This window comes from Pinus tabuliformis, chromosome 1_2 (assembly GCF_031772625.1).
Source record: "Pinus tabuliformis cultivar Carrire ecotype Pingquan chromosome 1_2, CPIR1, whole genome shotgun sequence".
Classification (NCBI taxonomy): Eukaryota; Viridiplantae; Streptophyta; class Pinopsida; order Pinales; family Pinaceae; genus Pinus; species Pinus tabuliformis.
Window position 1 is genome coordinate 1,043,428,475 of NC_142298.1, and position 72,089 is coordinate 1,043,500,563.

Consider the following 72,089-nt stretch of genomic DNA (forward strand, 5'->3'; position numbering starts at 1 on the left):
CCCAGTACACAACCTCTCCCGTTGTGCCCTAGTTATCATGAGAGGTCACAATGCAGCTCTCAGGAGGGGCTTCCCGGCCACTGGCTACATCAATACTCAGATGCCTTATAACCAAGATGCAGAACCAGACAACAACCATACAATCCCTGTGACGCTTTCCCCAGCAAGTCCCCCAATTCCCCTCCCAGGTTTCTCTTGATCCCTCCAGCAAGAAACAAACCATGTTTCCATTGCAAGAGGGTTGCAGGACCAAGATACATACCCGTGCTCACTCCGCAGATGCCATCGACAATGCCTGTGCCTCCTTGCTCTAGTTATCCAGCTCCAAACTCCACAAAAAACAATACAATTAGCACTTCCATATCTTACCTTAACTCCACAAACAATAATACAATTGTCAATCCCTTGTCTTACCTTACCTGCTACGCTTCCCGCCTTTTCCTTGCCATGCCTGCCACCTTTCCCACCACCCTTGCATGTATTCATGTGAAGGGCCACCACACCAATCACCATGATCGTGTTGGGGGCGGTGGGTGGTACACTTCCTTTACTCCTCATAATTGTTCATTATCCCTACCATCCTTTGCCACACATCCTGATCGGGGTTTTGGTTGTTCAGATTCCCATTTTCCTAGATTTTCCTGCTATATTGGGCCAATATTTCCTCCAGAGCTTTGAACCTATCATCCCTGGGCTGTATTGGCCATAATTTTTCCAGTGAGCCATTTTGTTGATTATAACCCCAGTTGGCCAAGAAGTCAACCACTTTATTCCCTTCCCTTCTTACATGTCAGACCATTATATAGTCGAACTTGTGAATGAGATCCCCTATCTCTTGTATAAGGCGTGTTGTCCTCCAACTTTGGCTCAGTTTGTCCCATGATGTGCTATTTTTTAGTTTCACCAGGGTGGTTGTGACCAGACTAGAGTCTCCTTCAACCATGATGTTTCAATATCCCATTCTTACAGCTATTCGAAGTCCTTGACCCGCTGCAACGAATTCTGCCTTGTTGTTTCTTGCTATCCCACACGAGTCGGCATAAATGAGCCACGTGTTAGCTTGAGTTTCTCGGAAGATGCCACCAAGGCCTGCTACTCCTGAGTTCCATTTTGAAGCCCTGTCGAAATCAAGTTTTATGAAACCTTCTCCAAGGGTAGTGAATTCAACCGGGGAACCTATATCCATCCTATCTTTTTTCCAAGCACTTGGAGCCAACATTTCCATTATTATGTTAAGTTTTCAAAGGATTCTTGCTTCCTGGGGGGAACTTGCCAATTTTCAGGGCTCCATTTTTCTGCTAATATAGTCTCCCTAATGTTTCTAGTTATTCCTTCCCACACCTGATCTTGGTTTGATATTTTATTTTTGAAAACTCTGCGAATTCTTTCTTTCCATATGGCCCATAAGTTTAAACCTAAGGTCAGTCCCCATGCTCAGTTTAATACTGGACTTGAGAGAATATTGTTGCGCCATAGAAGGATTGTTTCCTTTATGTTGTGGCAGTCCCGATCCATCCTTTTGAAGACTCCTTGCAGCTGACTCCATTTATGTTCTGCAAACGGACAAGAATTTAGCATATGCTCCATATCCTCTCTGTTTTTTTGGCACATCCAGCATAGGGACGGGCCCTGAATTCCCTTTTTTTGAAGTTGGCCCCAGATTATGATCCTCCCTTTGCATACCAACCATAGGAAATGGGCTACCTTTGGCCACTACCCCCCCTTCCAATTTTTTTTCCAAATAAGTCCTTGTCCATCTTGACCTTGTTCTGCTTTCAAGTCATGCACTTCTTTGCTGGTGAAGGTACCTTTCATGGTGTGGCTCCATCTTAGAATGTCCGGGTCATTCCTAATCATGATTTGTCTAGATCTTATTTCTTTTTCGAAATATTCCCATTGCTCTGTCTCTATACCCTGGCCCCAATCTTCCTTCTTCTTCCATCTCCTCCAATTCCCTGTTCCTTACTCCTCTTTCCAGAATTTCTCTACATATTGGATGTTGTTATCATTGGTAAATCTATATATGTATCTAAGGTCTTGCCTATCTATTATTCTTTCTCTTTGTTGCCATGAGTCCTGCCAAAATCTTGTTTTTTTGCCATTGTGAATTTTCCAAAAAGCATGTTGGTTTGTAAGATCCCTATTTTGGCTTACCAAGTTACATATTGCCAATCCTTTGCGTGGGTCTCTATAACGTAGTATGTCCTCAGTTCTCTCTGATATGTTATATTTTCTTGTCCATATTTGTTTCCATAAGTCCCTTCCTCCCCTTAGCCATCTCCACCATAATTTATCTCCCATTACTTGGTTTAAAGTGTACGGGTCTCTGCGGCCAAGCCCTCCTTCCATATTTTTTTTACCAATCTCTGCCAAGATATAAGGACCCATTTCCTTGTTTGTTGAGCCCCTCCTCATAGGAATTTTTTAAAGATATCAACCATTTTGGTGCATGCCCCCTTAGGGGCCACCATGCCTGACAATTGGTATATGGCAATCGACTGAAGCACTACTTTGACGAGGACAGTTATGCCTGCTAGGTTGAGGAATCTAAACGTCCAACTTCCCAGCCTTCCTTGTAGCTTCTAAAGGATCTGCTACCATCCTGAGAGTTTTAGAGAGTTTTCTGATAAAGGCATGCCCAAGTATTTAGTGGGGAGTTTTTCTGTACTGAACCCTAGGATCCTAGAAATATAGGTTTTAACATTCCCTTGGGTGTTGAAGAAGAAGGTACACAATTTTTCATTGTTTATTTGGGTCCCCGATGCCATCATGAAGGTGTTCAAGATTTCTTTGATTCTACAAGCTTCTTTAAGCGATACTTGGCAAAAAAGCATGATATCGTCAATGAATTGTTGGTAGGTTATGGAAAGGTCATTCCCCCACATCCTAAGGCCTTTAATCCTAGACTCATGGGCTTCGTTTTTGATGTATCTGCCCAGACCTTCTACAACAATAATGAATAGGAAGGGTGACAATGGATCACCTTGTCTCAGCCCCCAGGTAGGGTTAAAGGTTTGGGTAGGGGTCCTGTTCAACAGAATAGAGATGACAGGGGTGGATATCATGGAACTTATCCAGTTTATCCATTTGTGGTTAAATCCATAGGTTGTAAGGATGCTCTTCAGATACTCCCAACTTAACCGTTCTTAGGCCTTTGATAGATCAAGCTTAATCATAATTCCAGCTAGCTTTTTTTCCTTGAGGGAATTAACTACCTCTTGAGAGGTTACCATCCTGTCCAATATTTTCCTTCCCTCGAAAAATCTCGTTTGCTTCGGGGATATGATATTCGGCAGAAGAGGTTTTAGTCGCTTTACAATCAGAGTGGCCATAATTTTATAAACGGAAATACATAGGGCTATGGGGTAGAATGCCTGAGGGTATTCCAATTTTGATGTCTTGGGAATGAGAGTTATAAAAGTGGAGTTTATACTGGGACATACCTTTTGATATTTTATTTTTGAAAACTTGGCGATTTCTTTCTTTCCATATGGCCCATAGGTTTAAACCTAAGGCCAGTCCCCATGCTCGGTTCAATACTGGACTTGAGAAAATATTGTTGCACCATAGAAGGATTGTTTCCTTTATGTTTTGGCAGTCCCGATCCATCCTTTCGAAGACTCATTGCAGCTGACTCCATTTCTATTCAGCAAACGGACAAGAATTTAGCATATGCTCCATATCCTCTCTATTTTTTGGCACTTCCAGCGTAGGGACGGGCCCTGAATTCCCTTTTTCTGAAGTTGGTCCCAGATTAGGATCCTCCCTTTGCATACCAACCATAGGATATGGGTTACCTTTGGCCATTATCCCCCCTTCCAGATTTTTTTCCAAAGAAGTCCTTGTCCATCTTGAGCTTGTTCTGCTTTCAAGTCATACACTTCTTTGTTGGTGAAGGTACCTTTCATGGTGTGGCTCCATCTTAGAATGTCCGGGTCATTCCTAATCATGATTTGTCTAGATCTTATTTCTTTTTCGAAATCTTCCCATTGCTCTGTCTCTATACCCTAGCCCTAATCTTCCTTCTTCTTCCATCTCCTCCAATTCCCTGTTCCTTACTCCTCTTTCCAGAATTTCTCTACATATTGGATGTTGTTATCATTCGTAAATCTATATATGTCTCTCAGGTCTTGCCTATCTACTATTCTTTCTCTTTGTTGCCATGAGTCCTGCTAAAATCTTGTTGTTCTGCCATTGCGAATTTTCCAAAAAGCATGTTGGTTTATAAGATCCCTATTTTGGCTTACCAAGTTACATGTTGCCGATCCTTTGGGTGGGTCTCTATAACGTAGTATGTCCTCAGTTCTCTCCGACATGTTATACTTTCTTGTCCATATTTGTTTCCATAATTCCCTTCCTCCCCCCAGCCATCTCCACCATAATTTAGCTCCCATTACTTGGTTTAAAGTGTATGGGTCTCTGAGGCCAAGCCCTCCTTCCATAATTTTTTTACCAATCTCTGCCAAGATATAAGGGCCCATTTCCTTGTTTGTTGAGCCCCTCCCCATAGCAATTTTTTAAATATATCAACCAGTTTGGTGCATGCCCCCTTAGGGGCCGCCATGCCTGACAATTGGTATATGGCAATCGACTGAAGCACTATTTTAAGGAGGACAGTTATGCCTGCTAGTTTGAGGAATCTAAAGGTCCAACTTCCCAACCTTCCTTGTAGCTTCTAAAGGATCTACTGCCATCCTGAGAGTTTTAGAGATTTTTCTGATAGAGGCATGCCCAGATATTTAGTGGGGAGTTTTCTTGTATTGAACCCCAAGATCCTAGCAAGATAGGTCTTAACATTCCCTTGGGTGTTGAAGAAGAAGGTACACGATTTTTCATTGTTTATTTGGGTCCTCGATGCCATCATGAAGGTGTTTAATATTTCTTTGATTCTACCAGCTTCTCTAAGCGATACTTGGCAAAAAAGCATGATATCGTCAATGAATTGTTGGTAGGTTATGGAAAGGTCATTCCCCCATATCCTAAGGCCTTTAATCCTAGACTCATGGGCTTCGTTTTTGATATATCTGCCCAGACCTTCTGCAGTAATAATGAATAGGAAGGGTGACAATGGATCACCTTGTCTCAGCCCTCAGGTAGGGTTAAAGGTTTGGGTAGGGGTCCCATTCAACATAATAGAGATGACAAGGGTGGATATCATGGCACTTATCTAGTTTATCCATTTGTGGTTAAATCCATAGGCTATAAGGATGCTCTTCAGATACTCCCAACTTAACCGTTCATAGGCCTTTGATATATCAAGCTTAATCATCATTCCAGCTAGCTTTTTTCCTTGAGGGAATGAACTACCTCTTGAGAGATTACCATCCTGTCCAATATTTTCCTTCCCTCGACAAATCCCATCTGCTTCGGGGATATGATATTCGGCAGAAGAGGTTTTAGTCGCTTTACAATCAGAGTGGCCATAATTTTATAAATGAAAATACATAGGGCTATGGGGCAGAATCCCTGAGGGTATTCCAATTTTGATGTCTTGGGAATGAGAGTTATAAAAGTGGAGTTTAGACTGGGACATACCTTTTGATTTCGCCTTGATTCCTCCTTGACTTTTAGAATGTCTCTTCCCATGAAGTGCCAAGTGGCTTGGTAGAATTATGCAGTAAACCCATCTGGACTGGGAGCCTTACTTTTCTTCATACCCTTGACGATTTCTTCCACCTCTTCAAGCGTAGCTTCTCTCATCAAGGCAAGGTTTTGTTCCTGTGTGACCCTTTGAGGTATATGTTGAGAAATTATTTGAATTGCTTCCGTTCTGTCTTCTTGTGGTTCTGATAGGAGATCTCTGAAGTGGTTTACTAGGAGCCCCTCCATCTCCTCATGTTATACTCTACAATTCCCCTCTTCATCTTTTAGGGAGAAGATTCTGTTGTTCTGGCAGTGTTGGACCATCGACTTGTGGAAAAACCGAGTATTGGGCTCCCCTTCTCTTAACCAGTTCACCCTCGATTTTTGTTTCCATAGAATCTCTTCCTGTTTTCTCCTTTCCTCCAGTTGACTTATTAATTGGCCCTCCTTTGTTGTTAGCTCTTCTGATCTTCCTTCCTGGATGATTCTTTGTTGCACCTCTGTCATTCTCTGATTGAGCTATTGCTGGTCCTTCATGATATGCCAGAATTATTCTTTATTCCATTTCTTTATTTTCTTATTGATTTCCTTGAGTTTTAATTGGAACGTACACATACAGTTCCTCCCTTGTTGATTGCTTTACGTCGACCAAGCCTCAATTTTTTAAATGAGGGTTGGGTCCCTTAGCCAAAAGGCTTCAAACCTAAAAGGTCGATTTTTCGGGCTCACTTTCAGATCCACTTCCAATCATATAAACCAATGGTCTGATCCCATCCCAGGAAGAATTGATGTTTCTATGAATATATCTCAGTTGATAACCTACTAAGATATTAGGAATCTATCCAATCTGGAAGTAATTTGGTGATTCCCTCCTCTTTTGTTGTTCCATATGTGCACCCCATTGATTGTTGGGATGTCTACTAGGCGTTGCTTTGCTATAGTGTCCCCGAATAACTCCATGTCTATGTCCATTCTTCTCATGCCTCCCCTTTTGTCTGCTAGTGAAGTGATCATGTTGAAGTCTCCCCCCACCATCCATAGGTCATCTGGGTATATACTTCTCATTTTTGCTAAGTTCTGGAGGAAAACCCTTCTCTCTCCCAAGATATGGGGTCCATATACTCCTGTGAGGAGCACCCAATCTTTCGATCTGATGACTCTAAATCTTCCTGAGAGGATTCTCGGGATGCTGACCTAGTCTTCAAACCATATTTCTCCTGGGTTCTAGATGATCGTCAATCCTCTTGCACTTCGATTGCTCCATGAAGACTCGTCTCCCCTGCAGTAACATTTCGGTAGGAGGGGATCTCTCCCCCCCTGCCATACCACTCATTTCAATTGTCATCATGATCCTTTGTTGCTTTGCCCTTGTCGTTTCTCAAACTGCGGTGTTTGCAGGTTTGTCAGACAAAGTCCGTGACGCCCAAACTCTAGTTGTTCCTACTCTTCCTCCGATCTTCCTCTCTCAATATTATTTGCAATTATTGTGCATATTTTCAATTCTAATATATTTCCGTGTTAGATCTATTTCATGAAATATGTGAAAACTAAAATATCTAAAGTTCGAATCTCCTGTTTGTGACTTGGTTTAAGGAGAGGAGCCTAGGCCAAGCCAAGCCATAAACCTTTAGAAAATACAACAACAAAAAAATAAACACAAAATTTTAAAATAAATCACTTGATAATGATCACTTTCAAACCATATAATTCTAAAACAACTCTATTTCACATTACCAAAATTAACGAAATACAATTTACAAAAGTTATGCGAAATCTTTGGTAGCGTGATCTTTCTTAATAAATAATAAATCGTTATCATGTAACCATACGGAATCAAAAGGTTTCAAAATAAATAACAATTTATCAAATCATTATTATATTAGTTTATTAATAAATTAAAGTAACTCATTATTATATTAGTTTATTAATAAATTAAAGGAACTTCTATTATTAAGCAGAGTAATGTCTGATTGGAGATTACATAATAGTTTTTGGTTTACACTGATTTCCTTATTTTTAATATCAAAAAATTATAATTAGTCGATAAAAAAGAGGTGGGAATTCAGGTTGAATGGTAAACCATTCACACGAAACTTTATAGGTATATGTTCCAACGAAAACATCGGAAACTAATTTTCTCGGCAGAGTGGAAGACTTTTTTACCGATGAACACCGGCACCCAATTTTCCACGCGGAGCTGTAACAGTTTTTAACTAATGACCGATGTTATTAAATAATTTCAAGACAACGGACGGATGATTGATTCCTTTGTCCCCGCTCCACCTTTCTAACCACCGCAACCCGTTTTCAAATTACCCGAAGTTTTTAGGTTCTTTTTAACGAGAACATCGGAGACCACTTTTCTCAGCGGGGGAAGAAAGACTTTTGAAAGACTTCTTTTGGAGTGAGATTAAATTATATCAAAAAATTATAATTGGTCGATAAAAAGGAGGTGGGAAATCATGTTGAATGGTAAACCATTCACACGAAACTTTATAGCTATATGTTCCAACGAAAACATCGGAAACTAATTTTCTCGGCAGGGTGGAAGACTTTTTTACCGATGAACACCGGCATTCATATGTTTCAACGACAACATCGGCATCCAATTTTCTTTGACTGTTATTAAATAATGTTTTGTTATTAGAACGGACGGATGATTACACCTTCACAACTTGACGTGTTCACGACTCTACGTCTTCTTCACTACGCCGAGTTGAGTTGCTCCACAGTACTCACTCACCGATGATTGATTCCTTGATTGATTCCTTTGTCCCCACTCCACCTTTACAACCACCGCAACGCAAAGTTTTTAGGTTTTTTTAACGAGAACATCGGAGACTGCTTTTCTCAGCAGGGTATACTTTTGAAAGACTTCTTTTGGAGTGAGATTAAATAATATTCTTTGTTTCGCCCCACAGGAGGAACGGCCTCATCATTCATGCCTTCTCCTTCACGTTTTTCCCCTCTCTACGTTCACACTCTGCAACTTGTACTACGTCTTCTTCACGACGCCGAAACACGCGGTTTCTCTCCTTTTTGCCCTTTATAAATACACACTCACTTCTCCACCCATACTCACTGCATTTCTCCCCTCCCCTCCCCTCTCCCAGAGGCTGCGATTTCAACCACCATGCCCTCTCTTTCTTTTGCTTTTCATCTGCTCTTTCTCCTCCTCATCCTTTCCTTCACCCCTGGGAAAGGATCCCACTCTTTCCACAATGACCACCAATCCCTGGTGGCATTCAGGAACCTCATTGCCAGCGATCCACATCATTCCCTCGCAGATTGGACTCCCGCCAACCCCTTCTGCAACTGGACCGGCGTCACCTGCAACCGCCGCCATCCATACAGAGTGGCCTCCCTCAACCTCACTCTGATGGATCTGAGCGGTTCCATTTCTCCATCGCTCGGCAATTTGTCGTTTCTCCGCACGCTCATTCTCTCAGAAAATGAGCTCACTGGTCACATCCCGCCTCAGTTGGGACGCCTGTTTCGTTTGAGGGAGCTCTGGTTGGACAACAATGGCTTGGAGGGAAATATCCCGCCTCAATTGGGACGCCTCTTTCGTTTGAGGGAGCTCCATTTGCACCGAAATGGCTTGGACGGAAATATCCCAACTCAACTCTGCAGTTGCAGAAATTTGACTCTTCTGGCGCTCTCCTTCAACAACCTGACCGGAAATATCCCGAGCGAGTTGATTTCCCTCCAGAAATTGCAAGTGCTTGCCTTGGGAGAGAACGAGCTGACAGGTACTATTCCCTCTTCCTTGGGAAACCTTTCATCGCTGATTGTATTAGGTTTGGAATACAACAGTCTCACCGGTTACATTCCGAGTCAACTCATCAGCTGCAAAAATTTGACTATTCTGTATCTCGCCGGCAACCATCTGACCGGAAATATCCCGAGGGAGTTGGGTTCCCTCCCGCAATTGCAGATTCTTCACTTGCACGAGAACGAGCTGACAGGTACCATTCCCTCTTCCTTGGGAAACCTTTCATCGCTGATTGAGTTGACTTTGGAAGGCAACAGTCTCACCGGTTCCATTCCGAGTCAACTCATCGGCTGCAAAAATTTGACTATTCTGGTTCTCGCCGGCAACCATCTGACCGGAAATATCCCGAGGGAGTTGGGTTCCCTCCCGCAATTGCAAGTCCTTGACTTGGAAGAGAACGAGCTGACAGGTACCATTCCCTCTTCCTTGGGTCGCCTCACCCGTTTGCAAAAACTTCTTCTTTCCCTAAATGATTTGTCAGGTCGCATTCCCACATCTTTGTCAAATATGTTAAACTTGCAATATCTCGATTTATCGGGAAATCAACTTAGTGGAGAGATCCCAAAGTTTATTGGAAATTTTTCTAACTTAGTAACACTGGGTTTAAGTGGTAACAAGCTGAGTGGGACCGTGCCTATAGAGTTGGCTAAGTTATCTTTTCTAGAAAATTTACTTTTGAATAACAATCAACTAGATAGTGGCAATGCTATAAACATGCCTTTTCTTACTGCTCTTACTAATTGTTCTCACTTACACTACCTATGGTTGCACAACAATAAATTAAGTGGTGTTTTACCATTTGCCATAGGTAGATTATCTACTAATTTATCTATGTTAGCATTATCAAATAATAAAATACAAGGAAACATCCCTCCACATATAGGTAATCTTAGCAGCCTAATCTTATTAAATTTAAGTGAAAATTTTCTAAATGGTAATGTTCCACCATTAGGAAAATTTGTAAAAATAGAAAGATTGTATTTAAGTAACAATAATTTAGAAGGAAACATACCTGATGATTTTGAAGGCTTACAACACCTTGGTCTCTTGGACCTTAGTGTAAATAGTCTCTCTGGAAAGATTCCAAATTCCCTTTCACTCCTTAAACAACTAAGAAGACTCCATCTTCATCACAATAACTTATCAGGGACCATACCTTCCAGCTTAGGAGATTGTATAAATTTGGAATTGCTTGACCTATCTCACAATAGCCTCTCTGGAAGTATACCACATGAAATTGGGAAATTTTCTAATCTACAATTCTATTTGAATTTGTCATGGAATTTATTAGAAGGTTCCTTGCCCGCGGAGATTGGTAAAATTGCAATGGCTCAAGCAATAGACATCTCTGTCAATCAATTGATTGGGGCAATACCCCCTGCACTTGGAAGTTGTAGTGAGCTACAATTATTGAACTTATCTCGCAATTCCTTCCAAGGGTCTATTCCAGAGTCACTTGGAAATTTACAAAGCCTTGCAAGTCTAGACCTCTCTTTGAACAACTTATCAGGTATAATACCAGTGGTCGCACTCAAGAATTTGAAAATGCTTCAAAGCTTGAATTTGTCTTTCAACAATTTCACCGGGGAAATTCCAGAAGGAGGGTTTTTTGCAAATAGAACAATTTTCATGTTCTTAATTGGAAATCCTGGCCTTTGTGGACCGCAAGTATTTCAACTGCCTACATGTCAAACACCAAGACATCATTTTGCACTTGTGAAAAGATTGATACTGCCAGTGAGTGGAGTTGCTGCTTTTATATTCTGTTGTTTACTTTTGGGATTCCTTTGGAAAAGAAAGGGATTCCTTTGGAACAGATTTATGCCCGTGCAAAACTTTGATTCCTCACAAGCCATTTTGCAAAGGTTGGAGCACAAAAGGATCTCATATCAAGAGCTTCATGTAGCAACTAATGGATTTGCCGAGGCCAACTTGTTGGGAATAGGGAATTTTGGTTCAGTTTATAAAGGAATTTTGATTGATGGCACACTTGTTGCTGTAAAAGTTTTCCATTTGCTAAAGGACAAGGCTGAAAAGAGTTTTAAAGCGGAATGTAGCGTCTTGCAAAAGGTTCGACATCGAAATCTGGTGAAAATCATAACCTCATGTTGCAACATTGATTTCAAAGGATTAGTGTTCAAATTTATGTCTAATGGAAGCCTGGAGAAGCATTTGTATCCTAATACAAATGACAACAATGGTGAAGATGCATGTGAAATGGGACTAAAAACAAGATTGGACATTGCAATAGATGTGGCCCATGCCATTGAATATCTTCATCATGATTCATTTGTGCAGGTAGTGCATTGTGATTTAAAACCAAATAATGTGCTTATTGATGAAGACATGTCAGGGCATGTAACAGATTTTGGTATTGCAAGATTAATTGATGAAACCTCTACTGAGTCACTTACTTCAACACTTTCTTTGAAAGGATCTATGGGCTATATTGCACCAGGTATGACATTTAGAATGTTAAATGTTTGCTTTTCATTTCTAAATGTCTCACCAACATTTTTGTATGGAACAATAGAGTAAAATTTGATGAATGTTATCTTAAATGCAGAGTATGGATTCGGTCAGCCAGTGTCTACCAAAGGAGATATTTACAGCTATGGCATTTTGTTATTGGAAATGCTTACGAGGAAACGACCAACTAATGATATGTTTTCTGGAGACCTGAACTTGCACAAGTGGGTAAATCTAGCCTTTCCAAGCAACGTTAAGGAGGTAATTGACAACAACCTTCTTAGGGAGGTGGAAGGAGATGAATTTGAAGAAAACAATGTATCCAATTGCATATCTTCTCTTATACAGGTTGGTTTGGTTTGTTCAAAAGATTCACCCAATGAACGACCAACTATGAGAGATGTGGTAATGGTATTGGAGAACCTTAGAAATGATTTGGGGGCAAATACAATTGCTTCTAGGAGATTAAGGCAAAGCATATCTGATTTGCTTAACAATACAAATGCAACAAGGAGTGATACACATGCATCAAATGCCCATAGTTCTTCCTCATTTTAGTTTGTGAAAATTGCAATACCAGAAGATTTCAATATTTCCATTGTGCATACAATGGCACTTGTTTTTTTTTAAAGTTATAATCGTTGAAGCAAACTTCTATTAGTATTTATATTTATATGTTAGTATTATCAAAATAAAAAGTACACACTTTTGTGACATAATATTATGTGGATTGCAAGTGTACATTGGTTTATTTTATTGACCATTCATAATGACAATGTTTTTAATTGTCTCAAATTAATTCCATTATTTATTTGTCTATAAATGAAAGGATATAAATAAAAAATAACAATCATCTATAACTTATAAATATTTTTTTTTAGCTCAGTGAATTGATTTTATGAATTATATTGGATTTTAATTACACTTTTGATATTATTTTTAATTATTTGACCAAACTTTTGTTCATATTTACTATCTATTTATGATTATCATTAATGTGAAAATTACATTCTTTAATAACACTTTATTAACCAAATGAAAAAATTATATCTTAATGTGATTTATTACTATTATCCATGATGTCAACATTCATATCTACAAAATAAAAACCTCTCTCACAAAAGGTGATATGAAACTAATTGTATTATCTTTAGAGCGCAAATTACTAGATTAATATATTAAATTTAACCATAACTAATTTGTTTATGTCATTAACAATAATTTAAATGTTGAATTCCCATTTAGATGTGATTTTTTTAATTTTCATGTAAATCAAATTGATGAAACATCAAAAACAATTCTATTCTTTTAAATATATCATTTGATCCATTTAAATTTCAGTTATATATAATTTGTTTATATTATCAATAAAAATTCAAAAGTTAAGTTCTAATCTTAAATATGATTTTTTAATTTTCTTATTAATGAGATTAGTGAGCCATTAATGGAACTTGATGGTGAACTGTATACAATGCACGAATATTTAAGTATACAATTTTGATCTAAAAATCATGTTGAAAGACATGAAAATTTATGTTACAAAACCATGACTTATTATAATTTTTAACAATTTAGAACTTCTTTTAGTTATATTATAATTATATCATATATAAATTTTATATCCCCATACATTGTTGGAGACATGTCTGAGAGATTTCCTTACCCTTTCAACCCTTCTTTTCTTCAAAGGACTCTTGTTGACCATGTAGATATTTGGCTTCTTGTATTAGGGCTTCTTATATTCTAGCAAATACTTCAATTTGATAGTTAATGTTATTGACAAAACAATGGGATATGGAAGACATTTTATTCTATGCTCCTATTAATAAAGTAGCGAGTGATAAAAGTTAAGGTTTTATGCTAAGTTGGCCTCTCTAGCTTCCAATGGATAGAGGTTTCTTGAATATGGTATAAATATGTTATTATTTCAAAACCATAAATCACATAGATTTCAATTCACAATTTTCTAAGTGGTATGTTCATTGAATTTATCTCAAACTACCTTATTAGGATCTACTCCAAATTCAATTGGAAATTTACAGAGTCTTATGAACTTAGATCTTTCTTCCAACTCCCTATTAAGGACAATTCAAATTACTCTTGCATTTGAAAATGTTTTAGTATTTGAAATTATCTTTCAACAATCTCATTGGGGAAATTCCAAAAGGAGGGTTTTTTTTTTATTATATAAAAAAACAATTTTCATGTCCTTTATTGGAAACCCTATCTTTTTCAAACCACAAGCATTCCAATCACCTATCTCTCAAACAACAAGAGATCATTTTGCATTTGTGAAAGAGTATTATTGCTAATGAATGTAGTTATTGTTGTTGTACTATGTTGTCTACTTTTGGGATTCATTTCGAAAGGAAATAAGTGTATGCAAAATGTTAATTCCTTGCAACATATTGTCTAAAGGTTAGATTAGAAAAGGATCTCATATGATGAGCTTCACATAGAAATTAATAGATTTACCAAAGCCTTGTTAGTAATGAGGAGTTTTTGTTAATTTATAAAGGAATTTTAGCGATGACATAGTTGTGGCTACATAAGTTTTCTAGTTGCAAAAGACAAGGTTTTCAAGAGTTCTAGATTAGAATGTAGTGTTCTACAAAAGGTTCAAAATTGAAATCTGGTGAGAATCATAACTTCATGTTCCAACCTCCATTTTAAAGGATTAATGTTCCAATATATGTCTAACAAAAGCTCGGAGAAGCATTTTGTAGGGATGACAATAATGGTGAAGATGTATGTGAATTGGCTTTGAAAACACAATTGGATATTGCCATAGATGTGGCCCATGCGATGGAGTACTTTCATCATGATTCTTTTGTTCAAGTGGTACTTTTTATTTGAAATCCGATAATGTGTTTTTGGATGAAAACATGATGGTCCATATAGTGGACTTTGGTATCGAAAAATTAATGAATGCAACCTGTACTAACTCACTTCAACATTTGGTTTGAAAGAATCCATGGGATAAATTGTCCCAAGTATGACATTTTAGAACATTAATTTTACTTGTTTTTCCTCATCAACAGTTTTTGTACACAGTGGTAAAGTAAAATACAATGAAGGTTGACTTCAATATGGAGTATGGATTAATTGAGATAGTGTTTACCAAGGTAGATATATATAGTTATGATATTTTTTTAGTGGAAATGCTTACTAGGAAGCAACCAATTTTTTTTGAGATGACATGTTTTTCTGGAAATGTAAACTTGCACAAGTGAGTGAAGCTAGTGTTTCCAAACAAAGTGAAGGAAGTATTTCTCTTAAGTATTTTTAGTGAGGTGGATGGAGATGGATTTGTAGAAAATAATGTATACAATTACTTTATGTGCTATGAGTTAGTTTGATTTTCTCAAAACATTAAACCAATGAATGAACAACTATGAAAGATGTGGTAACGATATTGGAGAACCTTAGAAATGATTTGGGGGGGATATGTAGTTGCTTCTAGGAGATTGAGACAAAGCATATCTAATTTCCTTAGAAATACAAATGGAATAAGGAGTAATACACATGAATCAAATGCCCATATTTCTTCTACATTTTAGTTTATGAAGATTACGTTACCATAGTTATTCATGCTATTATTCATACAATGGAATTTTCCATTTAGCTTATACTTGTTGACATAAAATTTTATTAGTATTTATATCTATGTAATTTATTTATTTTCCTGCAAACCTAGAAATCAACACTTAATTCCTAACAAAGTTAATATATCTATTGATTAAATATGAAATTGGGTTCATAAACATAATAAAATTTAGTGCAACATACGTGGTACCTTAAACATTTTCTTCTTCACAAGCTTAAAAATTATCTCTGGTACCACTTTGTAACACACCCAACCCTTAATCCCACATGAGGGCTATGGGGTATCACATTTTATCTAAGAATTTTATCAAACAATTCCCACACATTATCTAGTCACCATCGATAAAAACCACATTTTGAAGGGGCGTTTCATTAATTAGTTTATGTGCACTATTTATTTTTCTAAAACCAAAATATTCGATATAGTATATCTTGTAAATTATAGAGGACCAAATTCAAAAATTTCTACCACATATACCTTGACATATTTTCTTTAAATCCTCCGAGTTTCATAGTCTGGAACATCCAAGAAAGAAAATTATGGCAATAATAACACATTGGCTATTTTTGAGGTTTGATTTTAGGAGAATTCAAGAGACCCAACTTCCTCAAGGAATATCTTTGAAAATATAGAGAAAAAAGATCTGAATTATGTCAGAAATTAATTAACGAAGAAATGAAATACACAAAATACAGAAACACGTAAAACAAGAGAGACATAGATATAGGTAGTTCACCCAATTTGGGCTATGTCAAAGGAGAAACAACCAGTCCTTACTTTTATATTATCCAACAAAATGAAGAGATACAATCTACAAAAGATCCACTGTAATTTCCTCTTCTCTCTCACATAATGTCCTCTCTCTATCTCGTTCAACATAATAATACACATTTTCAATACAATTCCTTCATATAAACCGATGGGTTTCCTTCTAGGACAAAAAACCCTAAATTAAACATAAATTCTACCATTAGATCATCTGATTAATGAACGAATTAGATTGACTATGAAATTACAATATTATACAAGGAAAATTTTCATCTATTTTTAGCTTCGGGGGCGCTGCCCTTGAACCCTCGCCAGGGGGGGATCAAAATATGTAGGAGCCCCCCCATGGACCCTCCAGGCAGCAATAGTGGGTGGAGGGGGGGGGGGGCAAATTGCCCCCACACCCCACCATCAAGGATTGGGATCCAAACGTCGCTGAAACATGACCTCTGAATTAGGAAGATAATTAGGCTCCACATCCAACAATCTCCTACTTGGGGAATGATTATAACAACTCCATCGATGCTTCAATTGTTGGACAATTCTTCCACTTTCAACCTGGTTGTTTCTCATCTTCACCATCATACTTGAAGACCAATTGAAACTGAGTAGAATCTCAGTTTCTCCCTAGTTACAACTTTTTTTAACATATCTGAAGGATTCTGGCTAGTGTGTATCATTTCCAACTTCAACTGTCCATCTTCCAACACTGACCATATGAAATGGTACTTGAATTGCATATGTTTAGTCTTGGAATGAAATCCTGAGTTCTTTGCAAGATGAAGACACTTTGGTTGTCACTGTATAACCTTCCCATCTCCATCTTCTTTACCAATTCATCCATAAACCTTTGTAACCAAATAATTTATTTACTAGCCTCTATAGCAGCAACGTACTCTGCTTCCGTTGTTGAAAGTGCAACAATGTTTTACAATTTTGAAACCCAACTGATAGTTATTCCACCTACAGTAACACATACCTTATGGTGCTCCTTTTGTTATCTCTATCACCTGCCATATTTTCGTCAACATATCCTTGTAGAGCAATGTTTAAACCACCAAATCATAATGCTTGATTTGTGGTACCTCTCAAATACCTAAGAATCCACTTTACTACCAGCTAATGCTCTTTTCACAGATTGTTCATATACCTGCTTACAACTCCCATTGCATGTGCAATATCAGGCCTTATGCAGACCATTTCATACATTAATCTTCCAACTTTTGATGCATATGAAACTTTACACATATAATCCATCTCTTCTCGAGTCTTGGAACACATCTCCTTACTTAGTTTGAAATGGCTAGCCACAGGTGTACTAACTGTTTTTGTATTCTGCATATTAAATATTCCCAGTACATTTTCTATGTACTCACTCCGATACAATGTTAGTTTGCGATTTTTCCTATCTCTAGTTATTCTCATACCAAGGATTTGTTTTGCAGCACTCAAATCCTTCATTGCAAATGAATTTGCCAATTTTCCTTTGAGAAAAATTATTTCCTACATGTTAGACCCTGCACCAAGCATGTCATCTACATATAATACAAATATAATATAGTATAACCTTGTTCAAATATAAACCTTTCAAATTTTAGATACCACTACCTTGGAGCCTGTTTTAAGCCATACAAGCTCTTCTTCAATTTTCATAGTAACTTCTCCTTCCATTTGACCTCATACCCTTGTGGCTGATGCATTTATATTTCTTCCTCCAAATCCCCATAGATAAAGGTTGTCTTTTCATCTAACTACTCAAGATGTAAATCTTCTGCTGCCAATAGACTTAAAATAGTTCTGATTGAAGTCATTTTAACAACAAGAGAAAAAATCTCATCAAATTCTATACATTTATTTTACGCAAACCCCTTCACTACAAGTCTATCCTTATACCTCTATTTACCTCCATCTTCATCCTTCAACTTGTAAACCCATTTATTTTGCAATGTTGTTTTACCTGCAAGAAACTTGACTAAGTCCATGGATTGCTCCCACTTCTTCCTGGTTTCTACCTGCATTTCTTCTTCATATCTTTCTGGTTCACCAGAATCAATCAACAATACACAATATGATGAAGGATAGTATTGTTCATTGGGTCTACTTATTGTGGTATATCTTCTAACAACTCAACTCAACTCTACAATACCGAAATTAACGTAATAAAATTTATGAAAGTCTAAAAATTGCGAAATCTTTGTTAGCCTCATCTTTCTTAAATAATAAATTTAAAAATGTTTTATCAAATCAGTAGTAAATTAAAGCAACTTATATTTATTGATGGGATATTAGATCGTTTACATATCGCTTAGACACGGAGTTCGTGCTTCTATTGGTAATCGATTTTAGTTTTGGACTAACATTAACCCGTTTTCAAATTACCCAAAGTTTCCATTTTATATGATCAAGTTGAATGGGAAACCATTCACACCAAACTTTATAATTATATATGTTTTAACGACAACATCAGAAACCACTTTTCTCAGCAGTGGAAGACTTTTGGAAGACTTCTTTGACTTCTTTTGACATAGGAGGAACGACCTCATGATTCATTCCTTCTCCTTCTAAGTTCACACTATACATGGTACTACATATTCTTCACGACGCCGAAACACTCGGTTTCTCTCCTTTTTGCCCTTTATAAATACTCACTCACATCTCCACCTATACTCACTGCATTTCTCCCCTCCCCTCTCCCAGAGGCTGCGATTTCAACCACCATGCCCTCTCTTTCTTTTGCTTTTCATCTGCTCTTTCTCCTCCTCATCTTTTCCTTCACCCCTGGGAAAGGATCCCACTCTTTCCACAATGACCACCAATCCCTGGTGGCATTCAGGAACCTCATTTCCAGCGATCCACATCATTCCCTCGCAGATTGGACTCCCGCCAACCCCTTCTACAACTGGACCGACGTCACCTGCAACTGCTGCCATCCAAACAGAGTGGCCTCCCTCGACCTCACTGGCATGGATTTGTGCGGTCCCATTCTCCATCGCTCGGCAATTTGTCGTTTCTCTGCACGCTCATTCTCACAGGAAATGAGCTCATTGGTCATATCCCCAATCAATTGGGACGCCTGTTTCGTTTGAGGGAGCTCAGTTTGGACAACACTGGCTTGGACAGAAATATCCCAACTCAACTTTGTAGTTGCAGAAATTTGACTCTTCTGGCGCTCTCCTTCAACAACCTGACCGGAAATATCCCGAGCGAGTTGGGTTCCCTTCCGCTTTTTCAAGTGCTTGCCTTGGGAGATAACGAGCTGACAGGTACCATTCCCTCTTCCTTGGGAAACCTTTCATCGCTGATTGAATTAGGTTTGGAATACAATAGTCTGACCAGTCCTATTCCGAGTCAACTCATCAGCTGCAAAAATTTGACTCTCCTGCTACTCTTAGACAACCATCTGACCGGAAATATCCCGAATGAGTTGGGTTCCCTCTGGAAAATGCAACGCCTTAACTTGGGACACAACGAGCTAACAGGTACCATTCCCTCTTCCTTGGGTCGCCTCACTTGTTTGCGAGAACTTTCTCTTTCCTCAAATGATTTGTCAGGTCGCATTCCCTCTTCCTCGGGAAACCTTTCATCGTTGACTCTTTTGATTTGCAACTAAACAGTCTCACCGGTTCTATACCACAAGAATTGGGTAGCCTCACCCGTATGCAAGGACTTTCTCTAGCCTCAAATTATTTTTCAGGTCGCATTCCCACATCATTGTCAAATATGTTAAACTTGCAATATCTCGATTTAGCTTTAAATCAACTTAGTGGAGAGATTCCAAAGTTTATTGGAAATTTTACTAACTTAGTACAACTCGATTTAAGTCATAACAAGCTGAGTGGGACAGTGCCTATAGAGTTGGGTAAGTTATCTTTTCTCAAATTTTTATTTTTGAATAGAAATCAACTAGATAGTGGAAATGCTATAAACATGCCTTTTCTTACCACTCTTACTCATTGTTCTCACTTAAAGTATTTATGCTTGAACAACAATAAAATAAGTGGTGTTTTGTCATTTACTATAGGTAGACTTTATACTAATTTATCTATGCTATTATTATCAAATAATAAAATACAAGGAAACATTCCTCCACATATAAGTAATCTTAGCAGCCTAATCTTATTAAATTTAAGTGAAATTTTTCTAAATGGTAATGTTCCACCATTAGGAAAACTTGTAAAAATAGAAAGATTGTATTCAAGTAACAATAATTTAGAAGGAAACATTCTTGATGATTTTGAAAGCTTACAACACCTTGGTCTCTTGGACCTTAGTGGAAATAGTCTCTCCGGAAAGATTCCAAATTCCCTTTCACTCCTTAAACAACTAAGAAGACTCCATATTCATCACAATAAGTTATCAGGGACCATACCTTCCAGCTTAGGAGATTGTATAAATTTGGAATTACTTGACCTATCTCACAATAGGCTCTCCGGAAGTATACCACATGAAATTGGGAAATTTTCTAATCTACAGTTCTATTTGAATGTGTCATGGAATTTATTAGAAGGTTCCTTGCCCACTGAGATTGGTAAAATTGCAATGGCTCAAGCTATAGACACTTCTTTCAATCAATTGACTGGGGAAATCCCCCCTGCACTTGGAAGTTGCAATGAGCTACAATTATTGAACTTATCTCACAATTCCTTCCAAGGGTCTATTCCTGAGTCACTTGGAAATTTACAAAGCCTTGCAAGCCTAAACCTCTCTTCCAACAGCTTATCAGGTGTAATACCAGTGGTCACACTCAAGAATTTGAAAATGCTTCAAAGCTTGAATTTTTTTTTCAATAATTTCACAGGGGAAATTCCAGAAGGAGGGTTTTTTGCAAATAGAACAATTGTCATGTCCCTAATTGGAAATCCTGGCCTTTGTGGACCGCAACTATTTCAACTGCCTACATGTCAAACACCAAAACATCATTTTGCACTTGTGAAAAGACTGATACTGCCAGTGAGTGGAGTTGTTGCTTTTATATTATGTTGTTTACTTTTGGGATTCCTTTGGAAAAGAAATATGCCTGTGAAAAAATTTGATTCCTCACAAGCCATTTTGCAAAGGTTGGAGCACAAAAGGATCTCATATCAAGAGCTTCATATAGCAACTAATGGATTTGCTGAGACCAACTTATTAGGAACAGGGAATTTTGGTTCTGTTTATAAAGGAATTTTGAGTGATGGCACACTTGTTGCTGTAAAAGTTTTCCAGTTGTTAAAGGACAAGGCTGAAAAGAGTTTTAAAGCAGAATGTAGCATCTTGCAAAAGGTTCGACATCTAAATCTGTTGAAAATCATAACCTTGTGTTGCAACATTGATTTCAAAGGTTTAGTATTCAAATTTATGTCTAATGGAAGCCTGGAGAAGCATTTGTATCCTAGTACAAATGACAACAATGGTGAAGATGCTTTTGAAATGGGACTAAAGACACGATTGGACATTGCAATAGATGTGGCCCATGCCATTGAATATCTTCATCATGATTCTTTTGTGCAGGTAGTTCATTGTGATTTAAAACCCAATAATGTGCTTATTGATGAAGACATGTTGGGGCATGTAATTGATTTTGGTATTGCAAGATTAGTTGATGAAACCTCGACCAAGTCACTTACTTCATCACTTTCTTTAAGAGGATCTATGGGCTATATTGCACCATGTATGACATTTAGAATGTTAAATGTTTCCTTTTCGTTTCTAAATGTCTCATCAACATTTTTATATGGGCCAATAGAGTAAAATTTGATGAATGTTATTGTTTGGTCAATTTAGTGATATCTAAATTGCAACTTTTAAATGTCAACCCGGGGCTCGTAAGCTGATGAAGTGAGGTGTACTATATGTACTTAGATAACCTTTTCTTAATCTTTTGTCGTTTTTATCTTTTTAGTTTGTTTTTGATTTATCTTTCCTAATGTGATGTGATGGAGATGTAATCAAGCGAGTGAATGTGTGTGTTTGTGGCGACTTCTAAATGATTTCTTGAAACTTAAAGAGTATTCTAAAGAAAGCTTGAACAATAACTGAAATGAAATCAAAACTTTAAAGGAAAGTAAAGGCATCAAATAAAAGACCAATGGCATCGGCCCAGTACCTCTACTGCTGATGAAAATGAAAATGAAAATGACATCTACATTAACTCAATTAAAAACAAGAACAACTACTTTAACTCTTCAATTAAATCTTAAGCAATGTAAAATCTAGGTGACAAATCACACCACTTAATTTTCCCTTAACCTTTTTTGCCTTCAGCTGGATTGATCATGTAAGAAAGAGTTATGAGCAAGTTAGCAATGTGAGTGTTAAAACAAAATAAACCAAGCTGCACTAAGTGATATTTTGGCTCTACTAAAGTTAGTTGATTATGATAAAAAGAGCCATCAAAAGATGAACAACTTGATAAGCTATGAGCAGAAAGTAAAGTGCAAACTAAAGCAATGATACTAATGAAAATCAAAAATAAAGATCAGCAGTCTAGATAAGACGATCACAAATGCCACTAGTTGTAAAAAGAGAAGAAAGAAAACTGTCCCGGGCTCCTAAGAAATCTGCAAAAACACACTGATCAGTCATGAACAAAAGTGCAGAAATGTAAATCAGCATAATTCAAAGTTTATGTACAATAATATACATGTTAAAAGAAAATAAAATGCAGCAATTCAAACTGTACATTAATATACATGAAAATCAGAAAGAAGAAATGCAAGAAAATAAAGTAAAGACTACTGTACAGTGGCTGTAGCAGACAGGGGCCCTCCGCCTACTTCAACCAATCCAAAAGATCAGTTACACGCTTAGAAACAGAACGGTCTTCTCATGTATTAACAGCACATATGAAAAATACAGTGGAGAGCTTACAAAATACTTATAACAATATGTCTCAACAGAGTTTACAACTGATTACAAAGACTAAAAGACTAACTATCCAGCGTTTAGAGACGCTTTATTTATAGCAGAGAAAGCAAACTAACTTAACGCAAACTGGGCTATTCTATCAGCTGTGTAAAAACACGTAATCTGGCACTGTCCTCGGATTTAGGCAACGGTCGTTATGGGCTATCAATCTTCTGTTGGATTCTTGTTTCCCACGGTCCTCGTGGCGGAGGAAGAGGCCAGCTGTTCTTTACGTGCTCCAAACCGAACACGCAGAGCCGTGCCACCGCCAATGACCCCCGTTTGACCGTTTTTGCTTCTGCGTTGACCACGGGTTTATATGACCAGTTTGGGTGAGCTGGAAGGACACACACCATGTCCTTGGTTCCACGAACTTGCCCATGTGGCTCTTCTACCCGGAGGACACCTGGAACATAGCATTTAAGAAAACAGCTACGGAATCTGGGGTTGGCTGCGGAAACCAGGATCAGCTGCGGAAACCCTGTGTGAGCTGCGGAAACGCAACACTTTGTACCAAAATTCTAAACCAACAACAGTCGTTAGCATAATTAGCAAATCATGTAAAAAGTCCTATAATACAATGATTTGAGCAATTTGATGAAGGAAATGAGTGGCAAAAGAAGGAAATGAGTAGGAAAAGGAGGCTGAGAGGATGTGTAAAGAAGTGCAGGTTTGAGGCTCAACATACCCCCACTGTGAATATGTTGCATGTCCTCATGCAACCAAAACTTTGTCATTTTTTTAATCCATATGCTCAAATGCTTCTGCCAAAACATCCAGCCTTCTTCTCTTTCTTCTTGCTGCCAAAATTGTCCTTGGTTTTCTGACTAAACACTTGAATTTCAAATTGATCAAGGCCCTGCTCAGCTTCTTACATTTTCTCTTCAATTTTCTGTTCTTCTTCTACCAGAGTCCTAAGTGAAGCATGGTATTGTCATGGACAATTTTGTCCACCTTGCTTTGTTCTTTCAATGCTTCGTTTTCTTGTTTAATATGCCGGTTCAAGACTTCTAGCTCAAACACCTCTTGTTTTAAAGACTGGACCTGTTCATCAAGAGGCAATATAGTGCTCGGACCTGCAACTGATTGCTCTAAGGTCTCCAAATAATTGTATACCTCCTGCTGGTCAGGGTCAATGTCAGGTGTTCTTCTTGGGCTCTGTTCAAATTCAAATTCTGTTTGAGGCTCTGGCTGAAAGGGACTTTCTTCACGTGGAGGAGTGGACTCAACACGTGGGGAACTTGATTCTATAACTTGCTGAGCTGGACCTTTTTCAGGTGTTCCTAAGTCAATGAAATGTGATTGTTTAGTCACACTCATTTTTCCTTTAAGTCTACTGCTTCTTCTCACTTGTGCACTAGTGCTCTTTTGCTGGGCACTTTGTTTTACTTTTTGTTTCTTCTTTGAGAGGGCAGTAGCTTGAAGTTGTGCTAGTCTATCAGCCAAGGTTTGAGAGTCTTCTTCTACTGAAGGTTCAGGTGATGGATGTGATTCTTGAACAATTGTTTTCCCTTTATCCTTTTTCTGCTTCTTAGTTCTGGTTCCCTCCTCTTTTTCTTGAGAAATTTCTTGGGTTTCTACTATAGGAGGATCTTGGGCTGCAACATCTTTTCCTCTTCTCCTACTTCTTTTTGGGATTCTAGGGGAGCTGCTAGAGGCTTCAGTTACCTCTTGGAAATGGTTTCTGATTAGAAACTTTTCCCATGTATCCTTGTTATTTTTCAACTGCTCTTCAATCAAAATTCTAATGAGCCCGTGATGATACAAGTGGGGTTCAATATGTCCTACATGATTTTGGACAGTGGAACTCATTTTCTTTAGGCTTCTTAACAGAAAGTAGGGTAAGTTGAGGGCATGGCCTTTCATGAAATTCATCATAATTCTTGCATGGTACATATACATAGTGCCAAAGCGGCCCTCACATGTGATAAACTTTTGAACAAGCAATAACAATGCAGTCCATTCTTCCTTAATTACATGCACAGGAATCCCTTTAGTGAATATTGAAGTGTCCATACCTGGGTTCTTAAGCATGTTTTTCCATTCCTGATCTTCCACTACTCTGTTCTTGAACCATCGTTCTCCTTGCTGAGGTAAACCGGTTGCTGTGGCTATGGTGGTCTCTGTTATTGTGAACTTCAGGTCCCCTACTTCCACGGTATTTCCATTGAAGGACCGGGCAAATGCCTTCGTTACCTCTTTATGATACCCTTTGAATTCTTGGATAAACTTTAACCATTTTTCTTTCTGTAGTGCCTCCTTCGTCTGTGGGTACCCTTCTAAATACTTCGGACCCTCAGGTTCTGCTCTAAGCAGCTTCCCCATCTTCGGCTCTCAACTTCGGCTGAAGCTTTGACTGTGTATGGATGCTCAAGGAGGATGTTCACGGGAAAAATGGGTGGATTACGGCTGTAAGTGGAGTAGTCGATGCTTACGAGAAAAAACACAGGTGGATTACGGCTGTAAGTGGAGTAGCCGTAACGAAATGTAAGCGTATTGCAAACTGTAATCGGGGTTTGAACAGAGATGTGGAGTTTGCAGTGGAAACGAGAGTGGAAATGGTGTGAGTATGAGAGAGTAGAAGATAAACACGGGAAATGAGTTCATGCATGTGGTAAATGGAGTGATAAGTAGATGGAATAACGGCCGAATCCTTAAGAGTCGGGTGGCTTGCACACGTCTTCAATCGTTGGCTGCGGAAATGACGGTAAGGAGAGCCGTGGTACATTGGGTTACGTCACAGAGGTACGGCCAGTAATGGAGGAGCAACCTCGTCTCAAGTTTTGAATAAATGATGATTAGGGGACCGTTAGAGAGGTATGAGGTGGATTAAGCATTACCGTGGAAGAGGAGTGGGGTGATCTTGCCAAATCATTGTATTTAGTGGCTCTTACCACGATTCAATAATTATGCATAAAACGACATTAAATTGTTGTTTGGAAAAGAATTTTGATCATACCTTCATGAGTTTGCCATGTGTTGATTAAGGTTGCTGATCCATTATTGCTTTCTGACCTTGCAGGTGCCTCATATCCTTGCTGCCCTTTGGTGATGATGATACCTCTGACTGTGATTTTTTTCTTTTTTTGAAAACAGAGTGGTCCTGGTTGTGGAGACAGAGTGTGCTGGCTGCGGAAATCGTTTCGAGCTGCGGAAACTGGTGTTAGCTGCGGAAACGGTTCCCAGCTGCGGAAACTGAGACAACACTCTGTTCACTTCACAAAATAGTTAGAAAAAGAACTAACTGAATGAAATAGTCCTGAGAGGGACTTTTATTGATGGAATGGAGTGAGATGAATGAAATGGAATGAAAATGAAGTGGAATGGAGATGATGGGATGGATGAACTGAAATGGCGAATGAGATGGAAAGAGAGAGAGAGAGATTTTTTTTTTTTTTTTGGAAAATACAAAGTGTCAGGTGCCCCTGATTTTCACCTTATATTTTCTACATAAGACTGCCAATTCAAGATTGGTTTTCAGGCTTATATAAGAAACTTTTTTTTTTTTAACTGAAAGAAACAAAGACTAGGCTGATGGAGGAGAAGAATTCTTCTCCACCAGCCTCATTGCAGAATCTTCTTGGAATATTTTAACAAATTCCTCCTTTGAGAGTGGCTTGTGGTAAACTTTCAATCGGTGGCCATTCATAATGAGAGGAGTCTGAGACTCATCAATAGTCTTTACTCGAACTGCTCCATTACTAAAGACTTCATCAATCTCATATGGTCCAAGCCAATGAGTTTGAAATTTTCCTTTGAAGTCCTTAAAATTGGAATCAAACAATAGTACCCAATCTCCCTTCTGAAACTTTTTCTCTTTGATGTATCGATCATGCCACTTAGTTCTTTGGTGCTGAACTAGATCAGTCCTTAAAATTGCATCTTGTCTTATCTCATCTAGCTCATTTAGCTTCTCCATTCTGTGCTTTTGGGCTTCTGATAGATTCATCCCCAACTGAAATGCCATCTTGAAGGTCTTGATTTGAAAATCAATGGGGAGCAAGACTTCTTTCCCATAAACAAGTTCATAGGGAGAATGTCCTGTTGTGTTCCTCCATGTAGTTCTATAGGCCCATAAGGCTTCAGGAAGCCTTTCTGCCCAATCTCTTCTATGGAGATGAACAATTTTGGTGATGATGCTCTCAAGAACTTTATTTGTGGATTCCACTTGACCATTTGCTTGCGAATGGTATGGAGTAGATTTTCTATGCTTAATTTTGTATTCTTCCATCAGCTTCTCCATCAAGTTAGATGTAAATTGGCTTCCCTGATCTGTTACAATTTCTCTTGGGACACCAAAACGAGTAAAAATATCCTCAAAAAGAAATTGAACAACTGAATTTTCAGTGGCAGAAGGCAATGCCTTGGCTTCTACCCATTTAGTAACATAATCAGTGCAAACCAATATATACTTGTTTTGTTTAGATGGTGGATTGATAGGTCCAATGAAATCTAAAGCCCATTTTTCAAAGGGTTCAATGAGTACCTGTGGTTGTAATGGAATTTCATTTGAAAGAGTTGGCCTCCCACCTCTTTGGCAGCTGTCACACCTTCTAACATATTGTTTTGCATCTTTGAAGAGAGAAGGCCAATAATATCCCAAAGAAAGGATTTTATAGGCAATCCTCTTGTCAGCAAAGTGTCCACCGCATGGTTCATCATGGCATGCCTTAAGGATGTCAGGCATTTCATCTTCCCAAAAACATCTTTTGATTACACAATCTAGCCCTGTTTTGAACAATTCATTAGAAATCCATGAATACTTTGAACTTTCCTGAATGATTTTCCTTTTCTCATTAGGAAATAAGTGTGCAGGTAGCTTCCCTGTAACCAAATAATTAGAAATGTCTTCATACCAAGGGGTTTTAGTAGTTATTGCAAACAAATATTCATCTGGAAACTTATCCTCTACAGGAGAATCTTCATTAGTATTTTGGATTCTAGACAAGAAATCAGCTACTGTATTTTGTTTCCCTGATCTATCTAACACAGTAATATTGAATTCTTGTAAAAGTAAAAGCCATCTTGTAACTCTGCCATTAGTAACAGGTTTATTCATGAGATATCTAATTGCAGAATGATCAATATGGACAAAAGTTTCATAGCCGGTTATATAATGTCTAAACTTGTTGATTGCATGAACAACGGCTAAGAATTCTTTTTCAGTCACAGTATAATTTAACTCAGTGGGAGTCAGATTTTTACTGGTGTAGTAAATGGCATAAGGGACCAAATCCTTTTGTCCCAAGACAGCTCCTAGAGCTGTATCTTAAGCATCTGTAGAAATATGGAAAGGAAGTTTCCAATTTGGCCCTCTCAGAATGGGTGCTTCAGATATCCTTGTTTCTAAAGCTTCAAATGCAGATTGGCATTCAGGATCCCATTTGAATTCACAGTCTTTTGTAAGTAATTTGAAGAGCGGAGATGCTATCTTGGTGAAGTTTTCAATAAATCTTCTATAATATCCAGTAAACCCAAGAAAACTTCTAACATCTTTCTGAAAATTTGGAATAGGTAATTTGGAGATGACTTCAACTTTTGATCTATCAACTTTAATTCCATTTCCTGAAATATGATGTCCTAAAACAATCCCTTCAGTAAACATCATGAAACATTTTTCATGACTTAATGAAAGATTTGTTTCTTTACATCTTATAAGGACTTTTTCCAAATTTTCTAATGCTTCTTCAAATGAGTTACCATAAGCTGTAAAATCATCCATATAGACCTCTACACAATCATGAATTAGATCAGAAAAGATTTCTAATACTGCCCTTTGAAATGTTGCGGGTGCATTACATAATCCAAAAGGAAGTGCTCGGTAAGCAAAATTCCCCCATGGACAGGTAAATGTGGTTTTGTCCTGATCTTCAGGTGCTACTTGAATCTAATTGTAACCACTAAAACCATCCAGAAATGAGAAATACTTTTTACCTGCTAAAGTATCTAATACTTGATCAATAAAGGGTAAAGGAAAGTGATCCTTCAAAGTTGCTTTGCTCCATTCCCTATAATCAATGCAAACTCTCCATTTACCATTCTTTTTAGGTACTATAACCAAAGGAGAAACCCACCGGCTATCTGAAATGGGGTAAATGAAGTTTACATTAAGTAACTTTTGGAGCTCTTCTTTCACTATTTCCCTAAGGTTTGGATTCATTCTTCTTTGAGGTTGTCTGATTGGTCTACTATTTTCCTCAATATAGATGTGATGAATGCAAGTATTCGGGTCAATACCTTTCATATCTGTATATTCCCATGCAAATGCAGTAGAATGCTTTTGCAAGACTTTGGTTAGCTCTTCCTGTTGAGATTTTTCCAAGTTTTTGTTGATATTCAGTGTTTTTCCTGGAAAAATCTCAATGGCAGAACTACCAAACTCTTCCATAGAGAAAAGAGACATCTGTCTAGATGATAGACACTCAATGTCAGAATCCAACTGAAATTGTGTGTGGTCATATTCTGAAGATGGTTCAAAATTTTCTAATGTGTTCAGAATTTGACTATCTTCACTAATCTCAGAAATGGTAAAGACAGGTTGTATAGTATCTTCATCATCAACCCACTCATTATCCCCTATTTCTGTAATTGCTTTTGCTGGAGGATACAGATTGAACTTCTTTGTCGAATTACCATCAAAAATATACATATCCCCAGACCTACAGCTTATGAAAGCATCAGCTGTGGCTAGCCAAGGTCTTCATAAAATAAGAGGATGTCCTCCTAGATTACTCTTGGGGGTTAAAATAATGAAATCCACTGGCTATTCCCAAGAGTCTAGGGAGACTGGAATGTCTTCTAATACACCATCTGGTTTAATAATTGATCGATCTGCAAGTTGCAATAAAGTAGGTGTAAAAAGAAGATTAGGAAGTTTTAGCTGGTCCATAGTCTGTCTACTCATGATGTTGATAGCAGCCCCTAAATCAATCAAAGTATTTGGTATTTCTACCCTATTGATATGTGTTTTGACAATTGGACTACCGGGATCTACATATTTCTGCATAGTAATTTTTCCCATCATGATATCTGCAATTTTTCCTACCAGGTGGATCCTTCTGGTATCTCTTGGTTTCCTTCCTGGTCTTTTAAGACTCAACTCCTTTATTGTTTTTGATAGAATAGGAATCTCTTTAATGGCTTGTAACAAGGGGATCTTGATACAAACATTTTTCAATTCATCTAGAAAATTATAGTCAGGCAACCAAATTTGTTTTTCCACTCCTTTATCAATTTGTAATCTTTCAGGGAAAGGAGGTGTGGATAAGGATGCAGGTTGCTCAACTATGGGAGTTGTGGGGGTTAATTCTTGTTCTTTTTCTTTTTGAGTGTTTGGGTTTTGAAGAGATGCTTCAGAACCCTTATTGGCTTCAAGAGATTCTTCCTCAAAAATGCTTTGCTTTTGATAATTTATAGAAGGTTTATCTAAGACTCTACCTGATTTGAGTTGTACTTCATCGAGAGGAACAATCATATAGGTAGGAAATTTCTGACCTTCCATCATGTAGGCATTTTGAGGGTTTTTATTATTGGGGTTTGGCAATGGCTGAGAAGGAAGTTGATTTGACTTGTGTTGGAATGGAAGCAAGAGTTGAGAATTTGGATTATGTTGGGAAGGTTGTTGTTGTGGAAATGGCAATGATAGTTGTGGATTTTGATTTGGAAGTTGTGGAGCTTGTTGGTTTTGAAAAGATGGAGGATATTGGTAAAACTGAGCAAATCTCCCATAAGGATTTTGCATACCTTGTACCCATGATTGAAAAGAATTTTGAGGTTGGGACCAAGGTTGTTGCCAAGGATTCCAATTTGGTTGGGGTTGAAAATTCATAGAGTTGTTAAACCCTTGATTTTGTTGCCCCTGCCAAGGTCTCCTTGCAACAAAACAGAGAGATTCAATTGTAGTTGGATCTTCTTGAAAGACAGCTTTGAGCCCAGGAATTGAAGGACAATCCTTGGTCTCATGGTTCTCTGAACAGATTACACATGTTTCTACAACTTTTGCATCCAAGGGACATTCCCTTAGAGCATGTTTCTTTCTACACTTTGGGAAAAATATGGCCAAAGCCTCAGCTTCTGCTTTCTTCTTATTGTGAATCTTAAGGGTGTCTAGTTGCTCACTAAGACTCCCTAAGATATCAGTTTTGAATTCATCAAGCATGTTGCCAATCTCAACCCCACTTACCGATCCAGTTGCAGATTTATTTTCTCTGATGAGAGAAGGATCTCTAGGCCCTTTTTGAGTTTTGGATTTCCCCCTTGAGAGATGGACACATAATTCTGCTATATCAGAAAGTGGAAGTTGAGATACATCTCCTTTTCCCATCATATTCAAAAGATATATCCATTCATCTCTAATGGATTTTAGTAAAAGGGCTTTCAATGTCTCCTCATCCAAGTTACTCATTTTTTCTCTTTTCAGATTATATTGAAATCTTTCAATTAATTCCTCCAAGTTTTCATCTTCTTTTTGCATCATTTTGAATACCTCATCCTTGTGATTGGTGGGCATACAATAGTCTAGGTACCTATCCAAAAATGTCTGTTTCATATCATTCCAAGACCTAATGGATTGAGTGAGTAATCCCATGAACCATTTCAAGGCTGATCCTTTCAATGTTGAAGGAAACAATTTGAGTTTTTGAGAGTCATCCAGATAATCATAAGTTCGACACACTACCTCAAACTCAAATAGAAATGTTTCAGGGTCCTCATTCCTAAACCCATGGAAGTTTGGGAGGACAGATGGTGAGATGTTTTTCATTGTGGCTCGGGAGTCCTCATCAACTATAGGAAACCCGAATGAGTTATCCCCATCCCTATTTCCTCCATTGTTACCTCTACCTCCTCCATTGTTTCTTCCTCCTCCTCTACCTCTACCTCTACCAAATCCAGTTGGTCCTTCCTCTGTCATGGTAGTTTCCCTAGAGACTTCAGAGTCTTCTGGTTCTTCTACTAATGGTGTGTGAGAAGGAATTTCTCCCTATTTTTCAGGTGATTCTACTTCTTCAATTACAATTTGTCTCTCTGGAGAAAGAAGGAAAGGATCTCTCTCTAATTCAGATTCGATGGAAGGTATGGGAGAGTCGACTCCTGCTTCTTGAATTCCAGGAATCCTAGGGCTAGGAGTGTAAGTTGGAGATGATGGAGGTGTCTCTTGTCTATTCCTTGAAGTAGATGGAGTTGTAAAAATCGGACTTTTGGCTCTAGCTAAAAACCTTCCCCTAGAATCTCTTGCCCTATGCATGTCATTTTCTTTATTTATTCTTCAAGTCGGGCTAATAATTCTCTTTCTGATCTTCCAGGTCACTCTAGGTGCAAGAAGAGAGCATACTCAAGAAACTATTAAACCAATAACTCTCTCTTTTCTGATCCTCCAGATCACATTAAGTGCAAGAGGAGAGCATACTTTGAGATGTTATCAATTTCCTTCCTTGAAATTTTCTTATTGTGTGTTTTTTTTTTAAGAATCTGGCTACCTAATTTCACTTCCCCGGCAACGACGCTAAAATGTTTGATCAATTTAGTGATATCTAAATTGCAACTTTTACATGTCAACCCGGGGCTCGTAAGCTGATGAAGTGAGGTGTACTATATGTACTTAGATAACCTTTTCTTAATCTTTTGTCGTTTTTATCTTTTTAGTTTGTTTTTTATTTATATTTCCTAATGTGATGTGATGGAGATGTAATCAAGCGAGTGAATGTGTGTGTTTGTGGCGACTTCTAAATGATTTCTTGAAACTTAAAGAGTATTCTAAAGAAAGCTTGAACAATAACTGAAATGAAATCAAAACTTTAAAGGAAAGTAAAGGCATCAAATAAAAGACCAATGGCATCGGCCCAGTACCTCTACTACTGATGAAAATGAAAATGAAATCTACATTAACTCAATTAAAAACAAGAACAACTACTTTAACTCTTCAATTAAATCTTAAGCAATGTAAAATCTAGGTGACAAATCACACCACTTAATTTTCCCTTAACCTTTTTTTGCCTTCAGCTGGATTGATCATGTAAGAAAGAGTTATGAGCAAGTTAGCAATGTGAGTCTTAAAACAAAATAAACCAAGTTGCACTAAGTGATATTTTGGCTCTACTAAAGTTAGTTGATTATGATAAAAAGAGCCATCAAAAGATGAACAACTTGATAAGCTATGAGCAGAAAGTAAAGTGCAAACTAAAGCAATGATACTAATGAAAATCAAAAATAAAGATCAACAGTCTAGATAAGACGATCACAAATGCCACTAGTTGTAAAAAGAGAAGAAAGAAAACTGTCCCGGGCTCCTAAGAAATCTGCAAAAACACACTGATCAGTCATGAACAAAAGTGCAGAAATGTAAATCAGCATAATTCAAAGTTTAAGTACAATAATATTCATGTTAAAAGAAAATAAAATGCAGCAATTCAAACTGTACATTAATATACATGAAAATCATAAAGAAGAAATGCAAGAAAATAAAGTAAAGACTACTGTACAGTGGCTGTAGCAGACAGGGGCCCTCCGCCTACTTCAACCAATCCAAAAGATCAGTTACACGCTTAGAAACAGTACGGTCTTCTCATGTATTAACAGCACATATGAAAAATACAGTGGGGAGCTTACAAAATACTTACAACAATATGTCTCAACAGAGTTTACAACTGATTACAAAGACTAAAATACTAACTATCCAGTGTTTAGAGACGCTTTATTTATAGCAGAGAAAGAAAACTAACTTAACGCAAACTGGGCTATTCTATCAGCTGTGTAAAAACGTAATCTGGCACTGTCCTCGGATTTAGGCAACGGTCGTTATGGGCTATCAATCTTATGTTGGATTCTTGTTTCCCATGGTCCTCGTGGCTGTGGAAGAGGCCAGCTGTTCTTTACGTGCTCCAAACCGAACACGCAGAGCCGTGCCACCGCCAATGACCTCCGTTTGATCGTTTTTGCTTCTGCGTTGACCACAGGTTTATATGACCAGTTTGGGTGAGCTGGAAGGACACACACCATGTCCTTGGTTCCACGAACTTGCCCATGTGGCTCTTCTACCTGGAGGACACTTGGAACATAGAATTTAAGAAAACAGCTGCGGAATCCGGGGTTGGCTGCGGAAACCCTGTGTGAGCTGCGGAAACACAGCACTTTGTACCAAAATTCTAAACCAACAACATTCGTTAGCATAATTAGCAAATCATGTAAAAAGTCCTATAATACAATGATTTGAGCAATTTGATGAAGGAAATGAGTGGCAAAAGAAGGAAATGAGTAGGAAAAGGAGGCTGAGAGGATGTGTAAAGAAGTGCAGGTTTGAGGCTCAACAGTTATCGTGAATGCAGAGTATGGATTCGGTGAGCCGGTGTCTACCAAAGGAGATATTTACAACTATGGCATTTTGTTATGGGAAATGCTTACCAGGAAACGACCAACTAATGATATGTTTTCTGGAGACTTTACTTGCACAAGTGGGTAACTCTGGCCTTTTCGAGTAGAGTAAAGGAGGTAATTGACCACAATCTTCTTAGGGAGGTGGATGGAGATGAATTTGAAGAAAATAATGTATTCAATTGCATTTTTTCTTTGATACGGGTTGCTTTTCTTTGTTCCAAAGATTCACCCAGTGAACGACCAACTATGAGAGATGTAGCATCGGTATTGGAGAGGCTTAGAAATGATTTGGGGGCAAATGAAGTTGCTTCTAGGAGATTAAGACAAAGCATATCTAATTTGCTTAGCAATACAAATGCAACAAGGAGTGATGCACATGCATCAAATACCAATAGTTCTTCTTCATTTTAGTTTGTGAAAATTGCAATACCAGAAGATTTCAATATTGCTATTATTCATACAATGACACTTGGGTCTTTAACTTATAATTATTGAAGTAAATATCTTTTAGTATTTATATTTATATGCCATTATTGTTAAAAGTAAAAGTGCATGCTTTTGCAACACAATATTATATAAATTGCAACTCGTTTATTTTATTATCCATTCATAATGTCAATATTTTTAGTTGTTTAAAAAATCATTCCGCTCTTTTTTTTTCTATAATTGAAAGGCTATGATTATTTAAAAAAAAACATCTATGACTCTTAAACACATATTTTAGCTTAATGAATTGATTTTATGAATTATGTTGGAGTTTGATTCTTTTTTTAATATTATCTTTAATTGTTCAACTAAATTTTTGTTAATGTTTACGATCTATTTATAATTAATATTAGTGTGAAAATTAAATGCTTCAGTAACACTTTATCAACTAGATGAAAATTTCACATCTTGATGCGATTTATTATTATCAGCCATGATGTCAATATTCATATCCACAAAGTAAGATCCCCTAGGAAAGAAATAGGAAAAGAATCATAGGAAATTAATTGTATTATCCTTGTAGCATAAGTGAATGGATTATTATTATTTTAAATTTAATTATAAGTAATTTGTTTATGTTATTAACAATAGTTTATATATTGAAAATTCATTTAAATGTGATTATTTACCTATTTATTTATTTTCATATAAATTAAATTAATGATACATCAATAAGAAGTATTTTCCTTTAAATATATAATTTGCTCAATATAATAACTTGATGTTGTACTATAACAAAGAAAGAAAAAGCCTCGACCCATCCCAAAAAATTCGGTAAGACAAAGCCCAGGAATGAAACTGTATATACAATGTATTCCTTAAGCATACAATTTTCATTTACAAATCATGCTAAAAGACATGAAAATTAATATTATGAAACTATGACTTATTATAGATTTTAGTAATTTTGATCTTTTTTAATTATATTATAACTATATGATCTATAAATTTTCTATCTTCATATATTTTTGAACACATGTTTAAGAGACGTCCTTACCCTTTCAACCCTGGTTGTTTTCAAAGGACTCTTGTTGACCATGTAGATATTTGGCTTCTTGTAGTAAAGTTCTTATATCCTATTCAACACTTCAATTTGATAGTTAATCTTATTGATAAAACAATGAGATATGAAGATTGAGGTTTTTTTTCTATGCTCCTATTCTTAAAGTAGAGAGTGATGAAATCTAAGGTTTTATTTTAAGTTGGACTCACTAGCTTCAAGTGGATAGAGGTTTGTTAAATATCGTATAAATATGTTATAATTTCAAAATGGAATATCACATAGACTTCATTTCTCAAATTTCTAAGTAGCATGTTCATCGATATGTCATTGAATTTATCTTAAAATGCATTGTTAGGCTCTATTCCAAATTTAATTAGAACTTATAATCTTATGAGCTTATATCTCTCTATCAAATCCCTATTAAGGACAATTCAAAGTACTCTCAAGAATTTGGAAATGCTTCAGTGTTTGAAATTTTCTTTCAATAACATCATGGGGGAAATTCCAAAAGGTTTTTTTTCTCTTCCAAATAGAACAACTCTCATGTCCTTCATTGGAAATCCTAGCCATTTTAGACCACAAGATTTCCAATTACCTATCTCTCAGACAACAAGAGGTCATTTTGTATCTATGAAGGAGTATTATTGCTAATGAGTGGACTACTGCTTTTATATTGTGTTGTCTACTTTTGAGATTCATTTGGAAAGTAAATAATTGTATACAAAATGTTGATTCTTGAAACGTATTGTCCGAAGGTTAGAGTAGAAAAGAATCCCATATCAAGGGATTCGCATAGAAACTAATGGATTTACCAAGACCAACTTGTTTGCAACAAGGAACTTTGTGATTGATAAGGGAACTTTGATTGATGACACACTTTTTTCTATGAAATTGAATTATAAACACATATTTTAGCTTAATGAATTGATTATATGAATTATGTTGGAGTTTGATTAATTTTTTAATATTATTTTAAATTATTCAACCAAACTTCTATTAGTGTTTATTATCTATTTATAATTAATATTACTGTGAAAATTAAATTCTTTAGTGACATTTTATTAACTAGATGAAAATTTACATCTTGATATGATTTATTATTATTATCTGTGATGTCAATATATAAGGCATATCTGAAGGATAAAATAACTGAAGGATATTATATTTAAAGCATAACTGAATGGATTATTATTTTAATTATAAATATTTTTTTATGTTCTTAACAATATTTTAAATGTTGAAATCCCATTTTAATGCGATTTTTTTAAATTTCATATGAATTAAATTAATGAGACATCAACAACAATTCTATTCTTTTAAATATATAATTTGATAAATTTCAATGTAAGTTATATATAATTTGTTTCAATTATCAACAAAAATTTAAAAGTTGAATTTTAATTTTAAATATGATATTTGTTTTTTTTTATAAATAAAATTAGTGAACCATTAATTGAACTCGATGTTGTGCTATATACAATGTATTTTTTAAGCATACAATTTTGATTTACAAATCATGTTAAATGGATGAAAATTAATATTATGAAACTATGACTTATTATAATTTTTAGTATTTTTATCATTTTTAGTTATATTATAACTATAACATCTATAAATTTTCTATCTACATATATTGTTGCACACAAGTTAAAAAGATTTCCTTACCGTTTTCAATGAATTTTTGGTGACCATGCAAATATTTGGCTTCTTGTAGTATGATCCTTATATCCTAGTCAACACTTCAATTTGGTAGTTAATCTTATTGATAAAACAATGAGATATGGAAATTGATGTTTTTTTCTATGCCGTATTCATAAAGTAGTGAGTAATGAAATCTAAGGTTTCATGTAGAATTTGTCTCTCTAGCTTCAAGTGGATAGAGGTTTGTTGAATTGTATATATATGTTATTATTTCAAAATGGAAAATCACATATATTTCATTTCTCAAATTTCTAAGTAGCATGTTCACCGATATGCTCATTGAATTTATATAAAAATACATTATTAGGATCTATTCCAAATTCAATTGGAAATTTATTGTCTTATGAACTTATATCTCTCTTCTAACTCTCTATTAAGGACAATTCCAATTATTCTCAAGAATTTGGAAATGATTCAATATTTGAAATTTTCTTTCAATAATCTCATGGAGAAAATTCCAAAAGTGGAAGGTTTTTTCCAAATAGAATAGCTGTCATGTCCTTCATTGGAAATCCTGGCCTTTTTAGACCACAAACATTCGAATTATCTATGGCTCAAACAACAAGAGGTCATTTTTCATCTATGAAAGAATATTATTGCTAATGAGTGGAGTTATTTCTTTTGTACTATGTTGTCTACTTTTGATATTCATTTGGAAAGGAAATAAGTGTATACAAAATGTTGATTCTTGCAACAAATTATCCAAAGGTTAGAGCAGAAAAGGATCCCATATCAAGAGATTCACATAGCAACAAATGGATTTACCAAAGCCAACTTGTTAGGAATTATTTTTTTTGTAATTTATAAGGGCACTTTGATTGATGACACACTTATTACTATGAAAGTTTTGAAATTGCAAAAGAGAAGGTTGAAAAGAGCTTTAGAGTAGAATGTAATGTTCTATTAAAGTTTCAACATTGAAATCTAGTGAAAATCATAACTTCATGTTCCCACCTCCATTTTAAAGGATTAGTGTTACAATTTATGTATAACATAAGCTTGGAGAAAAAATTGTATCTTAATAAAAGTGATAACAATGGTGAAGATGCATCTGAATTGGAATTGAAAACAAAACTAGAAATTTCCATAGATCTGGCCCATTCCATGGAATACTTTCAGCATGATTATTTTGTTCAAGTAGTTAATTGTTTTTTTTTTGTTCAAGTAGTTAATTCTTATTAAAACCCAATAACATGTTTTTGGATGAAGACATGATGGGAAATACAATGGATTTTGGCATTGCAATATTAATTGATGCTACCCCTATTAACTCACTTTAACACTTGCTTTGAAGGGATCTATGTGATAAATTGTCCCACCTATGACATTTTAGAACATTAATTTTACTTGTTATTTGCATTAAAAAAATTGTGCACATTGGTCAAGTAAAATTTAACGGAAGTTGACTTCAATGCAAAGAATGGCTTAACTGAGGCAATGTATACCAAAGTAGATATTTGTAGCTATGAAATTTTTCTATTGGAAATGAATATTAGGAAGCAACCAACTAGTGAAATATATTTTGGAGAACTAAACTTGTGCAAGTGAGTGAAGCGAGTGTTTCCAAACATAGTGAATGTTAGAATTTTGGGTATCTCAGAAGGTATTTTTGATAAGAATACCCACCAAAATTTATTGGTTGGGAAATTCACCCAAAAGTGGGGTTTTAGACCCAAAGTGTGGGTTTAGGACCAAAAGAAAACTAATTATTTATTTTTAAGGGTCAAGAGGCTAAACCCTAAGCCTAGAGGTTTCTTAAGTGACCTGAGGAGAAGGATAAATAGAGGAGACCTAAGATGAGGTCTCACACATTGTATATAAGTGAGATGGACTTCACTTGAACAAGGAAGGGAGTTAAAGGAGCAAACTATACAACCCTAGATGAGGAGGGTTGTAATTAGAAAGGAGGGTCAAGCTTCTTCCCAGGAGGAGGCTAAAGTGGTTCGAATATCTTCGTTGTAGACAAAAGAAGTTGGTTAGAGTAGATTAAGGTTATGTAGAAATTCCTTGTAGATTCAAATTGCTAAATTAATTTGCTAAAACATTAGACTTGAATATACTCTACTCATCAACAAAAATAATTAAACAATCTCTAAATCATGAAGCATACAAGAGAAATAATTAATTCAACACATTACACAATGATTTCCTGGGGGAAGCCACAACTAAAAACCCCTACTATATGTATATTGCACTAGTCAGAAAATATGAGAATATCACAATGCTTTTCTCAAGCCCGAGCATCCTCTGCACTATCTCTATTTGTCTCACTGCTTCCTAGACAAGCCATGGCCAATACTTAACCATTTTTCTGCTTGGCCAAGTCCCTATTTCCATGTGTTGTTTCCTTGGGAATTAGCCCCCTATTGATTAGGTGAATTCCTCAATTGGAATTGCACAATCCTCATAGGCCTTCCTTTGACTGCATGTACCACATGTCTAATTCAAATTATTATACAACTGATAGTACATTGTCCTTGAACTTCAAGATCAACTAGGTAACTCTCAAATCTGACATGCATGAGTTATTTATGAGTGAGACATCAATTTACTTTTTGATCACAGCAGGAAACACCACACTACTAGATCTCCCACTAGTTCCTCCAACAGTTGGAACTAGTTATCTGACTTTAATTCAGTTAAACTAAATTAATTAATTACAACTCAAGATAAACTCAACCAGGGCTCCTATAATGTAGGAGACACTCTAAATGACTCAAGTTAGACCCTCCACTCGAATTAATTGAGCCAACTACGTCAAATTAAATTAGTTAACTAATATAAGTTGTCATGAGATGTGGAATTACAATTTTATTCCTAATTTAATTCAAGGACAAAATTAAATTAGGATTTTCTTATTGTTTTTTCAACACTCCCTCTCAACAAGAAAGGGATTATCTGCTAACCCAATCCTACATCTATGAAACTCGAATTTGCATCTTAACATAGCCTTTGTCAAAATATCTGCATCTTGTTCCTCTGTAGAAGTGTACTCCAAAAACATGATTCTCCTATGCAAACAATTTTGTAGATGGTGATATTGGATGTCGATATGATTGGACCAATCATGAAAAATTGGATTCTCATAAAGTTTGATACAACTCTGATTATCACAGTAAATCACTGTAGGATCCATTTGTTGACCAAATCACCCAACAAGGATCTTCCTCATCCAGATAGCTTCACAAGTTGCTTGAATAGTAGCCATGTACTATGCTTCTACTAAACTGAGTGCAACTGATCTATGCTTCTTGTTGTACCAAGAAACTACTCTTGATTTCCCCTAATGTGCTCTTCTTGTCAGATGGACTCCCTGCCCAATCTGCACCTATGAAGCCTTGAAGCTTCACTCTCTCTGTCCATTTGTACCAAAAACCAATCTAAGTGGTACCTCTGAGGTATCTTAACACATGTTTAGATGCCTTCCATGAGAGTTTGGTTGGCTTAACCATTTCTTGACTAAGATGATTAACTGCAAAACATATGTTCGATCGTGTGTTCACCAAATACATAAGTGAGCCCACAAGCTACCTGTAAATAGTAGCCTCCACTACTTCACCCGAAGTAGCATCTTCCTTCCTCCAATTTCCTGCTAGAGGAGTCTCCATGGGTTTGCTACTCTCCATGTGGAACTTCTTCAGTATTTCGTTGGCATACTTTCCCTAAGAGACAAACAATTCCTCATCTCCCTGCCATACTTCCATACCAAGGAAATAATGCATGAGCCCCATCTCCTTCATCTTGAATTCTTTTGCAATATCCTATTTGCAATATTTTACTAGCTTATCATCCCTTGTTAGAATTAAATCATCGAAATATAAGAATATAATCAACAATTTACCTTCAACCAAAATATGGTAAAGATTCGCATCAACTTCACTTTTGGTGAAGCCCAACCTGTTGAAATAACTTTCAATCTTGGTGTACCAAGCACAAGGTGCTTGTTTCAATCCATACAATGCTTGTTTGAGTTTGCATGCATGTGACTCTCTTTTGAAGGTATCAAATCCTTTCAATTGCTCATTGTACACCTCTTCCTGAATCACACCATTGAGGAATGTTGTTTTCACATCCATATGATGTATCTTCCATCCCATCTTCGTTGAAAGTGGTAGAATAGATATGATTGAAGAGTACCTTGATACTAGAGCAAAGGTCTCCTCGTAATCAATTCCCTCCACATCAGAGAACCCTCTGGCAAAAAATATGTCCTTGTGTTTCTGTACACTCCCATATGATGCTTTCTTTACCTTGTAAAGCCATTTGGAACTCACCACCGACTTGTCTGTTGATCTTGGGACCACTTCCCAAACATTGTTTCTAATAATGGAGTCATACTCCTCAACCATGGCATCAACCCATATTGGTTTTGACATTGCTTCCTCAAATAAGGATGGCTCAATATCTACACTCTCGCTCATCAGGGCCATGTAGCCAGTGTACCAATCTGGTAACCTTCTCTAACTGTGTTGTGATGTGGGTGCTCCCACATTCTTAGATAGCTTGAGGCATATTTTGGCCTCCATTATGGTTTGGATCAGAGCAAGGCTCCAACATGGTACCACAGTGCTCGTGGGCCCTCTTCGCAACCTAGATTAAGGCTATACCAACCTCATTTTAGGGCTTGAATCCCTCCCTTCTTCATGAAAGAGAATAGATCCTACATGCATAAATTTTTGGTGGTAAAAATAGCTAGTTCATACATCTTCTAGGGCATTATGCGCACATAGAACTTGGTGCCTTTACCTCTTTAACATGGCCAAAACCAAGCCCTACTAGGGAAAAAAATATCCACAAAACTCAACCCTTATCTCAGCACAAACTTAGCCTTCCTTAGCATAGAAAATTAGACCATTAACTTGATTCTCTAAGGTTGTGGCTTCTTCCTGACGTATGGATCTCCCTTAGCTTATCAAAATTGACTCTTGAGATGAGATCGTTAGTGTTTTAGCTCTGCCCTTGATCTTTTCTAAGATTTATATTCACAACAGCTAACAAAGAACATGGGACAACTTCAACATTGACCTTAGATCAAGCCTTAAAACCCCTGACAGTATTGCACCCTTGACAATTTTCATAGAACAAGACTCTCTAGGACCCCTTCAGTAGAAATAGGCTCACCTAAGAATTTCTTGGAATAAGAGAGCTACATATCTCTTGCACTTAATTGTCTCATGAACCTCACCTTAGGCTCTTTAAATAATTTTCCTTGGGTCACTTAGGAAACCTTCTAGATCCAAGGTTTTCACTTATTTGACCCTTAGAATAAATTATTATTTATTTATTTTGGTCCTAAACCTCATCTTGGGTCCAAATCCCCATTTTGGGTAAATCGCCCAACAAACAACTTATTATGGGTTATCCTCTCTTGGAAATACCTTCTGAGCTGCCCAAAATATAACACTCCCTCTTAGTGAGGAAGTTATTCCCTTAAGGTTTTTAGCTCCATGACTTTCCTTGCATATCCATCACCTCCTCGTACATTTCATGAATTTCCTTGCGTAGCCATATCCATCCACGTATGTGCCACGACTTCTTTGTATTAGGCATAGTTTTGACTTGCATGGTGCATGAATATTCCTACATGCAACATGAATTTTCCAGCATGATCCTTACCTATCCTTGTAGGATCTATGACTTTCCTTACACCACCATGAATGATCTCTCATGGTTCAGGATTGTCCTTGCATGGGATGAAAACTTTTCAAAATTTCTTGAACCTAATGATTCAAACTTTTATAGGACAGTTGACAATCCTTTGTAGTGTCCCTCTGAAGCTAGACTCCCTCTTAGTCTACACAACCTTCACTGTCTCACTCTAATTTCTACATGCACTTTGATCCATTGTCCCTTCAAAGTAGGTCTGATACCATGTTGATTTTTCTTTAGCACGTTAGAATTAGGTCTATTTCTAAAAACACAATCACAAACATATTGAAATACCACAAATCTTAGCACTTTGCATAGTAGAAATATTTAACAGTGAATTCAAGTTAGTGCATAGATATATGAGCCTAATGCGCAATTATTTTATTAGTACATTAATAAAAGAATCACGGGGATCTTGTACCAACGATCATGGCCCTCGACCTCTAATACAACTAGTATACATAATATACAACTAAGGCTTGTGGTCTACAGCATGAGATCCATAATCTACCCAAAAAAAAATAGACAAGAACAAACACATATCTTACTTGCTGAATTAGATCATATAGATCAATCCTTTCTGCACTTTTTGTCCTTGACACCTAGCATATCCTTGTCCTCCTTTAATCAAATTCTCACAAGGGTTCTACTACTCCAAAACCTTTACACTTTTTAGCTCCATGAATCTGGTTTCTGATAGTGAAGTGGCCTATTCTAACCACTATAGATCAGCCTCCAGAAATATGCATTCTTACAGTGACAATGCTCCTCCAATATCATTGTTCATAGGCCGCAAGTATCTACCCTCTAATAGAAATTTGATATTTATGTTTGGAAATTACTTAGGGGAGGGGGGTGAATCTGTTGGGTCCCTATAATATTAGTGATTACCCCATTACTATTGTAGTTATACCCCTTATTTATATTGTTGTGCCCCTATTACCCCCATGTTGTTATTTCTGTGCCCCATAGAATCCCTCTTTTGTTATTTTTGTGGCTTTATATTATTATTGTTAGGTCGGCTGGATTATATTGTGACTCCTTAGACTCCTATATATAGAAAGGAGGTTTTTTCATTTGTATCATCCAAGAATTGTTCATTTATGTAATGTAAAGGAGGTTGCCCCCTCGAAGAGGCTAAATTCTAAGGCGTTGATCTATCTTTTCAATCTTTTCTTGAGCTGGTTTCATAACATTTGGTATCAGAGCTTTGGATTCTAGGGTTTCGCTGCTCCAAACAGGTCATCGTGGAATTTTCGCTATAAATTTTTTTCTGTGACGTTTCAGAAGTTGCAAAAAAAAACCATTTGAGAAGAAATCACGGGAACCTAGGCTCCAAATTTCAGAGCTTTTCGCGCAATACTTGCAGAGATATGATCTGAGGAAGTTGGTCTTTTTGCAGACTCCTGAATTACATTCAAAACAGGTGACCTAGGGAAAATCGTCATAACTTTCTCTCTGGGGATCGGATTGAAATTTTGTAAGAAGGCACAAAAAGAGGATGGTTTGTAGTTTCTTGTGTGCATGTTTCAGATCCAAAGGTTGAAACAGTGACTCGTGGCACGTCGTACAAGTTCGCCCTACCGAATTAGTCTAAAAGCAAGTCACTGTGGGAGATTTCACATAACGCTTCCTTGGAGAATCCAATTTGGGTGAGACTTGTGGAATTGGAAAGAGGACGCAGAAGGCTACTACAGGTTGCAATTTCAGAACTAGATGATCTTAAATTACAGAGATACATTAGATTCAATATCAAGCTTATACAAAGTGAAAAAAGGTGTGTATTTTTTTTAAATTTTTGCATAAGCTTGGTTTGAAGGAATTAAAAGGGCATAGTAAAGCATTATTATAATTAATTGATGCCCTGAAGAAAGAAAATGCAAACACCTGGTAAGCAACCTGAAAGCTCTAGCATGACTTATGAAGAAGAGGAAGAAATGCAACATGATATAGCAAAATTACGAGACCAAGTGCAACAAGTGTCACTTGCACAAAAAGGAACAGAAGCTAAGATGGATTGTTTAAAGAAAGGCGTAGAAGCTAAGATGGACAATTTGAAGATAGAATTGAAGACAGACATGGACGAATTGAAGAAGTTACTACAAGAAAGGGTCACTAATGGTGAAGGGGTAGTAAAGGAAACTCATGATGAGAACAAAAGAAATGTTAATCATGATTCCATAGACTCTAATGTTGGATCGAAGACCCACCACATTCCAAAAATCGATCTGAGGAAGTTTGATGGCAAGGATCCCGCAACATGGATATTACAGATGGAGCAATTCTTCGATCTCAATAATGTGCAAAACACACAAAAGGTACGTATGGCAACTTTATATTTGGAACCAAATCAGTTTGTATGGTATCAATGGCTTTGCTCTCGTAAACAATTTATCACTTGGGCAATTTTTACGGAAGAATTGGTAGAACATTATGAGGATACAAAAAGCAACACTTTTTTTAGCCAATGGATAAGTCTCAAACAAAAGGGTTCAATAATGGAGCACATTGAGGAGTTCCAAAAATTGAACATAAGGGTAAAAGATATTCCAGAGGAGCATAGGATTGATGTGTTCATAGGGTCTTTAAAGGATAATATCCAACATGATGTTCGCCTTTGGGAACCTAATTCATTAGAGAAGGCATTCAGGTTAGCAAGAAAAATGGAAAGCAAAATTATGGCAACCAGGAAGCATACGTCTCACAACTATAAAGACGGAAGTGTTGTTGCTCCTAGTCTTCCACAACCTATAAGGTTGACACCAAAAAATTGGAAGAAAAAAGAGCAAAAGGCCTTTGTTACAGTTGTGATAGCAAATACACTAAAGGCCATAAGTGTGCTGAGAAGAAATTATTCTACATAGATTGTGAAGAGGAAAAAAAAAGGGAGCAAGAAAGGTCAAAAGAAGAGGATATACTCCAGGAACAAAGCCTAGATGAAGAACAAATAAATCCAACCATATCTTGCAATGCATTAGCAGGAATTACCACTCCTCAAACCATCAAGATAGAAGGACAAATCAAGAAGAAAAAGGTAATAGTTTTGATTGATTCAGGAAGCACCCACAATTTTCTTGATTGTAAGGTAGCAAAAGAATTGAATTGCTTCCTATATCCAGCACCAGAGTGTCAAGTAATGATTGCAAATGGAGGAACAATAAATTGCTCTGGAAAGTGCCATAATATCAAGCTATCCATGGGAGAATATGTATCGACTAGCCCAATGCTTTCCATTCCAATGGGAGGTGCTGATGTTGTACTAGGAGTCCAATGGCTATAATCCTTGGGTACAATAGCTTTTAATTTTCAAGAACTTTTCATCAAATTTTCTACGGAAGGAAAGGAAGTTGAATTAAGGGGTATTGCAGGGAAACCAGGAAAGATAATCAGCTCTAATGGTATGACAAAGCTTCTAAAAAAGGAGCAAAGAGGTGTAATTGCACAATTGTGTTCACTAGATGTTTCCACATTGGAATCATCTATCTCTCCAGATCTCCAAAAAGTCTTGGACAATCATTCCAAGGTATTTGAGACTCCCAAAGGTCTCCCACCTATGCGTGATCATGATCATGCTATCCATCTGATTCCAGGAAGTGTTCCTCCAAACATCAGGCCGTACAGATATCCCTATGTCCAAAAAAGTGAAATTGAACGTATGGTTGCAGAAATGTTAGAGGCTGGTATAATTCAACCAAGTCAAAGTTCTTTCTCTGCTCCAGTAGTATTGGTGCACAAGAAGGATGGATCATGGCGCATGTGTCCAGATTATAGGGAGCTCAACAAGCTCACTATTAAAGATAAGTTCCCCATTCCTGTCATTGATGAATTACTGGATGAATTACATGGATCAATTTACTTTACCAAGTTGGATCTTCGTTCGGGATATCATCAAATCAGAATGAAGATTGAAGACATTCCACAAACGACATTTAGAACTCATGAGGGTCATTATGAATTTTTGGTCATGCCTTTTGGCCTTACTAATGCACCTTCAACATTTCAAGGGTTGATGAATTCAATTTTCAAACCATTCCTTAGAAAATTTGTGTTAGTATTTTTTGATGATATACTAATCTACAGCAAGTCTTGGAAGGATCATGTTGAACATGTTGACAGGGTGCTACAACTATTGGAGGAGAAACAATTATTTGCAAAAAGGTCCAAATGTTTCTTTGGAGTCCAGGAGGTGGAATATTTGGGTCATATTGTATCTCATGAAGGAGTTAAGGTAGACCCTAGCAAAATTAAAGCCATTAAGGAATGGAAAATCCCCACATCCATAAAGCATCTGCGAGGATTTCTTGGGTTGACAGGGTATTATCGCAAATTTGTTAAGAATTATGGGAGAATAGCAGCACCTCTAACAACATTATTGAAGAAAGATGCATTTTCATGGACTCCGGAAGAAACAAAGGCCTTTGAACATCTTAAAGAGGCAATGTGCCAAGCACCGGTCTTAGCTACACCAGACTTCACAAAAACCTTTATTGTGGAATGTGATGCTTCAGGAAATGGAATTGGTGCGGTTCTAATGCAAGATGAAAGACCCATTGCTTTTGAAAGTCGTCCAATCAAGGGAAAGTTTTTAAGCAAAGCTATTTATGAGAAGGAAATGTTGGCAATACTCCATGCACTTAAGAAATGGCGACCCTACCTAATGGGAAGACACTTCAAGGTAAAAACGGATCATGATAGCCTTAAATACTTTTTAGAACAAAGATTATCCTCTGAAGAGCAACAAAAGTGGGTCACAAAGATGTTGGGTTATGACTTCGAAATCATCTACAAGAAAGGGAAGCAAAATGTGGTGGCAGATGCACTCTCAAGAAAGGATGAGGATGTGGAAGCATTGTTGTCCGCCATTTCTATTATCCAACCAGATTGGATAAACGAAGCAAGGGAGGAATGGAAGAATGATGAAGAAGTGTGGGCACTTATTCGAAAGCTACAACAAGATTCCAGTACGTCTGATACATTTAGCTGGAAAAATGATTCGTTATGGTACAAAGATCGCTTATACCTCTGTAAGAATTCCCAGCTAAAACAAAAAATTCTTATGGAATTGCACACTTCTCCCTTAGGAGGGCATTCAGGATTTTAAAAACTTACCACAGGGTTAAGAAGGAATTTTTTTGGGATGGCCTTAAATCAGATATTCAAAAGTTTGTGGCGGAATGTTTGGTTTGCCAACAAAATAAAGTTGAAACAATTAAGACACCGGGTCTATTACAACCTTTATCCATTCCAAGACAACGTTGGGAGGAGGTTTCAATGGATTTTATCACAGGTTTATCCAAGTCTGATGGAAAGAGTGTAATCATGGTGGTAGTTGACAGACTTACCAAGTATGCACACTTTTGTGCATTATCACATCCATTTAAAGCTAGTACAGTTTCTACTGCATTTATGGAAACAATTCAAAAGCTACATGGAAACCCAAAGATTATTGTAAGTGACAGAGATCCCATTTTTACTGGAAATTTTTGGACAGAATTATTTTCTTGTCTTGGTACTCAGTTAGCTCATAGCTCATCTTATCATCCTCAATCTGATGGGCAAACTGAGATAGTAAACAAATGTTTGGAAGGATATCTTCGTTGCTTTGTATCTGATAAACAGACACAATGGGTCAAATGGTTGCCTCTAGCTGAATGGTGGTATAACACTTCCTTCCATACAACAACAAAAATGACCCCATTTATGGCACTTTATGGGTATCAACCACCATCCATCACATCATATTTAAGAGAAAATTCTAAGGTTCAGGCAGTGGAACATCACATTGAACATCAACAACAAGTCCTCCAACTCTTAAAGGATAACCTCGTGTTGGCACAAAATAGAATGAAACAACAGGCAGATCAACATCGCAGTGAAAGAAGTTTTGATGTAGGTGATTGGGTATTTCTACGGCTACAACCATATAAGAAAATGTCCCTAAAGCAAGCTAAGAAGGATAATAAATTATCACTAAAGTATTATGGTCCATACAAGGTGTTGCAAAAGATTGGTACTATGGCATACAAATTGGAACTTGCTGCAGCTTCTCGATTGCACCCAGTTTTCCATGTTTCATGTTTAAAGAAGGTTATAGGCGACAAGCTCCCAGTTCAAACAATATTGCCAGAACTTGACGAGGAAGGAAAAATTATATTGGAATCGGAAGCAGTCACAGAAACAAGAACTCGACAACTACGAAATCGATCAATTTCAGAGTATCTTATCAAGTGGAAGAACTTAGCCGCTGAAGATTCCACATGGGAGGATGAGAATTTTATGCAGAAGTATCCAGAACTACGCAAGCGTTGAGGACAACACTTTTTTGAAGGAGAGGGGCATGTTGGGTCCCTATAATATTAGTGATTACCCCATTACTATTGTAGTTATACCCCTTATTTATATTGTTGTGCCCCTATTACCCCCATGTTGTTATTTCTGTGCCCCATAGAATCCCTCTTTTGTTATTTTTGTGGCTTTATATTATTATTGTTAGGTCGGCTGGATTATATTGTGACTCCTTAGACTCCTATATATAGAAAGGAGGTTTTGTCATTTGTATCATCCAAGAATTGTTCATTTATGTAATGTAAAGGAGGTTTCCCCCTCGAAGAGGCTGAATTCTAAGGCGTTGATCTATCTTTTCAATCTTTTCTTGAGCTGGTTTCATAACAGAATCAATAATTTAAAACATTTAATTTTTTCTCAACTTAATTTTCTTCTTATGTAGCTAATGGTTTATCTATATTCTCTATTATTATTGGACTCCTTTTGCATTTTTCAGAGAGAGAAATTTGCAGATATACTTATCACAAATTCAAGAACACTCACAGAACATTCAAGAACCAACACATGAAGACACCATATATAAGGGGAAACCCTGAAGGGAGAAAACCACAAATTTTAGGTTGAAAGTGATGTGAAGGAAAGTTAATACTCCTTATTACATCATATTTTTGTAGGATCCAATGCACAAGAGGCTCCTACCTTAAAGGGAGCTCTAACAACCACAAATTTTCTGTAGGCTACAACCCATAGGAGGCTCCCACCTCAACTAGCTACAACCTGTATTTTATCAAGCTACAACATAGAAAGTGACTGCAATATCTCAATCACAATATCAAGTCAAAAGCATTGGTCACCTAATATAAAATTTTGTTTTCAAGTCTACTGCAAATCTTCATTGCTTCTCCTCTTCAACTATGTTCCTCTTTTGTCACTACTCATCAACTTTCTCATGTGGATTGCTTCACTTCAAAAGTTCTCTTTGTTAATTTTTGCAACTGAAATCAAATTCCACCTTGGAAAACTCAGATGATTGAGATGACGATTGCATTAGATTCCTCCTTTTGAGAGGACCAAAATCAACCTAAATATCACCTTATTTTGATAAGCGAAAGTTGGGTTTTGAATTTATTTATTAACTCATGTATATTGGGTTAGGTTGGCCCTAAGCACATGTTCATTTGGACAAGTCAATCTCAACCCCAAGTGGGCCCTCATGAAATCCTTTAAATAGAATATACCTCAAGCTCATTTGGACACATTGATCAAACCATATTCTCTTCTCTTATTGTCTTGGTTCACACAGGTCTGATGGAGGAAAGCTCGTGCAAATGGTCTGAAACTATAAGGTTGAAGCTCACACTCATCTAGGGTTTTATGGATCTTAGACGCTAACATGTAACTAAGTATTTTTTTCTTTGGATGCGAGAACGGTATGGTCCTGACAACGTATAGGGAGCCTTGAATGCTAGCACATAGTGTTCACTGGAGCGTCTAGGAGGTTAAAATTTTTGCTACTTAGTTTGGTCCCTGAACACATGTGCAGTATGGTCCTGAGAGCATTCAAGCTTCCATAGATTCTCACACAGAATCCTTATGAGAGCATCCAGGGTTGAGGCAGATCTGGGAAATTTTTACCCCAGACACCCTCATCCATTTTACGTGGGAGCGTCCATATTTGTTCTGGAAAAGTCTTCCAGTTCTATATAGAGCGTCCAAGACTACTATAAACACTCACACAGCCCCTCCTCCCTTCCTCTGGGACTCAAAAATGATACTTTAGTATCCCGAAGATTCGACTCAGTGAAAGCAGTGCTCAATAGTGTTCAACACAGTGACAAAAATATCTAGCATTTGAATAGAGTTAATGACAACACACTACATTCCTCATAATCATGGTTGTGATTATAAGCATGATTAGATATGTTTCATGGATATCATAGTTGTTTTGTTGCATAAATAAATTTATGGATCCTTGTACTCTCTTTTGTTGAATCATTTGTTGATAATCTAAGAAGAATAATATTTTCAAGGACTTTCCCCATAGTGGGTTTTTCCCTGGTCTCAGACCAATCCTGATGTCTCTATGTGTTTGTATGTTTTTCTTCTATTGTTCCTTTATGTTCTACTGCACTGATGATGATGTTGTTCTTTCTATATAATTGTATATGTTGATGAATAATGGTGTAGATTTATGAATAATGTATTGATGATATGGGGTGAAATTAATGTATTAATGAAGAAATACAATTATCAAAGCAAAGAACAATGTAGCCCTATGAAAAATTAACATGGTATTGGAGTTGGGCAGAAGAAAAGCCATGGAGATCACCCTGATGATGACACCTTTGATGGAAGCAAGAAGAGGATGGTGGAGACCTAAAAGAGTTCTAGGGTTTGAAGAAAACCCTAAGCAACTTGATTATTAGGCTTTGATGGATTTTATAAGGTTAAGGTTGGAGAGAAAACCCTGGTTTACGGAAAAAATATGAGATATGGAACCTAGCTGGTCAATGTGAAGATACTCAAGCACTTGTGAAAGATTTGATGGGATAATCCCTAGTAGGCCTAGTTGGATAATTGAATGCAACATTGGTATATGGACCATGGACACTGGTGACTCTTGAAGATTGGTTCAAGAGGGAGAGGATCACCTCTCATTGAAGATAAGTATTTCTTGACTTATGATGCCTCTTACTTTTGTTTAGATTTATGGATCTAATCATTATAATAATTGTTTATACTTCCTACATATGTATTTGAGTATATGGATGTTTCTAAACTCCTTGATGAGATAGATACTTCTTGAGGACTATTTGAATTACAGGAAGGATGGTTAGAGCTGGAAAAGGTTAAAAGGAACTATGAAAAAGTGCTTCTAGTAGCCTATGTCTAATGAAAAGGTGCACATGTATTTGAATACCACAAGATAAGCATGGTATCTTGTATTTGAGAAATAACATTGACGGCTAGGTAATCCCTAAGGTATGATGAGAATGTCTCTTTCTTTGATGGCTCATACATGCATATGAATGTCACTTGGATCTATATGATGAACTGGTGCACCTGGTGTTGAACATTTTGATCTTCTTGAATTCTATAAAGAAGGATATCACCTTGACTCTAGTAAATGATAATTTTCATGATGGATTTCATATAGAATTATAGCTCACTGAATCTTATACGTGATACTACTGGTAATCCTTGTGATAAGCATGATGAAAGAATATGGAAAGAGAGATTGACACTCTTGTTGTTTTGGTAAATATTTATTGAATGACCTAACTTAATCTCAGTGATCATGATAAGCATGGTAACCTTGATGTTAGAGGTATAACTATGAGATTGATATTCTATATCTCTTACTACTTGTGGTCATGTCTTAATAGCATATGGTATAGATGAATTCCCTAACTTGATCAAGTGCCTTGACAGAAAGTGTTATTGTGTTCATAACCTTTGAGATATGATGTTGCATCTATCTATTGCTTTGAGTGTAACCTTTGATGAAAGATTGATGTCATGATGCTAATAGCCATGATAGATATATGTTTATGATCTAATAGATTTGCCATTGCTTGAATCTAGTAGAGACAGGTTGATGATATGAATGAAGATGAATGAAGTAGATTCCCAGTCAAAGGGAGAATCTCTTCTCAAGATTCTTACTCTATTACTATTTTCATTATGTATTGTTGAATCATGATTTATGTGCATCTGACATTATTGTTCTGCAACAAAGTCTCAGATCAGCTTGTATAGAAATTAGGGTTCCTGCTCTGGACATAGGCACGAAATGGGAAATATAGTCCCTAGACGCATGCATGCAAAGGACCAGATAGCGTCCAAGCATCTAACCTGAAGGGGGTGTCTAGGGGTTTGACTACATTTTACCATCATATGAAGCTTTCTGAAGCTGTCTGAACTCTAAATCAAGGTGTCTCTGACATATTCTGCCACTGTAGTCTGATTTCTAAAGTTGTTGAGTTAAATAGTTGATCACATAAACATGAAGTATTGTGCATGAAAATAGTTGTTCACCTGAAAGATGTTAGTACCACAGATGTGTTGTAGATAACAACAATATATGCAAGAAGAAAAAGCTTGAATGTTTTCCATAACATGAACATGCAGATCGAAATTGTGTTTGCAAGTGACTGGGACATACATGTAGATATGTCACTATGTTTGTGCTACAAGAGGTTGGCATGATTTGGCTTATTGATATAGATGAACAATGTTTTGTCATGATGCTTGAAAACAACTTTGAATTGATGATTGAAATTTGGACTTGACCTGATGTCGAATGATTTGATTCGACGATTGTTGATTTGGCTTGATGTCTATGCTATGTCAACATAATGACTTATGTGGGTATTCAGAAAAATGATTTTGTATTGGCCTCGTTCCTAGCACAATGTTTGAGGTACTGATAGTTGTGATTCAACACGAAATTGAAACATGCATGACTCATCCTTGGTGTATGCATTTGCACCTAGTGACAAAAATGACTTATGAAAATGACCCGATGAAGTTTGGATTGATATTGCGTGGTTGGTCACAACCTGTTGGCACTATAATTAAATGTGGTCAATATGTGATATGAGCTCCACCTATATCCCAGTTGAAAGAATTGATATTGTGATGTTGATGACTTTGATATTGGTTGTGATTTGACTTCTAAACTTTGATAAGCTGACTTTGTTGATGTGATGGTACAACATTGATTTATGTAAGGCTGATTATGTTGGTTTAGCAAGGCATTATGCTTAGAGCATTGCATGAAGAAAAATCCCTAATCCAGATATGCCTATATTTGACATTTATCTGATGAAGTAAGGATGATGAGTTCCAAGGTATAATGGCTTTGATTTTTATTATGATTTTGGCCTTATATCTTGATGATCTACTCTTGATAGGTGATGATCCTTTGATGATCTAAATCAAAGGGAGATGGCTTCCAAAGCTCAAAATGATGTATCATGGCATGATGAATCGATTTCTTGAATTTGGAAAATAAATATTGCAAATCTATTGGAAAATTTTTTGAATAATGAAAATGCAAATCCTTGGATATTTTGATTTGAAGTTCAATATGTTGTTGAACTTGGCATGGCATCCATTATTTGATTGAAGCATTGATGTTCTATTTCAAACATCCATATCTATATGTAAGGTGTTCATAGAACTTGAATAAATTCATGAGTGAGTCGCTTCATTCACATAGAGTTTCCACCGAGCATCCTTTGAAATATCTTCATGAGATATTCTATTTTGAGGCTGAGATATTTCTCCTATGATATGTGACTTCATGGATGTATTGTTGTTTATTTGGATGCTTCTTTAGTATGAGATCTGCCATGATATCTTGGATGAGAGGTTCATATACGATTGAGGATGAGTACGATGTTGCTAGCATGGAGAGTTGTGAGGAAGGATGAAGAAGCTCCTTAGAGACTTGTCTAAGAATGATCTAGATATGGCATAGAGTGAGATATGATTGACAAAAAATCCTATATTTATAGTTGGGACCGAGATAATCTCATATATTGAGACAATGTAGTTCTTCAAAACAAGCTCAGGATTGTGGTTGGCACCTCCTTGAAAGGGAGGAATATTATGGTATCGTTTTGTGATTTATATTATTATCTATGTTCTGACATGATATTTGATTTGATGTCTTGTATGAACAAGAAACAAATTCTATTGAGAGAATGAGAGCAACATTGATCGAGGAAACTAAGCCAACTCTTCCTCCCTATCTGATCTCCTAGGGTGAGGAATTGAGATAGAGTACTCGTGGGGTTGAGGGAACTCTGGAGAATAGGGTATGATCCCTATCTATTACCCATAGGGTTGAAGATTTTTCTCCCCTATCTTCATAGGGTAGTAGAATGCTGCTCCCATGTCTAGTCTTTACAAAGTATACCCTAGTTGGTATCATACCTGTTATCACCCCAAGAAACTCTCCTAGGTTGTAGCTTGGAGATACTCGGGAACATTACAAACTCAACTTGATGTTGGAAATGGATGAATGGAAGGAATGATGCTTGTTCAAGCCAAATAACCACTTCTACTATGCTTAACTCCAGACATGCATGAACACCCCTAGACTATAAGGCTTTAGACCACCAATCACTCACAGTTTAAAGATTGGGTGAATATGGAGAATACTGACCACACCAGCAGATGCACAAGACCTTGTGATGGCTAGCTACAACCAGTAAAGAGGTCTGCAAATCTAATTCCCTAAGGCACAGACAGGATGACAGCTCTCTGGCGTTAGGTGAAAAGAAACCTGAAGAACACATCCACTGATACATACAAGATTTTAACACAGAGGTAGGATGACAACTCCTCTAATGCTAAACATCCAGAGTTCAGGAAAACTGCATAACAGGCACAGCCTAGAACAGAATAGAAATGGAAAGTGAGCAATTAAAGCCAAAAGAAGCTTGTATTAGCTGAAAATGAAGACGAGACATTGCAAGTATCAAAGTAGTTACAGTCTCCAGAAGTTGAACTTTACATCAATACAACAACCATCAACCCTAATTACATCTGGTTTCTGGGTATATATAGAGTTTGAATACAAAGGCACTCAGCCATTCTAAGTATGAAGGGGTCATAATTGACCACCAACCGCTTTAACTGTCTGGCAGACTTCTGAGTGCGGTTGCTTGCTGTATCAGATGAATTTGATCTCCTCGGGTGCTCTGCCATCCTCTGAAGTGGCTGGAGTGTCGTATGGAATAGAGTCCCATAACTGTTAAATACATTTTCTTGACCGAGCTCTGTCCTTTTTCTTCTCGGCCTTAATGTCTCTTAAATGCGGTTGTTGAGGAACTACTGCAATTAGTACCGGAGACTGGTTATCTTCGTCCTTTGGGAGCACAGAACAATCAAAGGTCGCGTACTGCATGGTAGGTGGACAAACTGTCGGGGGAACAAGGTTGGCCGTTGGATTGAGCAAATGGACGGTGGGTATGGCTTGGTGGAAGGTATCGGGAGGAAACGGGCAAGACGTTCATGAGCCGTTGGATCTCGGGTAGGCAGATCCAATGGTCATCGGGTGGAGGAGATGCGCGGGGGTTAACGGCCGGGGAAAGCGGTTTCGGCAGCGGGTGGTATTGATCACACTGTCGTGGACCGTCGGGCGGTAAAGGTACAGGGGTGTGCGATTCCATTCAACCTGTGACGCGTGGCGACGGGGTATAGGCGAAACCGCTTTTCATTGCGAGTTATCGTGCCGTTGGTTTGTGGATGCGGGAGGAGCGAATGCCATCCGATCGCAGCAGGGATGATCAGACGGTGGAAGAAATAAATGGGCGGGTTGTTCATTGAATGCGGCGAGGACCATTAGATTGGGGTGTGGCGATCAATGGCTGCGATCAAAAGGCAACGATGGGTAACAGAGGCACGGGGTCGTGTGGGAGAGGTGTTATGAGGTTTAAACTTAGCGCTCGGGCTTAAGAGAAAAAGTTCCTTTACATGATTTTTAACAAGAGACCCGGGAAATGGAGGTGAAAGACGAGGATGAGTGAGGTGAAGGGAAGGGCGAGCATAACTGGTACAAGCCTCTTCTGAGCAAAACCGAGGACCGACCTTACTTCGGCTCCTTGAATAACAGTAACATGTAGCAGAGCTAACACTGGCTCCTTCTGGGGATGAGATCCTCCCTGTGAGGTCTCAAGAACTTATAGATCAATGCCTTTCTTGTGAAAACCAATTAGCAAAATTTCCTAGTGTTCCATTGGGCATGGAGTCTAACTGAGCTTACACTAAAACTAATAAAACAACATATTTACAATTTTAAGGCCAAAAGGCCTTAAATAACATAATTTTTTAGAAAACGCCCATTAACTGGGCCATCAAAAATTGTCTCCCCATCCATACTTTGCAGTATGAAGGTATTGTTCCCTTGAATCTGAGAAATGATAAAAGGCCCTGTCTAGAAAGCATCAAACTTCCCATGGTTGACTTTCTTCTCTTTCAGTGCATCCCACTTCAGAACCAAGTCTCCCACCTGAAAGTTATTTGATTTTGTCCTCCTGTCAAAAGCATCCTTGATCTTCTTCTGATGCGCTGCAGACTTTTCAACCAGCTGTTCTCTGATTTGGTGAACCTCTGCTAAATCAGTGATCCTTTTTGCCATGTCTTCTTCCTCATTCTGTTCTTCTTGTAAGAACTTTGCCATAGGGAGGATCAACTAAATTGGGAATACAGCCTCAGTGCCATATATCAGCTTGAATGGAGAATTCCCTGTGGATTTCTTGGTGGTCACTCTGTCAACCCACAATGCATACTTGAGTTTAGAGTCCCAATTCTTTTTGTTGTCCTCCAACAGCTTTTTAATTATCCTTATCAGGCTTTTGTTTGAAGATTCTGCTAGACCAATGCCTTGAGGATAGTATGAGGTGGAATGAACCAGCTTAACGCCCATTGAGTCACACATATCCACCAATTCATTTGCCTTGAAGGCTGCTGCATTGTTTGACTAATTTATGTGGACAACCAAATCTGGTTAAGATATTCTCTGTCGAAAACTTCATGACCACATGATGATCAGCCTTTTTGGTAGGGATGGCCTCAATCCATTTAGTGAAATAGTTAGTGGCTACTAAGATCCATCTGTGTTGGCCACTGGAAGGTGGATTGATCTCTCCAATGAAATACAGACCCCACTGCTGAAAAGGTGCACTAGCATGTATAGGCTTTAAGGGTAGGGACTTCAATTGTGGTTTCCCTTCAAATCTTTGGCAGCTGTCACAAGATTTAACAAATGAAATGACATCAGCAAACAAGGTGGGCCAATAATACCCAGCCCTGAGGATTTTGTGGGCTGTAGTTTTCCAATAGTGATGTTCTCCACACATGCTGGAATGGAATTGCTGCATGATTTCAATGGATTTTTCTTTGTCCAAGCACCTCAAACGCATTCCAGAGGAGTCCCTCCAATAGAGCAGATTTTCATGGATGCAATATTTTGCTACCCTGAGCTTAACAGTTCTGTCTTGGCTTGCACTAAAGCTTGGGGGGTTTCTAGCTTCAACAAGAATTGGGCGATTGCAGAGTACCAATCACAAGAAGCTAGATTTTCTACCAATGACTGATTTTTTCCTTGTTTAACTGTTTCTTCTTCTGTTTGACCATTTTCTACATCTGTGCTTATGAGATTTATGTCCAGAATTCTACAATTTTCTTCAGCCATTAGTCTAGCAAGGCCCTGACCTATGACAAGCTTGGTGGGCTTCAATTCTATATTAAATTCAATTAACTTTGCAATCCATTTAGCCCTTCTTCCATTAGCATCAGGTTGTGTTAGGACATCTTTTATTGAAGTAGAGGGAACATATGCAATTATCTTGGAGTGCAGAATATAAATTTCGAAAGCTTTCAAAGACTTTATAAGAGCATATGCTTGTTTCTCAATGATATCGTAGTTTAGCTCAACATCTCTCAAGGTTTTGCTAAAAAATGCCACTGGATGCTCTGAACCTTCTTCATCTGCTTGCAATAAAATTGCTGCCAGGGTGTCATCAGAGGCAAATGAAAATATATGGAACTCCTTGCTGTAATCTGGACTACTTAACGTAGGAGCTTCCATAATAGCTTTCTTAATGGACTCAAAGGATCTTCTTGCTGAATCAGTCCACTTGATCTCTGACCCCTTTTTCAACATGGAGGTAATATGCTTTACAAGTTCTGCAAAATTTGGGATAAACCTCCTCACAAAATTTATTTTTCCTAGAAAGGACTGGATATCCTTCTTTGACACCTGCAGCAGAAACAACATGTCCTAACAACTTGCCTTCTTCTAAATCAAACTGTGGTTTTTTAGGATTGACTGAAATCCCAAACCTTCTGCACTTTAGGAACACCCTTTTCAAATGCTGCAAATGGTCATGATGACTGGTGGAGTATACTATTATATCATCTAGGTAGATAAGGACAAACTTATCCTTCTCTCCTACAAATTCTATATCCATAGCTCTCTGAAAGGTGGCTCTAGCATTCATCAGCCCAAAAGGCATCTTGGAATACATAGAAGTGCCCCAAGGAGTGGTGAATGTAGTCTTCTCCTGGTCATCTAGATGTATAGCAACCTGATTATACCCTGAAAATCCATCCAGGAAAGACATCACTTTGGCCCCTGAGACATTCTGCAGCAAATGCTCCATCTTGGGTAGAGGATAATTGTCTTTCTTAGAGCATTTGTTTAAGTTTCTAAAATCAACATAGAGTCTGATTTCTCAACGTTTCTTCCTTGCCACAACCAAATTGGCTACCCATTTTGAATATCTGAGAGGGACTATGATTTTGGCAGCCAGTAATTTCTTGATTTCTTTTTCAATCAAAGGAAGGAGCAAAGGATTTATTGGTCTCAGCTTCTGCTTGAAAGGGATGGTGTCTTTCTCTAAAGGGATTTTATGCTAGATGATCTTTTTGTCATACGTTTTTAGGTCACTATATTCCCAGGAAAAAACATCAGCAAATTGCTACATTAAATTGCAGTATTCAGAACTCTAGGCAGCGGATAGATGGGTGGACAGATTTATGTATCTTGGCTGCTCTCAACTCCCTATATTGTGCTTACAAACTGTAGATTGGTATTCTTTTTGGGCAGCCTTGTAAGGCACATCATTCTGGTCAAACAACTTTTCTAAAGGAACTAGACCCTTAGGTATATGATTGTTGGGCAGTTGGATAATGCTATCTTTGCCAATTTTGTTTCTAAGCTGGAATTGAGGATTTTCTTCCAAGGCTTCATTCTCTTGGTCAATTTGCATTTCAGATAACTCATCAATGACTTGCAGAAACCTATTTACTTCATCATCATCTTCAAAAACTTTCCAATGCTAGACATTATTAGGCAAGGATGGCCTATATTTCATTTGGACTTCATAAACTAGTCTGGGAGGCATGGGAGGAATAAACATGCTAGCAGACACAACAAGGGAATTAGCAAGCTGATTGTTAACTCTGGGAATATATGAGATACAAAAATTATCAAAAGAATCTTTGAGTCTCCATACCTCATCTCTGTATGGTTTCAGCCTTGGGTGCTTTGCTTGAAATGTTCTGTTCACTTGCTGAATGATAAGATCAACATCTCCAAACACCTTTATATTTCTGATTCCTCTGTATTTTGCTGCGTTAAGGCCCAATATCAGAGCCTCATACTCTGCTACATTGTTTGTGACTTGAAAAGCCAGCTTAAAAGACAGATGTGTGCTTTCTTTCTTTGGAGATATCAGCACCACCCCTGCTCCTGCAGTCTCCCTGGAACATGCTCCATCAAAGAACATCTCCAAAATGTGACTTCCTTGCTCTCCCTCGACCTGAACTACTGGTTTCCTAATCTGCATTGAAGCCTTCTGGGATTCTTCAATTTGGAGGATACATGCTCCAAAATCAGTGTCCATAGCATAAATGGGATGATTGGAAGGATTCTTCTCATCACTGATGATGTAGGCCAGTTGTGCTTCTCTGTATAATCTCCTGCTTTCTTCTCCAAAAACTGTGACAGTGGCATAAGATAGATCATTCTGTAATGTCCCACCTAGTTTCTTAATCCACCTCTAGACAACAACATGCCAAACTTGGGAGGGACATCTGCTACCACAATATCCATCATCATACTCTTCATGGGCAACTGAGTTAGGGTAATAGCTAAATCTTTGATCAATCCCAGACATTTCACCTTTCTTGAATCAAAGGAGAATAGATCATGATATGGTCTGGTGATATCAAGGCCTAACTCTTCCACGACAGCTTTAGGCATCAGATTGTGGCTAGCCCCCGTGTCTAGCAGGAAATTGTGGAGGGTGTTTAGTCAATTTAGTGTTTCTAAATTGATGTCATTAATTGTCAACCCGGGGCTCGTAAGCTGATGAAGTGAAGGTGTACTATATGTACTTAAGCAACCTCTTAGAGCTTTTGTCGTTTGGGGTGTTGTTTGTGGTTAATTTATCTTCCTAGGATGGAGTGATGTTTTATAAATAGATGAGTGATAGTGTGTGTAAGGTGAATTCTAGATGAGTGAGAGTGTGTGATTAGTGGTCTCTAACTACTTGCTAAAAAGGAAAAGCTTGAAAGAAATAAATAACTTGAAATGACTTGAAAGCAAAGAACCACTTTCTAATGGCATTAGACACCATTCATGCTGCTGCAAATAAAAGGTAAGAAAATCACTTAAAAGACCAATGATAATGTTTATCTCTTCCTAACTCTCTGCCTCTAACACATAGTACTGTGTAAGACACGATTAGGAAGTAGCTAAAGATAAGTCTAATAAATGATAAAAAATGAGAAAAATCTACTTTAAAGACTAGTTATGATGTTCAACTCTCTCTAACTCTCTGCCTCTAACACATAGTACTGTGTAAGACATGATTAGAAAGTAGTTAAAGATTAGTCTAAAAATCACTCAAAGCCAGCTGTAAGTTATTAGTATTCTGATCTCTATAAGATAGACAATTTATGATAAAGAGACCATTCATATATTAGCAGACAACTTTGAGAAAAAAATACTAAAAAAATAAGCTATGAAAAATAAGTAAAGGCAGCAACTTGAATCTGTCAACTGAAACTACCACTAGATATAAAGCAAATACACAACACAAAATCAATTCCGGGCTTAAAAACCTGCAAAAGAACAATGCTGATCAGCGTAAAATAAAGGCTGGAAATGAAATAACAAGAAAGTAAATCAAGCTGTACATGTTTCAACTAAAAGAAATGCTGAATGGAAATAATGAAATGCTGAACATAAAATACATAAAATACTATACAAGGCTAACATGAACAGGGGCCCTCCATTCATATCATCCAAAAGAGACTCAAGGAATTGTAGACTTCAGAATAGCACTGTTTCTATTACTCCATGTGCAGAAAAATACAGTCCAGAGTGCTAGAACAACACTATAAAAACAGAGTCTTTGAATGCTCTAAAATAATAACAAGTTTATAAAATGCAGCAACTAAAAAGTAACTTAAGCGTATGCAAACGCTAGTTTTTATAGGCATCTGAAAGATGGCCTAATGCGTACAGCTAAAACTGGAAAACTAACTAATTGTCATGCGTAATTATGGTTCATAACACGTCATAAGTCTGCGTGGATGAGCTGGAGGTTCTGGTCATTATGGGCATTGAATCCAGAGTTGGATTATGTCCCCCACGGCCTGCATAAGACGGACAAGTCACCGTTTGAACTGACGTGACCCAACAGCTTACGTATCACCGTTAAGCTGCCTTTGTTGACCGTAACTTGACCCTTGTTGACCGGAGGTACAGATGACGTGGCTGGGTGAACCAACAGCACAGGAACCTCGAGCACCTTGATTCCTAAGTGCCCATGTGGCTGGTTTGGAAAAATGACACGTGGAACCTTGAGATTAACAAAAAGGCTGCGGGATCATCAGATGGCTGCGGAATCAGCAGATGGCTGCGGAATCAGCAGATGGCTGCGGAATGCCTGTAAATATGTCAAAATCTAAACAAAACAGTCACACATTAGCAAAATTCCTAAGTCATGCTTAAAGCCATCACATGTAATGATCTGGGTGAGTTTATGCAGCAAAATAGAGCAAAAGGGACAGATGAGTGAGGGAAAACTGTAGGAAATGATGGATAATCAAGTGTAAAGTAGAGACTCTACATACCCCCACTACGAGGGCATTGCATGTCCTCATGCAATCAAAAACATGGTTCAGTCCACCTGCTGGGATGCCTCTGCTAGGACATCCAGCCTTCTCTTCTTTCTCTGTGTGGCCACATTGACCCTTGGTCTTTTCATCAAACACCTGAATTTCAGATTGATTAAAGCTCTGTTTAATTTTCTGCATCTCTTCTTGAGCTTTTTGTTTTCCTTCTGCCACAGGCCCATATGAAGCATGGTGTTATCTTGAACCATCTTGTCCACATTGCTCTGTATCTTTAGTTTTTCATTTTCTTGTTTGATGTGGCGATTTAGTATCTCTAGCTCAAATAGTTCCTGCTTCAGTGATTGGACTTGCTGCTCCAAAGGTTGAGCAGTGCTTGGCCCAACAACTGCTTGTTCTAGCGTCTCCAGGTAATTATAAACTTTCTGTTGATCAGGGTCAACCTCAGGTGACCGCCTTGGGCTATGCTCATACTGAAATTCGGATCCATGTTCAAATTCAGGCTCATGCTCAAATTCAGGCTCATGCTCAAAAGGACTTTCCTCACGTGGAGGACTGGTCTCAACATACTCAGCGTGTGGAGAACTTTTCTCAAAGTCAGGTTTTGTAGCACCTTTTTGAGGTGTGCTCAAGTCAATGAAGACTGACTTTTTGTTCTCTGTGGCCCCCTTTTTGTTTTGTAATCTGCTGCTCCTTCTCACGGAGGTGGTACTCTGTTTTTCTTTTTGTACTTTTTGCTTTTGTTTTTCCACCTTCTTGGAAAGGGCAGTTTCATGGAGTTGAGCCAATCTTTGTGCTAAGGGCTGAGTGTCTTCCTCACTAGAATTCTCAGGAGTGAGGTAAGTTTCTTGAGCTATGGATTTTCCTTTATCTTTCTTTTGTTTTTGCCTGCTCTCTTTTCTCTTTTGAGCAATTTCCTGGGCAAGTTCTGAAAGGGTTTATGTGATAATTCCTTGAGTTGTTTGACCAACGTCCACAGCAGGCTCAGAGTCAATCTCATGTTCAGAATGATGTACATTAGTTTCTTCTACAATCTGTTCTTGGACAGTTTCCTCTTGGACAACAGTTTCCTCTTGGTCAACAGTTTCAGGGGTAGCCTCTTTTCTTTTTCTTCTACTCTTTCTAGGCATAAAGGTTTCTCCTGCTTCTTCAAAATGGTTTCTCACAAGAAATTTCTCCCAGGTATCTCTTTTTGCTTTCAACTGTTCCTCAACTAGCATCTTAACAAGACCATGATGGTACATATGCGGTTCAATGTTATTTGGGTTCCTTTGGGCAATTGAACACATTTTTCTAAGACTTGAGAGTAGAAAATATGGAAGGTTAATATCATCTCCTAAGAAATGCATCATGACTTTGGCATGGTAAACATATAAAACTCCAAACCTTCCCTCACAAGTAAAGAATTTTTGCACTAATAACAGTAAAGTTGTCCATTCTTCCTTGACATAACTAACAGGAATCCCTTTTGTAAAAATGCTGGTATCCATACCTGGGTTCTTCAAGATTTGCTTCCACTGTTGGTCTTGTACTGATCGGTTTTTAAACCATCTTTCTCCAGTTTGTGGGAGTGAAGTGGCCTGTGCTATACTGCTCTCAGTGACTGTAAACTTCAGGTCCCCTATCTCCACTTGATTGTCTTTATCTTTGAAGGAACGTGCAAAGGCCTTCGTAACCTCTCTGTGGTAACCTCTGAATTTCTGGATGCATTGGAGCCAGTTTGCTTTCTGCAAAGCTTCTTTAACTTGAGGATATCCCTCCAGAAATTTTGAACCCTCGGGTTCTGCCCTTAAGAGTTTACCCATTGGCTCTACGGCTCTGTTCTTAAAACTTTCGGAAAAGGAAGGTTACACGGCTCAATAGAGGTCTTAACACAGTGAATTTACAGCTCTGTTCTAAATCAAAAGGCTACACGGCTTCAACAGTGGCCTTAACACCGTAAATTTACTGCTCTAATATAACAGCCGTAACACTGATACTCAAAATTAGCAGAGAGGAAGACGTAAAATAGAGTATGGCTGAGGTAGCAGCGTAGTGAGCACAGCGGAATAAGGGAAATGAAGAAATGAAATAGCGTGAATGGAATGGAATGATAAGAGGGTTATGAAATGATGGGTAGAAACGGTTAGGTCCTTAGGCTTCGGTCATAGGTCTACACTTGGCTGCGGGATTATGACTTAGAGAGACGTAGTACAGCAGTCTACGTCACTTAGGTACGAAAACCTTAATGGAAGAGCAGCCGCAATCCAGTTTCAAAATCGTGATGAATCATGACCGATGAGTGGGGAGATACGTGGATTTTTGGTCGCATGATGGATAAAAACTGGTAATCATTACATTAAATGGCAAGAAACATAACCCCGGAAACTTTGCAAAATGAGATAACCGTAAGTTTAGGATTTTAGATCATACCTCAGGTCCGCGCTTGGATTTCCTTTGATTATTTCCCACTAACCCTTCATTGTTTTATTGTTGTTGCATGACTCTTTTCCACTTATTGTTGATGACTTTTGAACTGTAAATTTCTTTTCAAACAGACTGTGTTTTTTTTATGCAGGTGCAGAGAGCTGCGGAATCGTTAGATGGCTGCAGAATCTCCAGATGGCTGCGGAATCTGCAGTGGTACCCTCCGGCTGCACAAAATAACTTTAGTTGTCTAAAAAAAACTTTATTGATGGAATGAAATGTAATGAATGGATGGATGGATGGAAAGAAATGAGGTGAAGTGAAAGTGATGAGATGGTGAATGAGGTGGATGAAATGGCGAAATGAGATGGAAGAGAGAGAGATTTTTTTGTTGGAAAACATGAGGTGTCAGGTGACCCTGATTTTCACCTCAGGTTTTCTGCATAAGACTGCCAATCAGAGATTGGTTTTCAGGCTTATACATTTATTCTCTTTTTTTTTTCTTCTTTTTTTTCTTTTTTTTTTTCCTTTTTTTTTTTCAAAAACCAAAGATTAGGCTGATGGAGGAGAAGAATCCTTCTCCACCAACCTGATTGCAGAATCTTCTTTGAACAATTTGACAAACTCTTCTTTTGAGAATGGATTTCGATAGATTTTCAAGCGGTGGCCATTCACAATAAGAGGAGTATGAAATTCATCGATAGTTTTTACTCGAACTGCTCCATTGCTAAAGACTTCATCAATCTCATATGGCCCAAGCCAATGAGTTTGAAACTTTCCTTTGAAGTCTTTAAACTTTGAATCAAACAATAGAGCCCAATCTCCTTTATGAAACTTTCTTTCTTTGATATGACGATCATGCCATTTAGATCTTTGGTGCTGAACTAGATCGGTCCTTAGAATTGCATCTTGTCTTATTTCATCTAGCTCATTTAGCTGGTCCATTCTGTGTCTTTGGGCTTCTGAGAGGCTCATTCCCAATTGGACTGCCATCTTGAAGGTCTTGATTTGGAACTCAATGGGGAGTAGGACTTCCTTCCCATAAACAAGTTCATAGGGAGAATGTCCCGTTGTGTTCCTCCATGTGGTTCGATAGGCCCATAAGGCTTCAAGAAGCCTTTCCGCCCAATCTCTTCTATGAAGATGAACAGTCTTGGTGATAATTCCTTCAAGAACTTTATTGGTAGATTCCACTTGGCCATTGTATTGCGGATGGTAGGGAGTGGATGTTCTGTGCTTGATCTTATATTCCTCCATCAGCTTCTCCATCAATCTAGATGTAAACTGGCTGCCCTGATCTGTCACAATTTCCCTTGGGACACCAAAATGAGTGAAAATATCCTCAAAAAGAAATTGAACAACTGAATTTTCAGTGGCAGAAGGCAATGCTTTCGCTTCTACCCGCTTAGTAACATAATCAGTACAAATCAGTATATACCTCTTTTGCTTTGATGGAGGATTAATTGGTCCAACGAAATATAGAGCCCATTTCTCAAAGGGTTCAATGCATACCTGAGGTTGTAGTGGCATTTCATTTGAAGGAGTTGGTCTCCCAACTCTTTGGCAGCTGTCACACCTTTTAACATATTGCTTTGCATCTTTAAAGAGAGAAGGCCAATAATATCCTAGAGAAAGGATTTTATAAGCTGTCCTCTTGTCCGCAAAGTTCCCGCCGCATGGTTCATCATGACATGCCTTAAGGATGTCAGGCATTTCATCTTCCCGAACACACCTTCTGATTATACAATCTGGCCCTGTTCTGAACAATTCATTAGAAATCCAAGAATAATGTGAACTCTCCTGAATTATTTTCCTTTTTTCATTAGGAAATAAATGTAGAGGAAGCTTCCCTGTAACTAGATAATTAGCCATATCTGCATACCAAGGAGTCTTGGTAGTTACTGCAAACAAGTATTCATCTGAAAACTTATCTTCTACTGGAGAATCCTCATTAGTGTTTTGGATTACAGACAAGAAATCAGCTACTGTGTTTTGTTTTCCAGGTCTATCTAACACAGTAATGTTGAATTCTTGTAAAAGTAAAAGCCATCTTGTAACTCTACCATTAGTGACAGGTTTGTTCATTAAATATCTTATGGCAGAGTGATCAGTATGGACAAAGGTTTCATAGCCGGTTATGTAGTGTCTAAACTTATTGATCGCATGTACCACAACTAAGAACTCTTTTTCTGTAACAGTATAATTTAACTCAGTGGGAGTCAAATTCTTACTTGTGTAATAAATGGCATAAGGGATCAAATCCTTTTGTCCCAAAACAGCTCCTAGAGCTGTATCTGAAGCATCAGTAGAGATGTGGAAAGGGAGTTTCCAATTTGGCCCCCTTAAGATGGGTGCTTCAGATATTCTAGTCTTTAAAGCTTCAAAGGCAGATTGACACTCAGGATCCCATTTAAACTCACAGTCTTTGGTAAGCAATTTGAAAAGAGGAGATGCTATCCTAGTGAAGTTTTCAATAAATCTTCTGTAATATCCAGTAAACCCAAGAAAACTTCTAACATCTTTCTGGCAATTTGGAACAGGTAACTTAGAGATGACTTCCACTTTGGATTTATCAACCTTAATTCCATCTCCTGAAATATGATGTCCTAAAACAATCCCTTCAGTAAACATCATAAAACACTTTTCATGACTTAAAGAAAGATTTGTTTCCTTACATCTTACCAGTACTTTTTCCAAATTTTCCAAAGCTTCTTCAAATGTATTACCATAAACTGTGAAATCGTCCATGTATACCTCTACACAATCATGAATCAGATCTGAAAAGATTCCTAGTACAGCCCTTTGAAATGTAGCGGGTGCATTGCATAATCCAAAAGGGAGTACTCGGTAGGAAAAAGTTCCCCAAGGACAAGTGAATGTGGTTTTGTCTTGATCTTCAGGTGCTACCTAAATTTGATTGTACCCACTAAAACCATCCAAGAATGAGAAATACTTTTTACCTGCTAAAGTGTCTAGGACCTGATCAATAAAAGGTAGAGGAAAATGATCCTTTAAGGTTGCCTTGTTCAATTCTCGATAATCAATGCAAACTCTCCATTTACCATTCTTTTTGGGCACTATAACCAAGGGAGAAACCCATTGGCTGTCTGAAATGGGGTAAATGAAGTTTACCTTGAGCAATTTCTGAAGTTCTTCTTTCACGATTTCCCTAAGGTTTGGATTCATCCTTCTTTGTGGTTGCCTAATAGGTCTGTTGTTTTCTTCAATATAAATGTGATGAATACAAGTCTTAGGATCGATTCCTTTCATGTCAGTGTATTCCCATGCAAAGGCAGTGGAATGTTTTTGCAACAGTTTAGTTAATTCTTCTTGTTGTGGTCTTTCCAGGTTTTTGTTAATGTTTAATGGTTTACCTGGAAGGATTTCAACTGTAGAACTACCAAACTCTTCCATTGAGAAGAGAGACATCTGTCTAGAGGAGAGATATTCAATGTCTGCATCTATCTGAAAATGTGTAGAGTCATATTCTAAAGATACTTCGAAATTTTCTAATGTATTTAGAATTTGACTGTCTTCACTAATCTTAGAGATGGTTAGAACAGGTTGAATAGTATCTTCATCCTCTACCCATTCATCTTCTCCTATTTCTGTTATAGCTTTTGCTGGGGGATACAAGTTGAATTTCTTGGTGGAATTACCATATGATATATACATGTCCCCAGACCTACAGCTTAAGAAAGCATCAGCTGTGGCTAGCCAAGGTCTTCCTAAAATAAGAGGATGTCCTCCTAGATTATTCTTGGGAGTTAAAATCATAAAATCAACTGGATATTCCCAAGAATCTAGAGAGACTGGAATATCTTCTAATACACCATCAGGTTTAATGATTGATCTATCTGCAAGCTGCAGCAAAGTAGGTGTAAAGAGAAGGTTAGGAAGCTTTAACTGATCCATGGTCTGTCTACTCATGATGTTGATCGCGGCTCCCAAGTCAATCAGAGTATTTGGGATTTCAACCCCATTAATATGAGTTTTGACAATAGGACTACCGGGATCCACATATTTTTGCATGGTAATCTTACCCATCATAATGTCTGCAATTTTTCCAACTAGATGTATCCTTTTGGTATCTCTGGTTCTTTTTCCTGTTTTCTTCAAACTCAACTCCTTTATTGTCTTCGCTAGAATGGGAATTTCCTTAATGGCTTGTAACAAGGGGATCTTGATACAGACATTCTTCAATTCATCTAGGAAGCTATAGTCAGGCACCCATATTTGCTTTTCCACTCCTTTGTCGATTTGTAGTCTTTCAGGGAAAGGAGGTGTAGCTAAAGGTGTAGGTTGCTCAACTATGGGAGTTGTAGAGGTTGACTCTTTTTCTTTTTCTTTTTGGATATTTTGGTTTTGAAGTGATACTTCAGAACCTTTATTGACTTTGAGAGATTCCTCCTCAGAAATGCTTGGTTGTTGAACACTTGTAGAAGGTTGATCTAAGATTCTACCTGATCTGAGCTGTACTTCATTGAGAGGAACAACCATATAGGTAGGGAATGGTTGACCTTCCATCATGTAAGCATTTTGAGGGTTCCTATTATTTGGATTTGGTAATGGCTGAGAGGGGAGTTGATTTGATTTCTGCTGGGATTGGAGCGAGAGTTGAGAATTTTGATTTTGTGGAGGAGGTTGTTGTTGTTGAGGGTATGGCAATGATAGTTGTTGACCTTGGTTTGGAAGTTGTGGAGCTTGTTGATTCTGAAATGATGGAGGATATTGATAGAATTGAGAAAATCTCCCATAAGGATTTTTCATGCTTTGCATCCATGCTTGGAAAGCATTTTGAGGTTGAGGCCAAGGTTGTTGCCAAGGATTCCAATTTGGTTGGGATTGAGAATTCATAGAGTTGTTAAACCATTGATTCTATTGCCCTTGCCAAGGTCTCCTTGCAATGAAACAGAGAGATTCAAGTGTACTTGGATCCTCTTGAAAGACTTCTTTGAGGCCAGGTATTGAAGGACAATCCTTAGTCTCATGAGTTTCTGAGCAAATTACACATGTTTCTACAACGTGTGCATCTAAGGGACATTCCCTTAAAGCATGTTTTTTTCTACATTTCGGGCAAAAGATAGCCAAAGCCTCAGCTTCTGCTTGTTGTTTATTGTGAATCTTAAGGGTATCAAGTTTTTCACTAAGACTTCCTAAGATGTTAGTTTTAAATTCATCAAGCATTTTGCCGATTTCAGCCCTACTTACTGATCCTGTTGCAGATTTATTTGCCCTAAGGAGAGAAGGATCTCTAGGCCCTTTTTGAGTTTTTGATTTGCCTCTCGAGAGATGGATACAGAGTTCTGCTATATCATTGAGTGAAAGTTGAGAAACATCCCCTTTCCCCATCATGTTTAGGATATCTATCCATTCATCCCTAATGGCTTTTAATAAGAGGGCTTTTAAGGTCTCTTCATCCAAGGTATTCATTTGTGCTCTTTTTAAGTTATATTGAAATCTTTCAAGTAAATCTTCTAAGTTCTCATCTTCTCTTTGCATCATTTTAAAAACCTCGTCCTTGTGATTAGTAGGCATACAGTAGTCCAAATACCTATCCAAAAATGTATGTTTCATTTCATCCGAAGTCCTAATGGATTGAGTGAGTAACCCCATGAACCATTTCAAGGCTTGATCCTTCAGTGTTGAGGGGAACAATTTTAGTTTCTGGGAGTCATCCAGGTAGTCATAAGTTCGACACACCACTTCGAACTCAAACAAAAATGTTTCAGGGTCCTCAGTCCTTAACCCATGGAAATTTGGGAGGACAGATGGTGATATGTTCTTCATAGTAGCTCGGGAATCCTCATTAACAATGGGAAACCCAAATGAATTATCCCCATCTCTATTTCCTCCTCCAAGGGGACCTCTACCTCCATTATTATTGTTGTTGTTTCCTCCTCCTCCTCTACCTCTACCTCTACCACCTCCTTCTTCCTCGGCCATGATGGTTCTCCTAGGGATTTCAAAATCTTCTGGTTCCTCTACAAAAGGTGAATGAGAAGAGATTTCTCCTTCTTCTTCAGATGATTCCAGTTCCTCAATGACAATTGGTCTTTCTGTAGGAGAAAGAGAAGAGTCTCTTCCTGGTTCAAACTCAATAGAAGGTGTAGGAGAGTCAACTCTTGGCTCTTGAATTCTAAGAGTGCTGGTTGGAGATAAGGGAGGTGTCTCTTGTCTATCCCTTGAAGCAGATGGACTTGTAAAAATTGAACTTCGAGCTCTAGCTAAAAACCTTCCTCTTGAATCTCTAGCTCTATGCATGTCATTTTTTTTTTTCTTCAAGTCAAGTTAATAGTTCTTTTTTCTGATCTTCCAGTTCACTCTAGGTGCAAGAAGAGAGCATACTCAAGAGACTATCAAATCAATAACTTTTTCTTTTCTGATCCTCCAGATCACCTTGCAGTGCAAGAGGAGAGCATACTTCGATAGGTTATCAA